The sequence below is a fragment of the Lutra lutra genome, chromosome 9 (genome assembly GCF_902655055.1).
Source record: "Lutra lutra chromosome 9, mLutLut1.2, whole genome shotgun sequence".
In the NCBI taxonomy this organism is placed as follows: Eukaryota; Metazoa; Chordata; class Mammalia; order Carnivora; family Mustelidae; genus Lutra; species Lutra lutra.
The window spans coordinates 88654102-88726190 of NC_062286.1; the positions used below are offsets into that span (position 1 = coordinate 88654102).

The window sequence follows — 72089 nt, forward strand, 5'->3', positions numbered from 1 at the left end:
TGCGCACCTCTCTCAGGGGAGTGTTTGGGGCGCACGGTGTCTCAGGTTCTGATAGAATGGCATGGGTCTAAGAGCACCGGGCTGGGCCTTTGCGCACCTCTCTCAGGGAAGGGTGAGGGGCACGCGTGTCTCAGGCTCTGTAGCATGGCTCGGTGTTCTGCCGACTGGCAAGGCTCCCAGCCCCTCACAGGAGCCGGACTCCATGCATTCTCGGGCACGCTGGTGGCTCAGGGACCAAGACCTGGTTTCTCTGCCGCACTCTCTCTGGCTCTGCGCCAGGGGAGGCTGTCCTGGGACCGGGGACTTAAGCCCCTGTCCCTAGCCACCCCGATTCCCACAATTTCACCCACTCGATCTTTTGCTCTTTTGGAGTGCTTTCAACCAGTCTCCAAGTTAATGCTGGTCCCCAGACGCAGGGCACTCTCGCTTGTATTAGGGGTATTACTTTCCAACCGGTCACCTCTGGTGGCTCCCTCCCCCTTTTGTTTATCTTCCTATATCAGTCTGCCTTTCCCACTCCGCTTTACCTGCCCACTAGCGTCTTCTGCCCCTGTAGAGATCCAGATGTGTATAATTCTGATCTCAGGCTGATTTCATGGGTGATTGGAGTTCTTTGGTAGGTAATCAGCTCACTTTAGGGTACAGGTTGAAAAGTTCTATTGTGTTTTCAATCTTTGAGCTGTTTCTGAGCTTTTAGCTGACATGAAGTTTGTTGACTTCCAACTGTAAGCTTTCCTTCAATAAAAAACTAGGTTATAAGAAAATACTTTTAAGGAGATACATAGAGAGCTCTCAAGCTTTGTGGTTTCCATAATAACAAACATTATTCATTAAGTTCCTACTGTGTACTAAACTCTGTACTAAGGGCTCTACCTTTATTATCTCATTGAATCTTCAAAACATTATCTTGCAGTAAGATAAGGAAAGTAGGGTTCAAAAAGATTATGTAATTTGCCCTGTGTCAAGAGATTAGTAAAAACTTATGAATGAGGTCCTATGCATGCGGTTCTATGTATGAACAGAATCTTTGTATGAAATATTAAATATCACTGATGATGAAAAACATTTTTAAAATTTGTCTTTTGGCTAAGACAACCCCTACAGTCCAAGCATTATTTTATCTATGTAAAATTAGATTGTCAATCCAGAAACGCTTTGTTGCTGCTCAGAAGTCAACCAAAACCTCAGCTGTAGATGTGAACACATAGCTTATTGAAGCTTCCCACTTCATGCAGAACTGTGCAGACCAAGAGAAATTGCTATCGTTTCAGAAGAACATTAACTTTTCTTCTTGAGCAGTCTGTAATAAATCGCAGTAAATCATGTCTGTTTTGGGCTGCAGGTACACTCACAAGGCAGGTCTCCTACATTGTAAATGTATCTCCTTAAGATAACAACCTCCATAATCTTGCCCTGTCTCCCTAGCCTTGTGGTCCCTCTCCAGTTTCACTAGGAGTTGGCACCTTTTTATGTCAAGGGTCAGAGAGTAAATACCTTAGACTTTGTGGGCTATGTGACCTCTGTGGCAATTTCTCACCTGTGCCATGGTAAGATGAAAGCAGCTACAGATAGCATATAAATAAGTGAGCATGACTATTTCCAATAAAACTGTATTTACAAAATTGAATGATGAGCTGGATTTGGCCTTTAGGTTGTTAATTTGTCAGCCCCAATTCTAAGCATACATTAAGGGACCTTAAATGAATTAAAAACTTCTAAAACTCAGGGCGCCTGGGTGGCTCAGTTAAGCCGCTGCCTTCGGCTCAGGTCATGATCCCAGGTCCTGGGTTCAAGCCCCACATCGGGCTTTCTGCTCAGCAGGGAGCCTGCTTCCTCCTCTCTCTGCCTGCCTCTCTGCCTACTTGTGATTTCTCTCTGTCAAATAAATAAATAAAATCTTTAAAAAAAAAAAAAAAACTTCTAAAACTCTTAGGACAGAGCCTGACACACACTGGGATCTATATGTTAATAAAATAAAATATTTATTTAGGTAATTCCCTAAATACATCATGTCCTCCATGTCCCCATGTTTTTACCCATGCTAATTCTTCCCTGAAATTTTCTGCCACCTTCTGTACCTGGCTAACTTTTGTGACCTTCAAGACCAGATTTGCTGTTGACCTCCATCTCCAGGACACTTTCTTTGCAGTACACTTTGATTGACATGCTTGCCAGTTTACTTGCACAATACCTGGTGTCTGCCCTAAACAGAGCCCCCACCACTCAGCTCCTAGCTCCCCCACCAGACTGCAAGCTCATTCACAGTAAGGACTTTGTCCTTCCACTTAAAGTCCTCAATTCCTAATTGGAAAAGCTTGCAAATCTTTTTTTAATCACTGAACAATGAAAATCTTTAAATGAATAAACTAAAAGTTTTGTCCATAAGGCCTCAGTGACTAAAATTATAATCTAAACAAAAACTTGTAAACCTTTCTCCCAAGTCCCAAACTTATAACTTTATTCCCATTCATCATGGACATCAGGAGACACACCCACTAGGAAAGAACTTTGTTCCTTTTATACCTTTGAGTAAATTCTAAAAAAGGAAATATTTTGAGAACAGAATATAAAAAGTACCCTAGAAACTAAAAAATATGAATATAATGAAGGTACAGATTTAATTTTTAAAAAAATACCCTAAATACAGAGTAATATGAATGTACAGGAAGGGGAAGAACTCATCTAACATTTACCATGTATGTTGCTCAAAACTTTGTTTAGGACATTCTGTCCTTGGGTTTTTCTCTGTCCTATGAAAAGAAGTCACTTTTTTTAATTGCTGAAAAAATGTGTCTGTGTGTGTGTCTGTGTGTGTGTGTTATGTGCTTGTGTGGTAAGTATCCAAAAATTAATAAAATGCAGAAGGTTAGACTTATCAACATATCTGTCATTAGAGGTCAAAAGTAATGGATAACAAAAGTGTAGTGATCATCTACTGGTTTCTATAATTCAGGTTTCCCTTCTTTTTCCTGTGTTAACTGAATACCTTATTTTCCACAGGAGAAGCAGCCCATTTCCACTGTTCTGGTGGGACTCCTACTCCTGAGGCACATCCACCATGGTACCCTAGCTCCTGCTACCCAAGCTATAGGTTCTTGACCCAGTGAGTTCAATCTGATACTCTCTTCTGAGGCTTCAGGATTTTAATAAACCTACATGAGGATGGACAATAATCTGCTTGAGTATTTCCAATGAGCATCTTGCAGATGCTCAACCTCTGTTCTTACTACCTAGCTTTTCAGATCAACACAACTCTTGTTTTCACTGATTAAATGAGCTACCTCAAACCTTTTCTTTTGGCCTAAATTAAAGGCAGATTCTCTTCCCCAAACCCAAAACATCCTATCTGACACCAGAAAAGTCAGATGAAGTAGTTTGAGAACTCAGAAGAGAGCTATTTTTGGTTAAAGGGATTAGGAAAGACTCCATGGATAAATTGGCATTTTAGTTACTCCCTTAACTATAGGTAAGATATGGATATGGAAAAGAAGAAGAAGAGGAAGAAGGAGGAGGTGGAGGAGGGAGAGGGGGAGAGGAGAAGAAAAAGAAGAAAGGAATAGGAAGAAGAAGAAGGGGGAGGGTAATGAAGAGGGGGGAGAGGAGGGAGTAGGGGAGGAGAAGGAGGGGGGGGAGAAGAAGAAGAAGGAGGAGGAGGAGGAAAAGAAGGAGGAGGAGAGAAGGAAGGAGAGGGAGGGGAGGAAGAGGACGAATGGGGTGTTTTGCATAGGACAGTTATGTGAACAAATTTATATGGGCAAGAAATTGTGGACAACTACATAAGTTCAGATACCAGAGTAGTGATACAGCAGTACTATAGCATTTTCTTTCATTTACAAAAAAAAAGAAAATTTCTCTTTCCTAAACAATATTCATTATCTCAAAACATGTTGATGAATCCTGCAGTCTCATGAATATAGTTTTAGGTAAAGGGTAAAGATTAAGAGATTGTACTAGAGTTGACTACTGACAGTCTCTAACTTTGAGCCAGTTTTTTTCTATAGATTCTATTCTTATCTGTAGGAAAACTGCTTCCATACATTGTCACAGAGGTCTATTGGGAAGACAGTAAGTTGATGTTGAAAAAAGGATTTTTGGTTTCCTCAATTGCTTGATTTCAATGCCATCATGCAACTGATAATTCTTATTCAACAAATGAAAATATTTTATCACCAGTCATGGTAAGTCTGACTTATAGTTAATGCACATAGCCCAGAGTAGTCATTAGAAGATGTCAACATTTAGAATCTAATGAAGGGGATCAGATTGGCTTAATCTGGTGTCTTTCCAATAAAATGAAGACTTCTCCATTGATGTCTACCAGGTTCTTTCTTCTAAAAAATCACAAGCAAGTTTCAGAATGGGTCACAAATTGTATGGGAATCAAAGGAGAGATTGTAGTAGAAACTGTAATTTTCAGCAACTGCATTATGTTGTATGAAAGGCAAAGACAGACAGAAACTTATGGTTTCTCTTTTTGTTAACATAAACCAGTGTTTCCTAAAGAGTGGTTAGGGAGCACCTCTTCAGACTTTTTGAGACCAGAATTCCTAAACTTACATGACCACAGGACTGTTTTATTTTTCTCATAGAAAAACTGGCATACACTTTAACATCCCTTCTCATTCTCAAGCTTCAACAAATGGACATCTTTTGAACTAATTCTTTTTATTGTACTTACATTTATTATTTATTAAATATTGACCTATAGTGTCCCCAATAGGAGTATATTCTATAAGATATGCTTATCTCAGGAGTATTTTTTTAAAATTTTATTTATTTATTTGAAAGACAAGATCACGGGCACCTGGGTGGCTCAGTTGGTTAAGCGACTGCCTTCAGCTCAGGTCATGATCCTGGAGTCCCAGGATCGAGTCCCGCATCAGGCTCCCAGCTCCATGGGGAGTCTTCGTCTCCCTCTGACCTTCTCTAGCTCATGTTGTCTCTCACTGTCTCTGTCTCAAAAAAATAAATAAAATCTTTAAAAAAAAAAAAAGAAAGACAAGATCACAAGTAGGCAGAGAGGCAGGCAGAGGGAGAGGAAGGGAAGCAGGCTCCCCGCTGAGCAGAGAGCCCGATGTGGAGCTCGATCCCAGGCGGGGCTCAATCCCAGGACCCTGGGATCATGACCTGAGCCGAAGGCAGAGGCTTTAACCCCTGAGCCACCCCGGCACCCCATCTCAGGAGAATTTTTATGTGACATTTCCTGTGAAGCTATCTAGCAGTTTCCATCCCTGTGGTGGGGGGCAAAGGCCTGAATATGATATCCACTGCGTGATCAGATAGTTAGAGTGGTAGCTTGGGTGCCATGTATCTTAGAACTTATCCTATTGAGTGAGGAAGAACCCAAGGAAGAAAGAGGAAATGCTCCATTCTGTATATTCAGAGACACTATAGCGACAGAGGAACAGAGCATGGTCTTTGGAGTCAGGGAGAATCACAACTGAATCTTGGTTCCAACACTCTCTTACCAGCTGTGTGACTTCAGGCAAATGATTTACTTTCAAGAGAGACTTGGTGGACTCATTTACAAAATCAGAATAATGATACTACCTCATATTGCTAGGAAGATTCAAAGTATTAATATAAAGCTGATAAGTAGTCAATTCTTTCTTCTCATTCCTTTTTCTTCTCATTCACTTTTTTCCTGGGCATACAGAACATAGAACAATAGTCAGCAGGCTCAATATTGTGCTGGCTTCTATCACCTGGATAATTAGGTCATGGTCCAATCTAGTAGTAATGATGATAAAAAGGAAACCATGGATATTCAAGAAGATGCTGAACCTTAAAGGAGTTTTGTAATAATCCCCAAGGGAAGACAGAAGACAGAATAAGTATGCCAAATGTCTTTGGTAGTGGTTAATCGCTCAGCCTTTAATATGACATTTTATTCAGGTGGTACTTTTAGATCATCACCCAGAAATCTAATAATAACTTAATAAATGTTGCTATGAAATGCAGATAATTCATACATGAGACTGAGTATAAAAGAAAATTACTTGCAAGATCATTCGCTTGAAGAGAAGTACAAAGAAATCATTTCCCTGTGTGGTTAGAGGCAGTGTGGGGAAAAGATTTTACACAATAAATTAGGAAATCTTTACAAGATTTTTAATATTTGCCACTTTCAGACATCAGAAATGACATTTTAGTCATATTATTTTAAAAATTATTAACGTGATCTGTGCTCTAGAGACAAAAAGACTGTCGGCAGTAAAAAGTAATCAAATCACAGCATTCTTGTCCTTCCAGAGGCATTAAGGACATCAGATTAAATGTGTGCTTTTCTCATATGGTCCTCAATTATGACAACTGTTTTGCTTTAACCATTTTCAAAGAGGAAAAGTTTTAAGAGAAAACAAAAAAGGAAACAGGGATACAGCTGTGCTGTCGGAAGGCATATTTCCAATGTCCTAAGAATTTATCAAATGTCCACCCTTGTTACCTTACAGCTAGTTTACAAATCAAGCCATAAGATTTTTCTTTAGCTTCATTTTGTTTCTCTATGTTGGAGAGTCTCTAGCCTCACCCTTAATACTGCATCAACCATCCTATAGTCATCTCGAGGATTATCAAACTCTCAACAGGGCAATCACTTATGACTTTAAATTGTAAGGGTATCAGCTAAATCCACTGCCTTTGTGACTTATAAATTGACTTCCCCTGGTGGGCCTTTCCTGGTGGATGGATTAGGAAACAGACACCATCGTTTCGTGAACCGCCAGTGTGTACAATAGAATTGCTGAAAGTTAGTGATGGTGATACCTGCCTGGAGTTATAGATGTTTATACTGTTTTTTTTTTTTACTTTCTTTCCCAGATAATATATAAATCCATTCATAGATTTGACTGGTGTTCAAGCACTGACAGATGAATTGTTTTATTTTTCTTTGAGGGATATTTTCCTTTCGTCTAGGCGCACTCTATAATTCTTTACAGGAATTACTTTTTCCTCAATAGAAATAATCGAATCCTCCTCAATAAATCAGTTATCAAAATTTTTTCACTGTACACTATCAATAAGTTTTGGGAAGTCTGCTTGCAGACTTAAATGGAGAGTATCTTTGAAATACGTGAGTTTCGATTTTAGCTGCTATCTAAAGACTAGTATATATCTGTACTAACTAATGACACGAGGAATGCAACTCTGGCTCAAGGGATTACCATGCAACACACAATAAAAGGAAGTACATTTTAAAGAATGTTAAATGAAAGAGGAAACAATTATTATGGACTTCCACTGCAGTTGTCTGAACTATGCACTCCTTTATAAAAACGTCTCCCTCATTAATGTAAATTCAGTTCCTAACAAAGTGCCTGGTATCTCATTAATTCAATGGCCACTGTACAGAATTTGGCTAGTGAAAACCCCAACACACCTATATACACAAGTGCATATTTATTCAAAATAACGTTCAAGTATACTAGACGTCACAAACTTAAGTGTGTATGGGCTCCAGGCAGATAATCCAATAAGGGAGAGAGAAATGGTGAAACAATTGACCCTCTCTATCTTTTATTTTCCCATTTTTGACAGAGATATTAATTCAACTATTACTTTATTTTTCTCCTAGCCCTCACTCTGAGAAAGGCATAGTAAGTATTCAGAAGTGAAGGCAAGGTGACTTGAGCCTTTGGTCTCAGGAAAGCCAGAGCAGTCACAAAGGTCTATGGCTCCACACGTAAAGGGAGCAGTGATCACTCAGCCAGGCCCAGCATTTTCCTGAGGAAACTGACAATCAGCCAGGCGGGCTTTTCAACTTTCATGGACAATCCGAATTTTTATATGAAATCTGATTTGAAGATGTTAGGATAGACCAAAAACAGATCTGCAGATTGAATCCAGCTCATGGAACACTACCTCACTGCCAGAAGAGACACTAGCTCTACAAATGGCTTTCCCTCGGTGTGAATCAGGACATTACAGTTCAGATGACAGTCCCTGATGAAGTCCCTTTGCCACATCCTCCGTGGTCATACACAAAGGATGCCTCCCCCTGTGCTTGCTCGGGTGCCCATCTAGCTGTCAGGCTTACTGTGATTGGCCCTGCAGTCAGGGAAGGAGCAGATGAAGCTGTTATTGAGCGCCTAGGACAGCAGGGTGGAGGGTTATAGGCAGGCCAGGTGAAAGCTGTGGCAGCTATGTTCAGGGATGTCACCAACAATGCAGGCTCTGCTCCAGGACCCCGGGGCCCACCCTCTCCTCCACCCTCCCTCTCAGCCACGTGCGAAGCTAATTGCCACAAGCCATTGTGCACTGCCAGCTCTGCCATGCTTCTGCTCCCCGAGCACCCTCCACGCAACTAAAAAATAAGAGTGCAGTTACAAATACTAGGCCAATCAGCAAGATTACGCTGCCAATGTGAGATTTTGTAGTCTGTGCTGCTTTAGTTCAGCAAAGAAAAAGACAAATGGTAAAATGAGTTTTGTTTTGCTTATTCACAATATCAGCACAATTTGAAGAAATGCTTATTACCAGAGAGTCACAATTGCATCATTACAGGCATCTTTAAAGTTTTACTTTTAGTATTCAACTTTTATGGCAAATACAAAAAATAATTAAAAAGCTCTTATGCACATAAGCCTGGCACATGGCATGTGGTTAATATATATTTGCTGAAAGAATAAATGGATTATTTTACCATGTTCAGCAAGAGCGCATACATGTGTCTCAATCATCTATAACTAAAATTAACAGAAACATATAATTGGATCTGCTTATGTGACCATCTGAAAACAATTAATTACAGACTTATAGCAGCTAATAAAATTTAATCTAAATAGAAACATGAAAGTATCCAAAATGGAAATTGTAGGTCAAATTGCTTTATTATTGTTTGGGTTAAAGTCTTTGCATACAAAATAAATTTCCTTTTAATAACTCAGGATGTCTCTAAAACATTGGAAATATAGGTAGAATATCAATACTTAATAAAATTTGAAAATCTTCTATTTGTTATCTTAAAGAAGTCAGTAACATAAGTGATTTCAGCAGTAATTCCTATTAATTTTTATGCCAAATATCTTCTGAACTTCCACACTTACTGAGTTTTTGAATCATTGGTTGACTAGTGGCAAAGATAATGTTCATTTTCATTTTCTTCCTCCCTGAGCAGCAGTGCTTAATGTCAAAAACACTTACTAACAGAAGGTATTTACATTCAACATGAACAGAGGAAACAGATTCCAATCATCAAGTACGATATGAAGAACACAATACACAATACAGATGATTAATGTCTCTTACTGTTAGGAACTAGAGAAGACTCGCCAAATGGCCCATTAGATTCACATTCACAGACTTTCTATAAAATTGAATTAAGTAAGGTGTTAATGCTTATAGAGTTTTTAATCTTTAAAATACCTAAATTAAATCAATACCAATCATCAGGAAAAAAAAATAAGCAAAGAGATCTGAGGTATACCTATAGTTTTCAGGTTTTAAAATATTTGTCCTCTAAAAATCTAGGATTCTGTAATTCAAAACACAAGTATCTCCAATAGATAGTATATATATCCTAGATGAAATCAAGGTTCTGGGAACAAAAGAAACTCTTTCATGGTTAAGGTGTAGGTCTTTATGTCTGGTGGATCAAAGCTGGGTTTCTTCATCATAATATTACATTTCTCTCAACAGTAAACTAGGAACATTACTTCTTTGTGGCCCCAGAGTGATGGATGAAGAATTGGCTTTTCTCTTTTCCTCTAATTACTTCTCCACTTTTAAGTAGCAAATACTAATAATAATTCCCACGAATTAGAGGCGAAAACTAAGGTTTACTCTCAATTAGTCATCTAAACTGGATTTTAACTTCCTTAAATTCATAAAATATTTCTTGTGAGTCCTTAGTACAGAGTATTTTATTTTACTATAGAAAAATATACAGCATTCAAGAATGGCCTTAGCTAACATGATTTTGTTTTATTATTAAAAGGTGATGTTGAGGGACGCCTGGGTGGCTCACTTGGTTAAACATCTGCTTCGGCTCAGGTCATGATCCCAGGATCCTGTGATGGAGTCCACGGGAACATGCTTCTTTCTCTGCCTCTGCCTGCCACTCTGCCTGCTGTGCTCTCTCTCTCTCTCTGACAAATAAATAAATAAAATCTTAAAATATAATGTTGAAATTCTGAAACTCCTACACAAGTACACTGGAATTAAGTAAGTAAGTACATGGAAGATGACAGAAACCTGGTTTATCACTGTTCAAGCGAGAAGTTACAGAAAAGAAGTAACAATGGCTAGAATGATCCAACTGGGTCTGGATTCAAGTTGGAGACAACAGTATGAACTCATGTTTTAATATAGATACAGATGGATATATGTAGATGACTGATAGATACATACATACATGCATACTTACATATAGATGGATGTAAGTAAACAGATGATAGATGGATAGATAGAGATGAATATATGTAGAATATTTATAAATATGTGTGTAAACATGGTTAGTATTCATACATATTTCCAAACTCTTATCTAAGAGGAGTAGAAATAATGATGTTTCAGAAACAAGGAACACACCCAGAGACCATAACTTGCTTTATAACTTGTTTTGACCATTCTCCATTAATGCAGGAATACTGAAAAGAAATAAAATGAAAGGAAAAAAAAAAGGAACTAGAATTCCCTGGTAAACTGGCTTATTCTACAACTGGGGCAGGGAATATATAAAATGAGCTTGGACCATCTTGCCATGGTGAAGGTAAAGAAATGTTAAAACACACATACACACACACACACAATAATGGCAGTATGTCAAAAGGACACAGTAGCCAATTGTAAAAGATCCAGTCCCAAAGCTGGAACAATTTAAGCAACAAAATAAATGATTTGGTTTTGGTTCATAATCCCAGAGCATAAAATATATATCCATGAGATAACACCAATCTAAATTAATGATTAAACAAATAAATGAATAAATTGGGAAGAATAGACTAGTCTATATAATTTCATGCAGAAGACTTCCCAGAAATTTATGTAAATAATTATGTATATAGTTTATGTAAATTATTAAAATTATGTGAATAATTAAAATTATATAAATAAGTTTATGTGAATAATTATGTATATGATTATGTAAATAAATTCCCCCTCAAAGAATTGGAATGTAAGTCTCCACTCCTTAAATGGTAACTTAGTAACTTCCTTCCCGAAAGTATAGTATGGAAAGAGGGAGGGAAAGGGAGAGTAACTTTTCAGTGGAGATATATGAAAAACACTATCTCAGCCAAGTGAGAATCCATGCTCATAGCATGTACACGTGGTATGATATAAGAATGATATTATGCCTCTGTGCCCTTCCTCTCCCAAATCCATAATCACAGTCTAATTATGAAGAAAGTTTAGAGCAAACCCAGTTGAGGTACACTCTATAAAATACCTGACTAGTATTCTATAAAACTGTTGGGACTGTTAAATAAGGAAAATCTGAGACAATGTCAAAGTCTAGTAGAACCTGAGGGGATATGATGACTTATGTAATATAGCATCTTGGATAGGGTTCTGGGACGGAAAAAGACATTAGGTAAACACTAAAGACATCTAAATAAATTATGGGTTTTTGTTAATAATAAGGTTTCAATATTAGTTAATGATGACAGATGTACCATGCTATCATAAGATATTAACAATAAGGGAAATTGTGTGGTATATATTCTTTACTACTCACTATTTTTCTAGTATTTAAAAGTATTCTAAAATAAAAGTTCACTGAAAAAAACATGATGTTGGTTTCTCTCCTATTGGAATAATGATAATAGTAGAATTTGTATTTGATTGGTTTTCTTTTACATTAAAGATTGTTTTCTCTCCATATTCTTGGCGCTTACAATCCCTTCTTGACTTCAGTGCTATAAATTGGCTTGCACTGTCTACTTTTCCCCAAATCCTTACTGATGATACCTGAAAGTGAATCCCATAATATGTTTGAAATTATATTTGCAATAATAAGAAACATTTTGGTGGTTAAGGCCAAAAATCTGGTGGTGTTACTGCCGTCACAAACCGGTCAAGGTCAAATGTACTCAGACAGCTCACTGACTCATTTTGAAGTTGCTTTAGCAACAGTTTATTAAATTCATTTGACAGCCCATCCGTCATATATCATGTTCCTATGTTCTTTGAAAATGGAAGGTTTTGCAATCAATAAAAAGTACACATCAAACTATTCTTTCAAAACAGCATAATTTAAATTTAATGGAAAAAATTCTCAAAAGAATACAAGAAAAATGTTACTCTAGTTTTGAAAAATAAAAGCCTTCTACCTTTTAAGTAACTCTATGTACAATAAAATATACATACAGTTTCATGTGTAGACAGAGAGAAAGAAATCAATATTATTATTAAGTATAACAGAAACCTTTATTTTGTTTCATAGTTTCACTGCAAATTTTTTATGTCAAAGAACCAAGCAAACATAAAGGGGTGGAATGAAATATAATTATATCCTTCTAAGGGTAGGTAGCACTGAAACTCATTAAAATTACTTTTTTGGCAAGAAGACTAGAAAAGGTTTATAAAAGGAAAAGTGTCAAGTATTTTATGTAATGTAAGCATACAGTTTTGGTTAACTCACATGTTTTTCTTTGAATTACAGCCAACTACCTTAATAAGTTTTTGGGGGGCGCCTGGGTGGCTCAGTGGGTTAAAGTCTCTGCCTTCGGCTCAGGTCATGATCTCAGGGTCCTAGGATCGAGCCCCGCGTCAGGTTCTCTGCTCTGCGGGGAGCCTGCTTCCCTCTCTCTCTGCCTGCCTCTCTGCCTACTTGTGATCTCTCTCTGTCAAATAAATAAATAAATAAAATCTTTAAAAAAAATAAGTTTTTGGGTAGTAGGCTACAATTTTTTTAAAAGATTTTATTTATTCATTTGAGAGAAAGAGAATATGGGGGGAGGAGCAGAGGGTGAGAGAGAGAATCTCAAGCAGACCCTATGCTGAGTGTGGAGTCTAACCTGGGGTTCAGTATCATGACCCTGAGATCATGACCTGAGCTGAAACCAAGAGTCCAACGCTTAATGGACTGAGCCAACCAGGTGCCACTAGTCTACAACTTTTAAAGGAAAAAAATTAAATAATTGTCCCAAGAATGTTTATTCCAGGTATCACATTCCAGATAACACTTCAATTCTGTAAACCAAGCAGGCCCTAAAGCAGAAAACTAGAACCAGTTAGAGGATTCTGAAATTTTACCCTGTAGACCACCAAGCTATTTTCTGCTCCAATAGTCATCTTATTTCCATGGTTTATTTAGAATCTGGAATGGAAACAAAGACAAGTAGTGGCAATCCTAACTCTTCTCAAAGCTTTAAGTAACAGCAGTGAACAAACCTCTGGTGATAACAAGAATTCTGTAGAAATTACAAGTGTTTCTTTCTCAATAAAAATGGGAAGATTCTTATACTGACCAAATATATTAAGGAATATGTTGGCCTTAAATATAATTGACTTATGACTTTTACCAAATAATATTAGCGAGAACAGTATCTATTGGGTCACTTTCCATTATATTATGAGAATGTTCAAATATACAAATAAGTTGGAAGAACTGTATAGTAAACATGCACCATCTCATCACCTAGATTCTGTAATTAACATCTTGCGATATTTGCAAATTCACACATCTACTCAAACATTCCTCTATCAATCATTCTACTTTATTTTTTTTTCTGGATCTCATAGTAAGTTATAGACATATTTCACATATAAGCATTTCATTATGAATATCAATATTTGATTATGTTCTTTGAGACAGAATTTACACAAAATGAAATATTTAAGTCTCGGGTCTCAGGTATACACTTAAAGAATTTTGCAACTCTAGATACACAAACTACTAGCAAACTGCTGTCAAAATATCAAATATTACCATTGCACAGGATGTTTCCTTCATGTTCCTTTCCAGCCAGTGCTCACCCCACCCCAACAAAGGGAACTAGTGCTCTACTAACCACAAATCAGTTCAGCCAGTTCTAGAACTTCATGTAACTGCTCTCATACAGTCTGTACTCTTTTCTGAAGGCATGTTACACTCAAACTGATGTTGAAATTCATCATGTTGTTTCATAGATCAGAAATTTTATAACAGCTTCATTGAAGTATAATTTACATATGATGAAATTCTTTTTTATTCAAGTATAATTAACATGCAGTGTTATATTAGTATAAGACATAAAATATAGTGACTCAACAATTCTATGCACTTCTCAGTGTTCATCAAGATAAGTGTTATCTATTTCATCCATCCCCCCACCTCGCTTCAGGCAACCATCATTTTGTTCTCTGTATTTAAGAAAAATACTTATTTTGGGGTGCCTGGGTAGCTCAGACGTTAAGCGTCTGCCTTCAGCATAGGTCATGATCCCAGGCTCCTGGGATCCAGCCCTGCATCGGGCTCCCTGTTCAGCTAGAAGCCTGCTTCTCCCTCTCCCACTCCCCCAGTTTGTACTCCCTCTCTCGCTTTCTCTCTCTCTCTGTCAAATAAATAAATAAATCTTTTTTAAAAAAGAAAAATACCTATTTTAAGTGTAAAATTCAAGGAATTTTTGGTAAATATATAGAGTTGGGCAACAATACTACATTTGTTTATTTTTTTTTAATAATACTACATTTGAATTTTAGAATATTTCCTTTAGCCCAAAAGTTCCCTCATGCCAGTATGCAATTTATTCCCACTCACAGTCACCAGCCATAGGCAAATAATGATTTCTTTTCTGCCACTATTGACTGATTATTGAGTGGAATCACAAACATGTAGTCTTTTCAGTCTGGCTTCCTTTCACTTACTATAATGTCCTTGAGGTTCATACATGTAGTAGGATGTATCAGTAGTTCATTCCTTTTATTATTAAGTAGTATTCCTTTGTATGGTCTTACCCCATCCTGTTTATTCCATCACCATTTATGGATATTTCAAGTATCTACTTTCAGACTATTATGAATAATGCTACTATGAACATTTACATGTAAATCTTTGTGTGGATTCTTGAGTTCAGTTGTCTGAAGTTGCTGGGTTATATGTTATGATTATTATTTAAAGCTTTCAGAAACTGCCAAACTACTTTCCAAGGTGGCTACATCATTTTATGCTCCCCCCAATAATATCTGAGACACCAGTTACTACGCATCCTTCTCAACACTCGCTATTATCTTTATTACTGCCATTGTAGTGTGTATCTCATTGAGGTTTTAATTTGTATTTAATATGTATTTCTCTAGTGACTAATTATGTAGAGCATCTTTTCATATGCTTGTTAGTCATTCTTTGGTGGAATGCCTCTTTGGATATTTTGCCCATTTAAAAAATTGAGTTATTTGTCTTTTTATTATTGAGTTAAGTGTGATGGTTAATTGCATGTGTCAGTTTGACTGACCACAGAATGCCCTTATAATGGGGGTGTGTCTGTGAGGGTGTTTCCAAAGAAATTAGCTTTTGAATTGGTGAACTGAGTATAGCAGATAGTCCTCTCCGAATGGGTGGGCATCATCCAATCCATGGAGGTCCTGGATAGAGCAAAAAGTCAGAGGAGGATTGACTTTGCCTTCTGCCTGACTTCATAAGCTGGGATAGCAATCTATTATTTTATGTATTTCATATATATATAGAGAGAGAGATAGAAAATGTATATAAAATATGTAATCTTCCTTTTGGCTCATTATACATAATTTTATATATTATATATAATTATATATGTGTGTACCTAAATACATATATACTACATATAATTATATATGTGTATATAATGTTAATTATATATTAACACATATGTTAATCATAATTAATATATTTTCATATAATTATATATAATATATAAATTATAAATATAATTATAATTATAAATAATAATATGAATTATAAATAAAATATATATGAATTATAAATATTAGTACAAATTATATATGAATTATATATAGATATATATCAATTATAATTAGCATATATATTAATTATATATGTGCATATATAATATATAACTGTATGTGTATATATATAGTATATAGATATATACTTTTGGTTCTGTTTCTCTCTGGGGAACTCTGACTAATATGTAATGGTTCTTTATATTCTGGACACAAGTCTTTAATCAGATATATGATTTACACATTTTTTTAGTACCTGTACTATCTTTACTTTCCCACAAAAAAGGTAAATTTATTTAAACTTTTGTCTTTGATTTATTATTTTTAATTAACATTTAATGTATTATTTGTTTCAGGGGTACAGGTCTGTGATTTCTCTGTCTTACACAATTCACAGCACTCACCATAGCACGTACCCTCCCCAATGTCCATCATCCAGCCACCCTGTCCCTCTCACCACCCTCCCCTCCAGCAACCTTCAGTTTGTTTCCTGAGATTAAGAGTCTCTTACGGTTTTTCTCCCTTTCTGGTCTTGTCTTGTTTCATTTCTTCCTCCCTTCCCCTATGATCCTTTGTCTTTTTTCTCAAATTCCTCATATTAGTGAAAGCATATGATAATTGTCTTTCTCTGATTGACTTATTGCCTTCTAGTTCCATTCACATCATTGCAAATGGCAAGATTTCATTTTTTATGGCTGCATAATATTCATATATATACATTTATGAGATATATATATATATATATGTATATATATATATCACATTTTCTTTATCCATTCATCTGTTGATGGACATCTAGGCTCGTTCCAGAGTTTGGCTATTATGGACATTGTTGCTATAAACTTTGGGGTGCACGTGCCCCTTCAGATCACTACATTTGTATCTTTGGGGTAAATAACTAGTAGTGCAATTGCTGAATTGTAGGGTAACTTTATTTTCAACTTTTTGAGGAACCATCATACAGTTTTCCAGAGTGGCTGCACCAGCTTGCATTCCCACTAATAGTGTAGGAGGGTTCCCCTTTCCCTGCATCCTCACCAACACCTGTCATTTCCTGACTTGTTAATTTTAGCCATTCTGACTGGTGTGAGGTGGTATCTCATTGATGTTTTGATTTGTATTTCCTGATGCTGAGTGATGTTTAGCACTTTTTCATGTGTCTGTTGGCCATTTGGATATCTTCTTTGCAGAAATGTCTGTTCATGTCTTCGTAGCACACCTATTTTGAACTATGTTTGATTACATAAAGAAAATATGTCATGCTGACTGGAAAGATATGAAATTCAGCAAAGATAACAATTGAAAGAAAACAAACAGAATTTCCAGAACTACAAAATACAATGTGTGAATTTTAAAGAACATTGCATAGGGTAAAAGCACAATGGAGATGATTGATCTGCCCAAATTTCAAAAGTCAGTGAGCTTAAATATCTCAATAAGAATGATCCAATAAGAAAAACAAAGATTAAAAAAACTGAAAATACAACTGGAATCTTAAGAACCCATGAGACAAATTTTAAAAGTTTTATACACATATACATGGAAACACAGATGTGGAGAAAAGAGAGAATGGGGCAGAAATGGAATTTTTTAATGACACAAAATTTCCTGATACCACACACAAAAATTAATTTGAGATAGACTACAAAAGCAATGTAAAAGCTAAAGTTATAAAGTTTTTTTAAAGAAAATATTGGAGAATATTCTTTGACTTGAGCTAAAAAGTCTTAGAGAAATGAAAGAAACTTAGCTTAAGAAACTAGGAACTAAAGAAACTACTCAATTACTTTAATAAACTAAAGAAAATAATTAGATTTGATCAGAATTAAAAACTTCTGACCCTCAATAAGTAGATATATAAAAAATGCCTACAAGTAATAATAATTTTTAAAAAAACAAGTAACTCATCACAAATGGGGAAAAAATTGAATACACACTTCACAAAACAAGGCATGCTATTTTTTAAGATTTTATTTCTTAAAGTAATCTCTGCACCAAACATGGGTTCAAACTCACAATCCCAAGATCAAGAGTTACATGCTCTATCACTGAGCCAGTGAGGTGCCCCAAAAGAAGACATAGCATTAATCATTAAGCACATCAGGAAAATGCAAATTAAACCCACAATGACATATCTCTACATAAATACCAGACTGGTCAATTCAAAGGAAAAAACATATATATATATTTTTTAGGATTTCACAAAAATTTATAATTTCTTTATTTCTTTTATTTTGTTCAATTAACCAACATATTACATCATAAGTTTTTGATGTAGTGTTCAATGATTCATTAGCTGTGTAGAACACCCAGTGCTCATCACATCATATGCCCTCCTTAATAAATTATTTTCAGACAGGACTGATAACACCAAATGCTGGCAAAGATATACAGCAAAATTTTATATGTCATTGGTGGGAGTATAAAATGGTGTGACTACTTTGGGAAAAGATCTGGCATTTTAAAAAATACAGACATACATTTTCTGTGACCCAGAAATATCACTTTAGGCATCTACACAAGAGGAATAAAAACTTGTGTTCACAAAAATAGTTGTTCATAGCATACATAATAGTCAAAAATTGGACACAGCCATTTGCCTATAAATAAAAGCATAGACCACCAACTGTGGTATATTCACACAATGGAAAATGACAGCAAAAAAGGAGCACATTACCTAGCCAGCCAGCAACATGGATGAATCTCAAAAGACTATTCTGGGTACAAGTACGTACTGATTCCATTTACATGAAGTTCTAAAATAGGCAAGATTAATCTATATCAGAACATCATTTGCCTTTTAGGGACAATGTCAAGGATTAACTCAGAAGGGTTGAAAGAGACCTTCTGAGGGCACAAGTAATGTTTTTTTATCTTGATCAGGGTTTGGGTTACACTGGTTCTTGCATTTATCAAAACCCAGCTACTATACTCTCAAGATTCATGCATTTCATTGCATGTGAATTTTACTTTTATAAGGAAGAAAAAAAACTGTAAATGATTATTGAACTCTAGTTAATGATATGCTTACTTGGGGGGTATTCTACTTATGTCATTTATTTCAAAATGCATTAAATAAATAAGATGAATGGATGAATAGATAGAAGATAGATACAAAAGTAGAAAAGTTTTGGTAGAATTTAAATGGTGGCTATACAAGTGTTAACTCTGATACATGTTTCAACTTTAATGTTTATTTGAATATGTTCATAATAAAATGTTAGGGGAAAAAAGAAGGAAAGATATCTTCTGCAACTACAAGAATGATAGCAATGGTTGTACAGAATGACTTTGACACCACCAATGGAGGGTGACCCTAAAATAAATTATTTATTACTGTTAAACTTTCTAAAAAACTGTGATGAAGATATACAATTTAAAAATTCCCATATGACTTCTTGTTTTAAAAGTATGAAGATTTAGTCATCATATGCCATTTATCATAAAAACAAAAGAAAAAAACTTGGCATTTGCTGGGCAATTGCATTTGAGTCTAATTGATTTGTTTCCAAGTGATTAACTTTAGTGTTATTGTAGTACATGGAGGTCTATTCTAATGTGCTCAGGTCTTCATTTTGAATCTCAATTTTTCTTTCTGTAAAATAATAAGGCAGTTAGCTCAACTAAGTTTTTGACTAGTGATATTCTAGGCACAGTGCTGAGTGCTGACTATATAAAGTGTATGGAATGTGATCTTTCCCTTCCCAGAGTACAGAGGGTAAAAGAGAAATCAGCTTATGATCTGTAGGTAATTAATAGGTAGTAGAAGTAAGGGCCACAGGACAACAGACTAGAAGAGAGACACATCACCTTGGCTGGGTGTAGACAGGGATCATGGAATTTTCTCTTGGATGAAGGTCTGAGCTGGGATCTAAATGAAAAGGTGTTAGCCTTATACAAGGTGAGGATGGTGTCATTGAAAAGCTTCTGAGCACTGTTGGTGAGGACTGAGTGTCAGGTAGAGGAAGAAGCTGGATGTCTCTTCCACGTGTGTCTCTATGAAAGTGAGTTACGCCAGTCTTCCCAGCCCTAACTACAAAAGCATAAATTGAATTTAGTTAAAAATTGATCAAGAAGTAGACTCTAGACCTTAGTCTGTGATGTGGCTCATGGAATATATGAACTTCTGAAGCAGCCCTGAAGTTATTAGCAAAACATTTCTTTGCCATTGGGTAAGAAAATGGACAGAATCATTTATCCACCACATTAGCTGTGTAATCAACAGCCACCAGAGGCTGGAACATCAGCAGGCTTCAACAGTGAATCAAGCAACATAACAGAAGTTACTGCTGAGGTAGCAATTACCTACTGTATACTGAGCACCAGCGGGAAAACATGTGTTGCACATGATGTTTTAAAAAATACTGTCTCAATTAATCCTCACATTCCTATGAGATCAACACTAACCTTGCACGGTTTTTATTTCCACTTTAGAGAAAAGAGAATTAAACTCGAAGAAGGCAAAATAGTTTGCTGAAGTTCTCATAACTAGTAAATATCAACTAAAGTTGTGTGTTTCAACTTCAAAACTTTTTCCACCCTGAAATACAACAGGATCCCCAAACTTAGCTGATTATCACGTTCACCAAGGAAGGTTTCAAAAAAAAAAAAGGAAAGAAAGAAAGGAAGGAAGGAAAAGAAAAGGAAAAGATTCTGCTTTCATATTTATCTATATACACAAGAACAAGTTGAATATGAAATTAGAAGCACAGTAGCATGTTAGCACCCCCCAAAATAATATAGATATGAATATAACAAAATACAGAATCTATGTGAGAAAAACTACATAACTGATGAAAGAAGAACTAAATAAATGGAGAAATAGTCCATGTTCATGGATAAGATAGGGATACTCAATATTTTAAAGGTGTACTATATGGTGGCTAACTGAACATAATAAAAAAAATATTATAAAGATGTCAGTTATTCCCAAATTGATTGAAATAAAATTTCAATAAAAATCCCAGAAAGTTATTTTGGGTATTTGAGAAACTGATTCTCAGGTTTACATGGAGAGGCAAAGAACCCAGAATAGTTTACACAGTATTGAAAGTTGGAGGACTCACGTTATTCAACTTTAAGACATATAAAGCTAGAACAATGAGACAAAGCGGTATTGATGAAAGAACAAATAACTATGTTAAGGAGAAAGAATAGAGAACCCAGAAATAGACCCACATAAATGTAGTCAACTGATCTTTGACAAAGGAGTAAGGGCCTTATAATTGAGCAAAGAAAGTCTTTTCAGGGCGCCTGGGTGGCTCAGTGGGTTAAGCCTCTGCCTTCAGCTCAGGTCATGATCCCAGGGTCCTGGGATCGAGCCCTGCAATGGGCTTTCTGCTCAGCAGGGAATCTGCTTCCCCTTTTCTCTCTGCCCACCTCTCTGCCTACTTGTGATCTCTTTCTCTCTGTCAAATAAATAAATAAAATCTTAAAAAAAAAATATATATATATATATACATACATATATATATATAAAAGAAAGCCTTTTCAACAAATGGTCCTAGAAGACCCGGACATCCTCATGCAAAAACAAAAATGAATGTAGATACAGACCTTACACTCCACACAAAAATTAACAAAAATTGGATCTCGGGCCTAAATGTAAAACACAGAATTCCTAGAAGATAACAGGGGAAAATATAGGTAGTCTTGGCTATGAAGATGAATTTTTTTTAATAGAACATCAAAGACACAATCCATGAAAGAGGTAATCGATAAGCTGGACTTCATTAAATTAAAAATTGCTGCTCTGCAAATGACACTGTCAAGAGAATAAAAAGAAAAGCCAGAGACTGGAAGAAAATGTTTGCAAAACACATATGTGAGAAAGAACTTTTATCCAAATGATACAGAGGACTCTTGAAATTCAACATCAAGAAAATAACCTGATTTAAAAAATGGGCTAAAAGCCTTAAAGGCACTTCATAAAGGAAGATACATGGATGGAAAATATGCATATGTGCTGTACATCATATGACATCAGGGAAATACAAATTAAAATAAAAATATAATACTATTACACATGTATAAGAACGGCTAAACTTCAGAACACTGAGAACTCCAAATGTTGCTGAGGGTGTGGAAGAATAGGAGCTCCCGTTCATTGCTGGTGGAAGTAAAAATCGGTCCAGACACTTGGAAGATAGTTTAACAGTTTCTTATAAAATTAAACATTCTCTTAACATGCGATCCTGAAATCATGTTCCTTGGTATTTACCCAAAGGAGTTAAAAACTTATGTATCTCTCTCTCTCTCTCTCTTACACACACACACACACACACACACACACACACACACACACTTCACACAGGTATTTATAGCAGCTTTACTCATATTTTTTCCTAAACTTGGAAGTAAAGAAGATGTTCTTTAGTAGGTGAATGGATAAATAAGCTGATACATCCAGACGATGGAATATTACTTACCATTAAAGAGTAGTGAGCGGGGACGCCTGGGTGGCTCAGTTGGTTGGGCAGCTACCTTCGGCTCAGGTCATGATCCCAGCGTCCTGGGATCGAGTCCCGCATCGGGCTCCTTGCTCGTCAGGGGACCTGCTTCTCCCTCTGCCTCTGCCTGCCATTCTGTCTGCCTGTGCTCGCTCTCTCTCCCTCGCTCTCTCTGACAAATAAATAAATAAAATCTTAAAAAAAAAAAAAGAGTAGTGAGCGATCAAGCCAAGAAAAGACATAGAGGAAACATAAATGCACATTACTAAGCAAATAAAACCAATCTGATAAGGCTACATTCCATTTGATTCCAACTATATGACATTCTGAAAAAGGCAAAGCTATGAAGACAGTAAAGAGATTAGTGGTTGCCACAGGTTAGTGAGAAAGAAGGAATGAATCAGTGGAGTACAGACAATTTTTAGGGCAGTAAATCTAGTCTGTATGATATTATAATGGTGGATAAATGTTATTATACATTTCTCCAAACCCATAGAAAGCACAGCAAGAGTGAAATCTAGCATAAACTACAGACTCTGGGTGATCATGATGTGTCAGTGTAGGTCCATCCATTATAACAAATGTACCACTGGGAAGGGTGAGGATGTGGGTGGCATTGATAACGGTAGGGACTATGCATGTGTTGGGGAGGTAGTATTTAAGAAATACCTTCTACTCAAATTTTCTGAGGACTTCACTTGCTCTTTTAAAAAAAATAGTCTATTTAAAAAGGGATTTCTGAACTCTTGTCCAAGATTTACTGAATCAGAACTTTTGCCATGGGGTCCTAGTATCTACAATTTTTAAAGTATTCTATGACTCTGACGATCACCCTGGTTTTCAAATAGTAGGCCAAATTGCAATTGAAGCTGAAGGTAATCAATTAGAAATTTTGAAACGTTCAAATAAAAATTGTATGAGGACACTAGGACGTTATGAAGGAAAATGACTTAAGGAGAATGGATTCTCCCAAAATCTCATTATGCATTGTTATTCATATCTGAGTCATGTTCAGTGTTTGTATGAAAAGTGATGTCCTTCTCAAATGACCAAAGTTATTTTAAGAAAGAGAGAGAAAGAAAGATGATGTTTGACACTTGTTACATGGACCATACTTTGAGTAGTAAGGTCATAGACTGTAAGCTCAATGAGGACAGGGCTCTCTTTGTTTCTGTCTATGTACCTGGCATCTCTCATAATTCCTGGCACACAGTAGATCTTCACATTGTGTCTGTTGAATGAATGACTCTCCCCCTCCTCTAAGAATACCTTGGTCTGGTTAAAGCCTTTTTGTGTGCTTTCCATAAAATCTGTGTGCGCGGATATGAAATATCTTTGCCAGCATTTATAATAGTATATTCAAGTAGAGCTTTTGTTTTTTTGTTCCTGCTTTCCTTTCACTAATGATAAATTGCCTGAGGGCAAGGACAATATAATTTTCCACACGTTTCTCAGTACTTAGGACAGTGCTTAGAACACCGGATGCACTTAAGAGATGTTTGTTAAATGAATAAATGACTTAGAAAAGCAAAATCTGCCTTTTCTCTTCCAAAGCTTCCACGGCTATGTACTTTTTATATTCTTAGGAGAGTGGATGAAGGAGTATGTATTGAGGACAAAACAGAAATGGGTGTCTGGGAAAGTACATCCTAGAGCAGAAGTTCACAAGTGACGTCATCCTTAGATCAGATGCAGAAGCTCAAAGGGCTCAGCAAATGAGGAAATGTCTCCACAGAAGTAGACTCACTACATCAGCAGTTGTTATTTTCAACTGGTGCCTTCTGTCATGAAGGATAGCTGCTCCACCAGGTCAGAATTGTTTTGGCCACCTTCAAGGTCATTGTACCTTGCCAGATCTGGCACTGAATCTAGAGGCTGGCAAATCTGTCCTCTTAAAGTGGATTAGGTGGACCCCACAGAGAGCTTTGTGTCCTGGCTGCATTCCCAATTCCTTCAGCCTAAAGCCCTGGCAATATTTCTCTGAGGACAGCCACGTCTTTGGATTTGAGTCTAGCCCCCTAGACCTTAGCATCGTGCACTACTTCATACACTCTCATTGACTACATCTGCTCTGCTACCAACACAAGTTTTTTGTCATCATCACCTTAAGTGTATTCTGATAGGGAAGACATTAAATTAACCTGTGGCCAAAGTCCAGAATCAGAAATTAACTTATATATAACTGTCAAAAACAAAATCAAGAATGAATGAATGAATGAGTTTCTGTTGAAAAGTACTTGAGTAATGATATGAAATTCCATCTCTGTTTTCTCTGTATCAGTTCCTTAAAATTGCTTAAATGCATTACCCTTCCATGTAAAAATGGGGGTTACATTGAAGGACTTTAAAAACCTTTTCCAGAAAATCAGTGAGCTAATCATTTGAACCAGATGAAAGAATTCTCTGTGCAGATCCTTCTCCTTTGTCCTAATTTCTGTTTGAATTCCATCGGCCTCTTATCTCAAACAAGGTGATTGGATGCAGTTACTGTTTATACAGAGAACAAAGCAAAGAAGTATTTATAAATTTGAGAGACATAAATTTGAAAGTTCATTTCCAAACCCAGCATAAGAAAATGGGGGATGGGGGATGCCTGGGTGGCTCAGTCGGTCACGATCCAGGCGTCCTGGGATTGAGTCCCTAATCGGGCTCCTTGCTCAGCAGGGAGCCTGCTTCTCTCTCTGCCTTTGCCTGCCATTCTGCTTGCTTGTGCATTTTCTCTCTCTCTCTCTCTCTCTCTCTGACAAATAAATAAATAAATAAATAAATCATTAAAAAAAAATAAAAAGAAAATGGGAGATGGTCTAAAAATTTCACCTAGAGAGAGGTAACCAGTAATTAAAGAGTACTCTTACTTATTCTATCAGCTACTAGATTTACATATTTCATTGTTCAATAGACTGCCATGGAGGAATATGGAAAAAAAGGAAGAAAGTGACCAGAGAGACTTGTGGCTTTGTGATTTGTGACTCTTCTCTCTTTTTCCATACACTCATGGATATATATAAATACACACAAATATCTTTGTCTATCAATCTATCTATATACCTAGATATATAAAGAGAGTTATGGATGTGTAACTATGTTCATGGATATATAAATAATCTAGACATTAAATATAGATTTCTAGGAATAGATATGATAGATGATAGGTCATTTTAAATTTATACAGTAGATTTTTTGTGATGCTTAATTGGATATTTTGGTAGGTAAGCAAGGCTTGGGTGATAACTTCATTGTTCTTTTGGACAACTCTTAATAGTCTTTCCTTTAAACCCCATTTTTAAGCAGAAGGGACATGAATTTAAAATGACTTTGGAAACCTTCCTGAATTATCTTCAGAGAACCCCTCACCAGGGCAGCCGGAACCAGCCTCCACCTAGGGCGCATGGGAGGCAGTGGGAGAGAGCCTCCTCTACTCCGTGAGAGATTTAAGAAACCATTTCGGGCAAAGTCTTGAAATACAACTCTCGCCCCTTCCTCTCTGTGGGACTTCCAGCTGCTCCATCTGAAAACCCGATGCTCTCAGACCCTCCCAGCCTCTCCATTCTCGGCTTTCAATTAGAGTCATGGGAAAGCAGAATGGGAAATGACCCTCGGGAACACGCCCTCCTTCCCGGAGGAGGGGAGTGGGAGTGGCAGGGACTCGGCCCGCAAGGCCTGGGCGCGGGATACCTCGGCGGGGCTAGCCGGGAGACCAGGCTCTGCCCAGTCCCTCGGCCACCGTCCCTCCGCACCCCCACAGCCACCTAGCGCGCGAGGGCACTGTCCCCCAGCACCCGCCCCAGCACTACTTTGCTCTGACGTCCGCCTTCCCAGCTCTGACGATCGCCTCCGCCGGTCGCCCTTATAAAGGGGACTTTTGCCAATACTGGGATCGATCACCACCTCGCCCGCGTCGAGCGCCCTCCGCTCCAGCTCACACACCTGTCAACTCTGCGCGCGCCCAGGTTCTGGGAGACCAGAGGCTGGAACCCCGCTGCTTGGCCCTACTCCTCGCCCCTCCGCACCCCTGACCCTCCCCCGCTCTCCACACCCTTGGAGCCCCCAACCCGGCGGTGCCTGGGCGGCGGCCCCGAGACGAGCCCCAGACGGCGGAGCGCTTCCCGGCGCGGCAGCCACTCCAGGTAGGAACAGAGCGGGCATCTGGGTGCCTCGGAGTCGGCACCCCGGGAACACCGTGGCCGCCCCGCCGGCGTTTTTAAGTCCCAAGGACGCGGCTTTTTCGCCTCTCGGTGGGGATGTGCGGGCGGGTCCACTGTCTGGCACCCATAACCCTCGAGGCGCCTCGGCGGGCGGGAAAGTCCGGGCTCTGTAGAGGGACCGCGGAGGCGCGGGAGGGATAACGTGGAGCAAGAGATCCCCCGGGCTGGGCGGGGGAACGAAAGAACTTCCCCGTTCCGATGCTCACAAAAGCGGAGCGCATCCAGGCCGCTTCTTTCGCTTCCCTGAATCCGAAGGAGGCTAGCTAGTTCTTTCGCCCAAGGGTCATATCACCCACCTGCAGAAACAAATACTTGTATTTCTCCCAGAAACGGGCTTGTGTGAACGCGAATGCATGAAGTAGCCATTATCGCAAGGGCTGAAAAATAACAGAGAACAAGAATTCCAGAAAGTGCAGGCGTTAGAACTTGACATCTGTCTCTTAAGAGTCTTGTTTTTAATACCTTTGACGTCCTTTTATATTTTTAGGCAATTCTGTATTTTTTATCGTTTTCTTGTATATACCATTAAGAGGGTGGGGGAGAGATGACAGAGCAAAGAACAATGGATGAGGAAGAAAGAGCTGGCCAAGAGGGTGCACTCTTCAAACAATGTAACATCTTTAGTTGGTACAGTAACTTGGACCACAGGCACTTGTTGAAAATCGGAATTGATGTGTTTTTGAAACTGATGTTCCTAAAGCTTTTTTTTCCCCCCGGGTATTTGGACGCCACATTACTTTTGGAACCATTCCCTGAAATTGTTTGAAAGGAGAGGAAGAGGAATGAATGAATGAGTGAATGAATGGATGTAAGATTATGTTAGATTCTCAGAGTAGTTTTACAATACCCTTTACGTTACTGAATCATTCTAGATGGAATAGTAAGTTAGTTCCAAAAGCCAAATACATAATCTTTGGAAATGGTTTCTTGACCAAGTTACAAGACAAGGTTAATTTTAAGTTGAAAGAATTTATTAAACACAAAAAGTGATGGTGGTTGTATTTGTTCAGCAGCATTTTCTATTTTTTTTTCTTTTTCTTGAAAGCTCAAAACAATATTAAACTGTTAAATAGTAATTATAATAAAATAGTGGGCTGTGTTGGCAACTGCTAGTGTCATATGTAATTTCAGTGTGCTGTTCCTGTAAGTGGTACAGGATCTCTCATGAGCCAGCTGGTTTATTCCCAGCTGCCTATGCATGCTTGGCTGGTTTATAATGCATTACTGTATTTTCTTCAGAAATCTTAATGAAGTAGCTAGCTGTGGAAGAATCTGGACCCCTAACTAAAAATGGCTTTCCATGTGGAAGGACTGATAGCTATCATCGTGTTCTACCTTCTAATATTGCTGGTTGGAATATGGGCAGCCTGGAGAACCAAAAACAGTGGCAGCTCAGAAGAGCGCAGCGAGGCCATCATAGTTGGTGGCCGAGACATTGGTCTGCTGGTGGGTGGATTTACCATGACAGGTAGGTTCTGATGCCTCCGCTCCGTGCTGTCCACCCCTCCTTGGCTTCTCAGAGTGACAAAGCAGACCTTAGCCTTTGTCCTTTGGGGATTCCTTTTGTTCACTGCTTATATATTCTAAAAATAATTTCACATTTATTTAAAACAACGGTAAAATGGTTGCAACTCATTAGTACTTGAACAAAATGATTTTATAATAAATCGCTGGCCAGAATATCAATGAAAGGAATCTGGGCTATCTGGACAGTTTGGTGGGTGGGAACAGAGTAAAAACAAAGAGGTGGAGAAAAGTGTCTTGGTCTTACAAGTTATGTGATAAAGTCAGCGTCTCATCACGTTCACTAACACAGGCGCAAAGTTGTAACTTTGGGTTGTCTTAAATGATGGATGTCAGTGAACATTAACTCGTGATGGCTTTCAACTGAATAAATCAGTTAGGGGCAACACAATTCCAAATTGATAGATGCCCTGTTTTGAAACCTAATTCTCCCATTTAGTAAACTAATTCCCTCAGAGAAGACAATCACATATTAGGAATCCACAGCACTGGGAAAAAAAAAAATTCCAAGAACCTTGATATAAAAGGGGAAAAGCTAGGGTGTGTCCTAACAGAAATGCCCCAGCCAGCATCTGCAGCCCCACTCCAACCACCTCTGGGTTCTGAGGATCTGATGCCCCAAGGTGGTTCTGTTTAAGAGGTAACTTGCTTCTCTTTTATACTCTTCTTGGTTGCAGAAAATATTTCTGAAAAACAACAATTTAAAATTATATCTTTAACATTATTTGATACATATTCACTAACAACACACATTTCACTTCTGATTCTTATTAGGTTTGTAAACATTAGCAAATTAATCCACACTAACTGGAACTCTGAGGGCTCATTGGAAAATATCCCATCAGAAATTATATCCAAATGATGCCCAGTTTTAAGCCTGATGTGCTCTTAAGGTGATTCATCTATAAATGGAGTAGTTCACCAAAGCAATCCGTGAAGACTACGTCACTGCTGGCCATCTGAAACTTATCATATTCTAGAGTAGTTTATGGACTATAGGTTTTATTTTTCAGATACAAACATTTTATGTTGTTTAACTCTGTCAACTATATATGGTTTCGTACGATCTTCATGAAATTCTTTATATTTGAGTACTGTGAAAGGACTCTGGGGTTAAGTAAGGACGCAGAGTTACATGGTTAACAAGGACTAGAATCAGCACCAAACACAGGTCTTCTGACAGCCACGCCCTGAGTCTCCTGCACATAGCACTGCAGGCAGACCTCCAGCTGACTGCATCCCCTTTCTTTATAAAGGCACATTGTATGTAAAGAGGTCCTTTTTAACCCTCTGTTTCTCAGTTTCTCTACATAAACACATACATAGACCAAATTGTATCATGCAAAATATTTTCTGTGAAATTTAATATGCACATTTAGATAAGTACAAAAACAGAGTGAGAATCATCCATAAGACTACCGCCGGCATATACGTTTCCTGAAATGTTGGTGTACATTTCCAGATGTTGTTTCTCTTATTATCCACCTACTGATGAACACTGGACACAACTTTACATCTTCATTTTCATTGTTTATTAAACTGCAAACATTTCTTCATTGCCCTAAAGATCCAGATGTGATACTGGCATTGGAAGGGAATTAAAACATTGTGATTGTACTCCCTTCAGGTTTTTTTCTGTACAAAGAAAATGAGAAGAAAAACAAAATAAAACAAAGAAAGTTGATCTCCCTCAAAAAACTGTTGAAAAGAATAAATGAGCTGTTCTATATCAAAGTATTTGATGACTAATTTTTTTCATTCTTATAATGTTCTATTACTCTGATTTAATGCTGTATCTACTGTGTTCATAAAGATAATATTTCAGAATTTGTTCTCTTGTCATCTAGAATGATGTAACAGTCTATTAAGGTATATAGAAAAATTTGAATCATGATGTTTCATATGATGGGTCATGGTCTAGCTCATTTTTTAACCCACTGAGCCACCCAGGCGCCCCACGGTCTAGCTCATTTTTTAGAGATTTTTTTCAGTCTTTCAGGTCTGAAAAGAATCGTGTTCAGTCTCATAATTCATTTAAAATATGAACTGTATTACCTAAACCTTGTCAGATTCATTGATTGTATATATTTGATAAAGAATAAAGTTTAAAAAATAAAAAATGCATATAGGTTGAAAGAATTCTTGTTCTCACTGGTGAATCTGACATGAAATATACAGACATGCAGAGCAAATTCTGGTATAGAAGGGACAAGGCTGGTAAAAATATGAGGACTTTAACATGATAAGTAACCAAGTTGATAATCATTCAGTCACCAAGTTTGTTCTGGACAAGGGAGAGGAGACCTACACAATGAAAAGTGATCACTGATAAGCTTTGTGCTCATAAGACCATTTACTTTATGCAATGAAACATTGTTGGCATGTTGTTAGTAGTTCCAGTTGCCTGGCAGGAGAATCAGGTCTGATTCTGCACCTGTGAGAATCATTTATTCAAGTCCCAGTTAGACACCCAGTGGAGGGGGCATCCCTATTTATTTTTATTTTTTTAAATTTTTTAATAATTTAAATTAATTATTTAATTAATTTTTAATAGCTTTTTTTATTTGTTAACTCCCATGTAAAAGCTCCCAAGCAGATGAGAGTGGCTGCTAAGTGCATACTTGTCCACTTTAGGATTTTGATTGTAAACTTTCCACTTAAATGTGCTTCAAATTCCTTTGTAGGGAGCTCTTTTCATGTTAACTTTTAAACAATAGTACTAACCCTACAACATTTTCTTTTTTGCTTTGTATTTGGATCAAAAGTCAGATAAATTTTGGCATGAACACAAAAGAGACACCTGTGTTTGACATATTATTTATTCTACTTACATTCTATGAGATTTCAGATAACTTTTCAGAGTCAAGTTTTAGTCCCAATTAGATGATACAGCCTAGAATTAAGACTCATATATGGTAAGCCAGCCTATGTTCCTTATAATCTTACACAAATTCTACAATGGATTCTTTAAAATATTTTGGCAATATTCTTCAAAGGTATAAACTATAAAGATTTAAGTGTTCCATTAACTTTAGCTTTATCACAATCAAATTCAGATAGAATAATCAGATGTGGTATTGCTTTCTCACTGAAAATGGTAGAGTTTATAGATCCTTCTTGGTCCAACCTTGTTTAACCAACATGTGTTTTCTTTGATTTCTTGACTTCCTCCTTCAACTATTATGCTACAGATATTCTATTAAATAATACCTGAAGAAGATAGTATTTCTTATTATGCTTCATGAAATATCAAATATCTTTCTAAAAGACCCAGATTAAAACAAAGAATGCAAGTAGGTATGCAGTCTACATCAAATACTAAATGCTATTTCTTATGCCTAAGTGTATGTTGGACACTTGGGAAGGGGGAGGGGAAAACTCATTTTAGGACACCTTGGAGTAGAAGTGTCCTCTCTCCTTTAACAATTTAAGAAAGTAAGTAATATGCTATGATGGAGAACGGATCTGCCAAAATCCTATGTACTCAGAGTGTTTAAGAAGTGGTCTTATCAATAAAAATAAAATTTTAAAAAACAAGCACATACATCCGTAACCGCACACACGTCCCCTCCCCTATTCCCACCCTGCTCCACCCTGCCCTAACCCTCTCCTCCCCCTGCCCAAGAAGGTAATTGTGATCAATGTGAGAAGATGAATACGATTAAAACAGAAGGATCTTAAAATAAAGAAACGACCTCATGTTATGGAAGCTGGGAAAAAAGTTGTATTACTATTGAGAATAGAAATTGTCATATATTTTGAATATAATGTCAGACTTTGGGATATAACAATATTGTTTGAAAGTATTGATGACTAAATGGACTCAGAAAACACCCAGGGCAACACTGTCCAAGAGAAATACGATGTGAGCCATAAAAAGAATGTTACATTTTCTGCAAACCACTTTAAAGAACATGAAAAAAATAGGGGAATAAATGTAAATAATAGAATGTATTTAACTCAATACATTGAAAATGTTTTCATTTCACTAGGTAATTAACACAAAAAAATTATTGAGACAGCTTACATTTACTTTTGCATGGTCAGTCTTTGAAATCCAATGTGTATTTTACACTCAGAACATTTTAAACCAGACTAACCATATTTCAGGAGCTCAATAGTCACAGGAGGCTAATGGGGACTGTGTTAAACTGAGCAGGTCTAGGGTATGATAGATATGGTGGCATCTTTCCCTCACTGTTCATTCTATTTCAGCCACCTGGGTTGGAGGAGGTTACATCAACGGGACAGCTGAAGCAGTGTATGTACCAGATTATGGTCTAGCTTGGGCTCAGGCACCAATTGGATATTCTCTTAGTCTGATTTTAGGTAAGTGAAAGTTAAACCTTAATGACCCACCAGTAAAGCATAAAGAACAGGAGTACAAATAACAAGTGAAATAACAAGTCAAACTGTGAATAACTATTGTGAAAAAGAAAATGTTACCAGAGATCTCTCAAGTAGATGTTACCAGAAATCAGTAACACTATGCTTAAGATTATTTGATCCCTTGATTGTGGAATATGTTTTTTTTTAAATCCTTTGATCTATGGCAAGAGTGAATTTCTTAGCATATGATTTTTTTCCTTTCAAAAATAGTATAGAGGTATCATTAACAATGAATCAACTTGAATTATATCTGAATTTCTTTTTGTAGCCACACTAAGGAAAGGTCAAAAATATTATATAACAGAGTTCCTTTTTTTTTTTTTTTTGCACTTAAAATACATTCATTGGATCGTGTGCTTAATCAGTGTCTGAATGCTATGCTTGGTGATACAAAGACATTTTAGTGAGTGCCACACCGGTCCATGTTTTTCAACCCCCATGCCTTGGATACCATTCAGTGGTCCTTTGGATGCATATAATGACAAATGTATTAAGAAATACATGTTTGGTTGCTAAATATGTCTTGGTTCTGTACTCACAGTATACTTCAGACTGGTTCTTCCACACATATCAGTGTTCTAAAAAAATTATTTCCCTTGAGAAATTATAGCATAGTAAAAGTTGGCAAAGACTATTATATTATGAATTTTTTATTTGCTCATAAACACTTGTTTAATTTATTTTAGGTGGTTTGTTCTTTGCAAAGCCTATGCGTTCCAAGGGATATGTGACCATGTTAGACCCGTTTCAGCAGATCTATGGAAAACGCATGGGTGGGCTCCTATTTATTCCTGCACTAATGGGAGAAATGTTTTGGGCTGCTGCCATTTTCTCTGCCTTAGGTAAGGACCTCTGCCTTGCTCTGGTTAACGGAACATCACATACCCAACTTTACTCCCTTAAGCCACAGGCCAGTCCACCTGCAGCCTCCATCATCTTGATGAATGCAACCATCTCCGTGCTTATTGTGCAGGGCTCCTCCTCTAGTCTACACATAGTACAGACTCATCCTTCTAAAATGGAAATCTGCTCATGTCTCTTTACTGCTCCTTTCCAAACTTTTAAGTGAGTGCATAAAGCTTTTTTTTTTTTAAGATTTTTTTTATTTATTTATTTGACAGACAGAGATCACAAGCAGGCAGAGAGGCAGGCAGAGAGAGAGGAGGAAGCAGGCTCCTTGCTGAGCAGAGAGCCCGATGCGGGGCTCGATCCCAGGACCCTGAGATCATGACCTGAGCCGAAGGCAGCAGCTTAACCCACTGAGCCACCCAGGCGCCCCGAGTGCATAAAGCTTTTTATGACTTAGGCTCTGATTCCTCTCATTATCCCTCCCTTCCTTCTTCTATAACTCTAGACTTCACCTCCTCTCTTGCCTCTAACACTGTGAAAGTGCAGGTGCCCTCTACTTTGGCCTTGTGCCCCCTCTGCCTTTTTTATTTCCGCCCACCTAACCAGAAAATGTCCTTCAGTCTTCTCTTAGATCTCATTTACTTGAATCATAATTCTGACCTTGCTGGATGACTTTCCTGTGGGCTTCCCTAGGCACGTGGAATTCTCTTTTCACTGGACTTGTCACTTTGTGTGATTATGTGCCTGTTTATCTGTATCACACCCAAAACCAACCTCACAAAAGGGATTATAAATTTCTTGAAGGCAGGATTTGTGTCTTGTTAATGGTTGTAATTTTATCACAAATAAATGAATGAGTGAGCAAATTATCTCTTTCTTCAAAAGAGAAGAAAAACAACTGTACTTCTTTTCTCAATGTAATCCTAAAGTACTGAGTTGTAAACACGTTTAGGGAGCTAGAAAATGAACTTAGACTCCAATTAATGCTAAGGGACAGCCCATCCTGGGCTCACTGATTCTCAGCCCACGTGTAAGGTTTAGAAAATGAGAGATTTTAGTGGGATGTTGGGAGATCTTCAGTCAGGCTTAATAACCTGCCTTTTGATCAAGGTGAAATATAAACCATTTCACTGAGCATTGATTTCCTTGTTGAAGATCAACAGGGTTGGAAGTTCCAACACCTTCCTCAGTTGCATCTGTGTGTGTTTCTCTCCATCATTTCTTCCAAAGGAAGATAAAGGGCTTCAGTCTACAGTTAGACCCCACGTGGTCAAACCAAAAGTAAGATAAGATGAATGTCCTTCTACAGTATATATGCCAGACCACAAACTTGTCTTCTGACTTCAGTATTATCATCAGATCTGACCTCTGTAATATCAGATATTTGTTTATGTTACCTTTCACTCCTTGCTTTTTCAGATTCCCATATAATCTTACCTTCTAGGTCTTCAACTATAAAATGAAGGGAAGATTTGATGTAGAAAAGAAGAGAACTTGATAACTATAAAATACTGTATAACTCAGTGGAAAATGTTGCACATTCTTGGTGCAATATAATAATACTCCACAGTTACCACTGCACTTATACCCTAATGAAATTATGTGTAAAAATATACCTCCCTTCCCACCTTGCTCTCATTAGCCAAGAAGCAATGGGTAGTTTATTTGTCATTAGTTTCAACACTAAAAAATGCTGATTTTAAGACAAGCTGCCTGCTGAGGCTGAATAGCTAACAGAATACAAAATGTTCACTCTCATGGAATAAAGACCAATTTATATAATAGAGCCCGAAGGGGAGAATTGAATTAATATACTAATATTTCTCTTTTTTAAAAAGGTTTTTTTTTTTTTTTTTAAGAGAAAGAGAGCATGAGCAGGGGGAGGGGCAGAGGGTGAGAGAGAGAGAAGCAGACTCCCTGCTGAGCATGGAGTCTGCCATAAGTCTCAATCTCACCACCCTAAGATCATGATCTGAGCCTACATCAAGAGTCACTCAACTGACTGAGCCACACAGGTGCCCCAACTAATATTTCTAAAGTATTTTATTTTGGAAATATAAACTAGACCTAAACTCTAAACTTTGTTGCAATTAGTTATTTTTGTATATGTGTGTGTGTCTATGTCTGTGTGTGTGCAATATATATGTAAATATATATATATATATATATATTCCTATATATATCCCTCTCTACGTAGATGCATACACATCTCAAACAACATGTGTAAAAACACTGCTGCTATTCCTCGAAATATATGCTCTGGTAAAGAGAATGTGCCTTTTTAGATTAAATTTTCTTCAAAAATGATAGTTGGACATAACACAAAATTAGCATTTATTAGAAATAACTTGGAATGCTTAAGAATAGACAAATATAAGATCTATTACCACCTTCCTGTGACCGTGCTTAGTTCACCACTGAAACTTAGGAGAATTTTAAACTGTCTTTTTGGCGTAAATGCACATCCTTTATATGCAATTTTTTAAAGATTTTATTTATTTATTTGACAGAGAGAGAGATCACAGGCAGGGGGATGGGGAAGCAGGATCCCCACTGAGCAGAGAGCCTGATGCGGGGCTCGATCCGAGGACCCTGAGATCACGACCTGAGCCGAAGGCAGAGGCTTTAACCCACTGAGCCACCCAGGTGGCCCTATATGCATTTTTTTTTTTTTAAGAAATACATATTTAGGCGTGCCTGGATGGCTCAGTCAGTTAAGCATCGATGCTTGATTTCAGTCCAGGTCATGATCTCGGGGACATGGGATTGAGCCCTGCATCATGCTGCACACTGAGGACAGGGTCTGCTTAGGATTTCTCTTTCCCTCTCCTTCCACCCTTCTCTCAACTCATGCACTCTAAGTAAATAAATAAATAAAACTTTAAAAAAATGTATGTTTATACTTCTCACAACTCAAATTCAGTGAATGTTTATAACTTTATTTATAGTATGTTTATTTTTGTGGTTGCATGAATAAAGTAATATTTCATAACAGATCTGGAAGTATAAACTTATTTTATTCACTACAAATGATGGAATCTTTAGAAAATATTTTTGAGAAAAAAATTTATCCCAATCTTTATAGTGATAGGAAAGCTGGTGACTTCTTTTAAAACCACTGAGTTGCAACCAAATGGTAGTATTTACCAATATCCAAATCTTTAGGATCCTAGTCTAGTGCTCTTTCTTCTATAGCATGTAGCCTCCCACCCCACCTTTCGGAGGTGTAGCATTAGTAAAAGTAAGACTTACTAATGGGTAGAAAATTAAACAGCAGCCCAAAGAGGCAGGGTAATAATTGTTCTTTTCAAAATTTATGAGATATAGCTTAGAAATGTTGTTATTAAAGGAGGAAACCAGACCAAAAGAATGGCAAAGAATTGCAACTAAAGTTTCAACATGAAGTAAATAATTGCAAGGGGAAAAAAAGCTTGTTATGTTTCTATACAAAAATAACTCAATTATCCAAAGTCACTTATAAATAATTGAAATAATTAACTGCATTCCCTTGTCTTCATCCTCCAATTCCTTACCAGGCTTTTCCTTTTATTAATTATCTTTACTCAAGAAAATAATTTTGTTAACCAAACCCAAAGTACTAAGAAAAAAATCTTGAAAAATATTTATATTGTTATCTTTGATATTATATATATTATTTGCTCCTTCATAAAATGGATTTTCATCTCTGGTAGGTTGCATACACTGTTAGCATGCAATTGAGGGATGGTAGCAGTAGCAGAACATTAGATTGCAATTAATGATACCCAAAAAAATCACATATTTGTTCTGTGTATGTTAACATTCCTATAATTGCTGTGTTAGTAATATAACATATAGACAATATAACTTTGAGAACAATGGGAAAGGGTTTGTAAACCAGCAAGTGAATTCCAAACTGGAAGTCCAGGAACCATAGTGATCCAATTGTGCATTCCCTAATATTCTCACTGGAAATATAGACACTAACACAATAAACAAAGTCATAACATAGGGAAAACATAAATTTTATTTCTAAGGCAGATTTAAAACTCTGCTAATAAAAAAAAAGCTCTGCTAATGAAAATTACTTAGAAAGATGATGTTAAAATCTAGCAGTGGGACTGGAATAAAATTTAACAATTTTATGATTTTCTTTTACAAAATTGTCTTAAACCTTGGTACTTTTTACCATCTGTTATCTAAAAAAAGCTAACAAGGAGGCACCTGGGTGGATCAGTTGGTTAAGTGTCTGAATCTTGGTGTCACCTCAGGTCCTGATCTCATGGGTCATGAGATCAAGCCTCAAGTTGGGCTTTGCGCTCGGTGGGGGCCTGCTTGGATATTCTCTTCTTCTGCCCCTTCCCCTGTTTGCTCTCTCTCTATTTCTCTCTCAAAAATAAATAAATACATCTTTAAAAGAATAAAAATAAATAAAAATAAATTTTAAAAGCTAGCGGGGTCAGAGTTAATGCAAAAAAGAAAATGGGCAGCTGTGCTTATTTCAAGGATATGAATAAATATATTGCATATAGCTAGTATATATCATGGAATTCCAAAGTCATGTCATGGATTTTGGGTGTCCCACATGAACAAGTTACCAAATCATCAATTTCAGAAAGAAAGAATATTTTTAAATATATATGTATTATATACATAAGTATATATATACATACACATATGCAAGTTATAGAGATTTTAAGATTTTTCTATGAAAACTTACATTAACTGTTATCATCCAATACATTTCACATGACATGGGGAAGTACCTGCTGTCACTGAACATTCAGTATATCCTTGAACAGAAAGTGGAATCCACTTGAGTGCCTTGACCACAGAATTCTCTTGTCTGCTTTCTTCAGGAGCCACCATCAGCGTGATCATTAACGTCAACGTGCAAGCTTCTGTCATTGTCTCTGCACTGATCGCCACTCTGTACACGCTGGTGGGTGGTCTCTACTCCGTGGCCTACACCGATGTTGTTCAGCTTTTCTGCATCTTCATAGGCCTGGTAAGTGGAGCCAGTTACAGACTTTCTTCTTTTACTTTATTCTCCTTCTTCTTTCTAAACGGTAATGTGGCATTTTATATGAACTCAGCAAAAATTAATAGAAATGTTATTTTCCATCATAAGTAATACATAGTAAGTCATGTACCATTTGAAATTTCAAATTTCTCAGCGAATTAATTGGACAAAAAACTGTAGTCATTTTCTTGTTTTTTGACAGAAAATAGGCTCTCAGTTTAATTCTTAGAAAGTTCTAGAGCTTCCTTTCCTTCATGCCTACATTTGAGGGGAAACCTATGTGTGCCCTTCCTTGAGTTTGAAGGCAACACATTTTACTCAGAGTTAAAATGTCACTGAGCGGGGAGCCCAGTGTGGGGCTCAATCCAAGGACCCAAGGATCATGACCTGAGCTGAAGGCAGATACTTAACTGACTGAGCCACCCAGGTACCCCCTACATTGGTCTCTTAACCTTTCCCTGTAATCATTTTAATTGATCCATAAGACTGCTCATAAGACAGAAATTATCCCATTCAAAAAACTGTGGGTTTCAATATTAATCTTTACTATTTGGGGGGTCTAAAAACAAAGAAAATGTTTAATTATATAAGGCACTAACAAGATTTATCATGTATTGCTTTTAAGTCCTAAAGTAGATTATGTAATCTATGTGTGTTTTATTCAGTAAAAAGTATTGTATAATTATGAGACATATTATTGATACTACATTAAAAGTGCTTTTGTATATTATGAACACATTTTAGTCAATGATGAGACTTTGCAAACTCAATATCTTAAATGTGAAGACTGTATTATTACACATATAATAATATCCAACATCTAGGACATATCCGAGAAAATGGAATGAGCACTCCATGCTGGGCACTGTAGTGAGTTCATACACATGATTGTTATCCCGGATGTGTAGCCTATAGGGCCAGTGCCCTTGGAGAAAGGCCACGGAGAGAAGAAATTGAGACCGCACATCATGACTCCCTTCTCATGGATGATTAAAGTACCCTTTGAGCCTTCTCTTTTTTCCTTCTTTTTCTCAGAAAGAAAAGCTCTTTATTTTCGTGCTTACACTAGACAGAAATGAAAAATGAAGTCAAATCTCATATTCATTTTTTTTATTTTCTAGCATCTTCAATAATGGGAAGAAATTTTTAAACAACTGGACTACAACTAAAATTACAGCTTAGCCATAAACTGACATATGCTAGCAATGATCACAACATTTCCTCTTTTTCCCTTAGCATCTGTGTGCATGTCATGGAATCTTTCAGTAGTAGCTTTGTTGAATTGAAGTCAATTTAATTTGCTCAATGACTCCTATTTTCTTATTTTTAAATTGTCAGAAGCAAGTGGACAGTGCTGAAATTCAGAATTCTCCTTAGCATCATCATAAACTTCCAGAAATAGATCTCTGTTCGGAACATTGGAAGCAAGTTTGGTTTGGCAATGACAGATCTCTAAGCTGATGCACTTGGTATTTTAAGAAAGGCAATGCTGTGGCACCTGGGTGGCTCAGTCAGTTAAGAGTCTGCCTTCAGCTCAGGTCATGATCTCAGGGTCCTGGGATTGAGCCCTGCATTGGGCACTCTGCTCAGCAGGGAGCCTGCTTCCCCCTCTCTCTCTGCCTGCCTCTCTGCCTACTTGTGATCTCTCTCTGTCAAATAAATAAATAAATAAAATCTTTTTTTTTTAGAAGAGAAAGAAAGTAGCTGGGGCACCTGGGTGGGTCAGTGGGTTAAGCCTCTGCCTTAGGCTCAGGTCATGATCTCAGGGTCCTGGGATCAGGCCCCGCATTGCATTGCATGGGGCTCTCTGCTCAGTGGGGAGCCTGCTTTCCCCTCTCTCTCTGCCTGCTGCTCTGCCTGCTTGTGATCTCTCTGTCAAATAAATAAATTTTAAAAAGAAAGAAAGAAAGAAAGAAAGAAAGAAAGAAAGAAAGAAAGAAAGAAAGAAAGAAAGAAAGAAAGAAAGACAATGCCAGGGGGTGAAGCTATTTATTGATGATATATGTAATTTCTCATTGCCTTTCATGAGACCAGAACTTAAAGTACACAGGGATATAAATCAGGCATGCCAACATAACGGCGATGGGACAAATATCTGTGGGGACAGATGTTAGAGTGGTTTTCTTCTACAAAATGTGACTAAACTGATGAGGAATCTAGTTGTCTTGGCTACTAGTTAAGAGACTATTGACTTGACTGAGTAAAAGGCCAAGCTTGGTTTGTTTTCCAAGCTGCAAATGGTTATACATGCATACATAATTAATGAATCAATTCACACCTTAAACTATCTCCTTTTCTCAAATTCTCCAATTCTGTTGATTTTATCACCATCCTTGGAGCTCCACCGCTATAAACTTGAAGTTCCTCTGTTCATTTTCTCTCTCTGATCTCTTCCTGCTATAATCTAAGGGTTCCTCAATCTCCCTTCAGAACCCTTTCCAGTACCAGTGTCTTTCCATTTCCAATATGACGGCTCTATTTAAGGCTGTCATCTGGGTCATATCAGTGCACCTACTATTTCTCCGGACTCCTCCTTCTCCTAAGCTCACTGTTCACATCTACGATACTAAAATGCAGATGAAATCTACTAAAAACTTTTTACAACTCGGGAGAAATGCCTCTAGCTTCCAGTTGCTACAGAACAAAATATAGATCCCTTTGCTTTCAATTCAGATTTCTTGCCATGGGTTTATGTTTATCTATCCCATTTCCCTAAGCCACTCCCATGCCAGCACACCTTGTCACACAAAAGATCTGAGGACTGACTCACCCCATCTGTTCTCCTTTTTACCTTGTTCCACATAGAAGGCCTCCCCATTAAGATATACTTAATGTTCTTAAATTTAATGTTTTCTTCCCAAATGTTGGCTGACTGCTTCTATAACTGATAGGACATGGTGTAAATAAATGCAGGTATGATAATATGTTACTCTAACTTTTTAAATCAGAATTTCATGGCGTCCCACAAAGAAGGTGATTCCAGGTTCTTCTCTGTCTGAACAGAAGGAAAAACTGAGCTGTGTGGTCTATGAAAAAATAAAACGTGTGGCCAAAGTCGTAGCTTAACTCTGTCACGCCCCTCTTTGGTTGCAGTGGATCAGCGTCCCTTTTGCCCTGTCACATTCTGCAGTTACTGACATTGGGTACACTGCTCTGCATACCAGGTATCAAAAGCCTTGGCTGGGGACCATTGAATCATTTGAAGTCTACACTTGGCTTGATAGTTTTCTGCTGTTGGTAAGTAATGCCCTTACTGAGGACTGCAATCTCATTTTTTCCTGAAATCAAATACATTTTTAAGATTTAAGGCTTGTATGTAAATTTCACCTACTGGCTCACATCTCTTTCTGCACTGACTGCTTCTTGTTGGAAGATGGGGCCACTTACTGGCAGCTGACTAGTGTCAATGCGGAGAGAAAGTGAAGCCTTAAAGGGAGAATGTCTATGGTGTGATGTATGGTGTATCCATATTTCTGTTGTGCTGTAAGTCAGGAACAGCATGCCCTACCCCCAGGGACTTCCCCAACCTGGGGCCACGCCATCTGAAAGTTTTAATTTGTATTTCGGAGTAAGTAACCCGTTTAGTCCCTAATTACTGATAAGCAAATTATTGTCAAAAGGCCTTTAGTGCACAGAGAAGTTGGGAAAAGAGGTGTCATTCAAGAAAGATGCCAAGAAAGAAGCGCTGGGAAGTCAGAGACAGCTTAGGAACATGCAGAACTTTGGGGTGAAGGTGTTGGTAGTGTGACGTGGGGCACAGAAACAATAAAGGCAGATCACAGATTGACAGAAGAGGGGAAAGCCAAAAGAACCTGCCAGATTTTGTGATTTTGCTAACTGGAGGGGTTACTTACAAAAATAAAACATTGTATTTAATTTCAAAATAAATAGATTAATGTTTATATCAAAGTGAAGGGGAAATTATTTTTGTTTCCTTTTTAAAGGGCTCATGATATTTTGTGATTTCACTTTGTATTTGTTGCACTTTGCTAAATTTCAGCACTTAAAGTTGATGTGTCTGTCCCAATAGAAGAATTCCTGGTAAGGGGCACCTGGGTGGCTCAGTGGGTTAAGCCTCTGCCTTTGGCTCAGGTCATGATCCCAGAGTCCTGGGATCGAGCCCCACATCGGGCTCTCTGCTCAACAGGGAGCCTGCTTCCCCCCTCCCTTTCTGCCTGCCTCTCTGCCTACTTGCGATCTCCATCTGTTAAATAAATAAATAAAATCTTTAAAAAAAAAAAAAAAACAAAAAAAAGAAAGAAAGAAAGAAAAAGAAAAATTCCTGGTAAGAAGACAGGAAAACATGTAAACAGTTTGTTTCCAGCGGTGGGGTGAGGGCAGGGCTTCTTTCCCAAGGATTGTTAAGAAATGTATTGGCTGACACTTTTCTAGAATGGCTTATAATTATGAATTGAATGGAGACAGGAGTTAAATATAACACGTATGTGAAATTATATCTGCATGGCAGGGTATATTTATGATGATATGGAGGAGATTATGGCACTCAGAGAAGATAGGTAGTCTGTTGATAATCACACTCTTGTCTGAGAGATGGATTAAAATAAAGCATCAAGACCCTGAAGTCATTTCTCCTACACTATACTTCAGTCCTCAGATTTATTAATCTTCAAAATAATGCATTATATCCAATGACTGCTAAAGTTTCTTCCATCCCCCCAAATTATATGGCCAAGTCCTGTTCATTCTTCAAAATGTAGCGTAAGTGGTAGTGAAACAGTAGATGTTGAATGAATGAGTGAGTGAACTGTAGAAGTATGCCAAGAAATGTTTCACCAAGGGTCTCTGATCTTCCAACTGTCTCTCTGAACTTCCACTTGTCATAAGTGACTTGTGGAGTCCTGCTCTGGATACCTCTGAGGGATCTCCCAGCCCCACCTTGAACCTGCTCGCTGATAGCAATCCTCCCCTGGCCTGGTGTGGTGGCCCTTCACAGTCTCCATGCAGCAGCCCACCTGCATCTCACTTGTCCTAATCCATCTTCCACCTTTGATGTCAGGGCTTCTGTTTGTCTGTGGAGGTCAGGTTTTACCTTACTTACAAAGGTCTGATGACTTAAATGTCCAGAGAGATTGGCGTGTAAAATTAGAGTGTATCAATTCATACAGGCATTGAAATTATTGGTGAATATTCATTGGGATAGAAAATGTTAGTGATATTCATACAGTCCTGACTTGTAATGGTTTGACTTAACAGGTTTTCAACTTTGCAGTGGTGAGAAGGCGATAGCATTCAGTAGAAAGCATACTTTGAATTTTGGTCTTTTCCTAGTCTAGCAGTATGTGATATGATCCTCTCTCATTGTGCTGGGCACCTGCAGCCAGCCACAGCTCCCAGTCAGCCATGAGGGTGAACAACAGATACACTCACGAACATTCTGAACCCATACACCAAGATGCTATTAACTTTAGGTATAGTACTCAACGAATTATATAAAATAATCAAGACTTCATTATAAAGTATCTAACATTTATGTTAAATGACTTGCCAAACTAGGCTAATGTCCGTGTTCTAAGCACGTTAAGGTAGGCTAGGTTGAGCTATGATGTTCAATAGTTTAGGTGTATTAAATGCATTTTGGATTTTGACTTCAGATTTTTTCAGCTTACGATGGGTTTATTGAGATGTAACACCAACATAAGTCAAGGAAGATCTATATTGATTAACAAGTTACAAACCAAAGGAAAAGTTTTGGAAGAATATAGACTTGAGGCATGGATTATGAATTTTAGAATTTTTTCTTTTACTTTTTTTTTAACTTTTGAACATGTATAGCTTTTATATGAGGAGATTATCCTGGAATCAATACATGACAAGCACTCTTAGCACAGAGGTGAAAGTGATAAACAATACATCCCAGAATTTAGAGCCCAGTGAGAGAAGACAGACAATTAAAGAAACAGCTTCAGTACATTGGAATATGGAAATTCATTCACCAGTTCACTCATTCATATGATAAGTATTTATTGAACACCGACTCTAAGCAAGTCAAAGAACCAGGGCTGTAATCATGGGAAAGGTATTCCCCAGCCTCCTCTTTAGCCACTCCCACACACCCTAACCTTTAATTAAACTAAAGAAACAGTGGTCTCAGAGCTGCTTCATTGCTTTTTTTCTTTCTTCCTTTTTCACACTGAATTCTCTGCTAGGTGCTCTTTTCTCTCTCCATCTCTACCTTGTGATAACCTCTCAATGCTTAAGAACTGACTCCATGTCAATTCTTTAGGTTTCCCTGATTACTATGCAGTTGTCCTTCCTCCCACTTTTCCCCCTGCCTCTGTTACCCCTAATTAATTAATTGTTCTCAATTTTCTTCCCATTCATACCTCCTTATAGAAGGCAACAAATTACATTACAGTTCACTGTCTCCAAAACTTTTATGATTGTATATCCTCAAAAAGAATTTTAAGCATACTCCCGATGTAGATATGTGTAGTTATGAATTACTTACACATAGTGTACTAATATGTTATATCATTTAATTGAAAAAGTAACATGTAAGTATGAGGTAAAATTGAGTATAAATAGAAATTCTAATATTTCCTTTGATGCTCTTTATATTGTCTTGAGCACCCTGCACACCCTGCTTTGGAAAATGCTACATTTCATTGACTCTTCCAGTGAACAGGGAGCTCCAGAGCAAGAACCATTCCCCTCAAAACCATCATACTACCTGGTCCAGAAATATTTTTTGGGTTTTAGTAATTCAAATTAAAGTTACTCCTTTCAGAATCTTAATTTTTTTGAAAAAAATTTATGATGGTTAAAACCTCCAGGTGAAAACAAACTGAAGGGTTCTGGATAGTTGTAGTGCAGTTTGAAGTAGGTAAATTAAAGAATAGAAAAGATTGGGCTATGTAATGACGAAGGAAAAAACTTCAGGAAATTCTGCACAGTTGAAAACAGGACAACGACGTGATTGCAATTGAGGTGTTTGGCAGGTAGGACCATTTATGGTACATAAGAATCATACATAGGACTATTGTGAATGTGACTATAAAAAAATCTTATTTAAAAATACCTAATACAGGGGCACCTGGGTGGTTCAGTGGGTTAAAGCCTCTGCCTTCGGCTCAGGTCGTGATCCCGGGGTCCTGGGATCGAGCCCCGCATCGGGCTGTCTGCTCAGCAGAGAGCCTGCTTCCTCCTCTCTCTCTCTCTGCCTGCCTGTCTCCCTACTTGTGATCTCTGTCAAATAAGTAAATAAAATCTTTTAAAAAATAAATAAAAATAAAAATAAAAATACCTAATTCATATTGCTTGGCTCCAATTCATTCTGAATCCCTTTTGTTCCCATGCAGATGCTGGGTGGAATCCCATGGCAAGCCTACTTCCAGAGGGTCCTCTCTTCATCCTCAGCCACTTATGCTCAGGTGCTGTCTTTCCTGGCAGCTTTCGGATGCCTGGTGATGGCTCTACCAGCCATACTCATTGGGGCCATTGGAGCATCAACAGGTATATCTCTTGCAACTTCACTAACTGACCCACTGAGATTTCACTGAAATGACCAATTACCACCCAGCTGCCTTCCCTCTCTCACTTGCCCTCTTACCTCCACTTATTTGAATGTTTCTCATCATATTCCTATAGAGACCTTTATTATAGCATTCAAGTAATTGTATCATAGCTCAGTGTCTCCATTTTTTAATGCTCTCCCCACCAATAAAACATATGTGAGCATACCCCTTCATGTTGATATACTTATCAATTGTGTATATGTAATTCTGTCAACAGTAGTTCTCAACGAAAGTACACATTGACATCATCTGGGGAGGAGAAGAGATGCTTTAAAAAATAGCTCTTTGTATCCTACCCCACAGGGATTTTATTTTAATAATATAAGGTGGAGCCAGAGACCAGGGTTTTTTTTAAAGACCCTTGGTTGGTCAAACTTAACCTGATTTGAAATCTACTGGCTTAGAAATTTAATGACACCTAAAGACCAGTTTGAACTTGAGATTCTCGCTTTACATTTGTAATTGTTTGTTAATTAAGAGTTTTCTTTCTTGGAGAAATAAATCAATAAGTGCTCAGGTAAAGGTAAAATTAAGGGACTGAGACTTAGGGAATAATTTATTCAAATTTGGTAAAAAGATCATTGTAAGATGCTTATCTCCTAGTTCGCCTCTATCTAAAACATTTTTAAAATCTCACCATTAATTTAATTGAAATTGTTAATTACTCCTGACACTTACATATCTATGTTATATAACTTCCATGAGCATTCATGAAAATACATCACAGTAACCCAAATTCAAAGAATTCCTGTAGGTAGATATCATTAAAACAAACTAAAGAAGTTTGCCCTTCACTCCACTGTGTTTTGTAGAGATGATACAGGGTGATAAACTCACGGCTATTTTGATTTTCAATTAATAGAGCTACTTATTGGATTATGTAACCTTTACAAGAGCAGTCATGGTTCATAGTGTATATTTTCCATTCCAATTGTTCCTTCATGACATAAACAAACACTTAAAAGGATGACTGACAAAGGTGATTGGGTGCCTTAGAATAAAAGATAGCACTTATGTCACAATCAGAAAACAGATCTGACTTCTGTCTGTCTGTGGGTGTGCCTGTGTGTGTGTGTGTGTGTTGTAGGACAACAGACAGAAAAAACCAATATGAACTCTATTTTTTTCTTGGATTGAGTACACATTCTTGGTTGTTATTTCTGGCATCATAATAGTCTCAATGAGTGCTATAAAATTGGCTTCAACAAAGCATAGCTTTGAACAACCATAGTAGAAAATGGAGGAAGAAAAAAGTGGTAAGATCCAAGGGAAACTACTCTTATTTGGTCCTGGAATTATACCATCAAAGTTAAGCAAATAAAAAAGGAGCTATATTAATGTACATTTAAATATTCCTTTGTATTCTTCAGTACACGATAGTATGAGTAAACAGAACTGGGTGTTATACCCAAACAATGAAGCATGGAACACTACATCAAAAACTAATGATGTACTATATGACGAATATAACACAATAAAAAAAGAACTATTTATTCAAAGATAAACTTATTTTTTTGTTTGTTTTCACCATGATTTTCTCTATCTTGCATGGTGCACAAGATATTTTTGTACCCTTTACAATAAAGTCTTAGTGGCCATTTTCTACTTAATAAGAAAAAAAACAGATTAATTAGCACAATGCAGAATTTCACTAGCTAAAAAGTCAGTTTGAAGATGTAATTTTCTTCTACGAATTCTAGAGTTCAGCAGACCAACTCATCATAAAATGTAAAAAATCTTATACCTTATTTTACTAATGGTGCATCTCAGATCTGTTGAAAAAAAATATTAATATTGGTGAGTCTTCAACTGGTAATGGATAGGTTTGTATAAGTCAAAACACTTAGGTTTTTGGCCGCATTTAAAAGAATAATGGAAAATTTTGGAAAATAATGCTGACAGTGTTTAATTGATCATGCAACTCCTTCAATTATGATAAAAAGACATAAACTTTCTTAAACAAAAAATACAGTGTCTTATTTTCCTTGTAGTATCAATATCAGATATAATTTCTAAGTTTCAAGTGTAAAAACTTGAAAGCACATTTTCTTATTTTATTTTTTTCAAAAAACCTTTTATATATTTGAAGAAACTGAATGTTTACTTTGGCTTTGTGGTTTTAAAAAAATTTTTCAGGCATATATATATTATTTATTGTATAAAAATGTAGTTGTTGTACAATTTATGTATGCAATTTCTAAATCAGCTTCACATTGTTATTTTGTGAGATAAAATAAACTGGTAACACTCTGTAATAAAATTTTACTACTATTTACTACTATTTACTACTATTTACTACTATTTACTACTATTTTATTACTCTGTAATAAAATAAAAGGTTAATATATTGCACTAAGTATAATTTGGTGACTTCCCAGACTTGGCAAATAGTATCATCATTCAGACCTATGCTATCAGAATCTTTCAGGATATTCTGCATTGTAAAGGCATGCCTGAGAGATCCCAATGTTCATTAAGGTTTGTGAACCACTGAATGAATCCAATGATGATTCTTCTTTTTACTTCTTGTTTTAATAAAATCTAGCACTTGCCATTTTCTGCCCATTTCTCTCTTATCCTCACAATGTCAAACTTGCTTCTAACATTGTTTTTTAACAGCCTGGCTCACAGACTTAGAGATGTGCTGCAAACTGTGTCTGGGCATCTCTGGTGCCCATGCCCTCCTGTTTCCTTGAGACTTTTTCTATCTTTTATGTTTTGAGTCCTGTATCCAGATTCCAAAATCCTTCTGAAGTTCAGTCTCATACCTGCACTTTCTACTCAATAAACAAGGACTTTCCTTTATCTACCATGCCCCCTGTTTCCAATAAGTGGAATCCAATGCAAGAAGGAATTTAGTTGGGGGGAAAATAATACTGAGGGTGCTCCAAAACCAAGTTTATATACAGGAAGAGGATGGGTGAGAATATCTCCACTATTGCCTAAACATTAATGCATGTGTGACTGAGGACTGGATCACTAAGTGTCCTCTCACATCTCCAACTGATTGAAGAAATACTCCATGCTTTTGTCTTATAACATTTGTGTTCTGTGATCCTGTACAATTTTATGTCATAATTACAGAAGAGAAATAGGTAATAACTAGGTAGATAAGTAGATAGATAACTGATGATTGAAAGATAGATAGGCAGATAGATGATAGATGATGATTCATAGATGATTAGATAGATGATAGATAGATAGATAGATAGATAGATGATAGATAGATAGATAGATAGATAGATAGATAGATAATAGGACTTATGAATAAGGCTAAGTGTATCCAAACCCATTAGAAGCCAGAATTATATATAAGACAATGGACTTCCCACCCACTTAGACCAACATACCTAGTTAGATTTCTAGACCGAATTATAGACTTCTCCTCTAATTAGACTTATTAATACATTCTGAATTTTAAAAGCTCTTATTAGATAGGATGACTCCCAGATGGATAAAGAACATACGGTTCTTTGTATGCTTTTATATTTGTTTTTTTTCTATTCAACAGACTGGAACCAGACTTCATATGGGCCTCTAGATCCCAAAGACAACAATGAAGCAGACATGATTTTACCAATTGTTCTGAAGTACCTCTGCCCTGTGTACATTTCTTTCTTTGGTCTTGGTGCAGTTTCTGCTGCTGTTATGTCCTCAGCAGATTCTTCCATCTTGTCAGCAAGTTCCATGTTTGCCCGGAACATCTACCAGCTTTCGTTCAGACAAAATGTAAGAATGTTTTTTTTCCAGACATAACATTATTGTTGTTGTTTTATTGTTGTTGTTGTTGCTGTCACCTTTATATTTATTGTGTCTGTAGTATTATATATGTAGTAATATCCTATATTAAAATCAGACCCCAGTTTGATTAAGCACACAAGGTTAAATAATGCTGAATTTTATTTAAGCTGTACATAAACATTTTTAATGCATGTTATCATTCATATTCATATGGAAGGGAACATATCAACACTAGTATTTTTTGAGAGGTACATTCATATTGTTATAATTTACATTTCTTGTCTTTCTAATGAAAGAGTCATGAAACCTAAAATATCAAAAAAAACTTTGAGTTTAATCCAGTTTGAAGCAGAACATAGTGAGCATGTTATTTTGTGGGCATTTGTGCAGTTGAACTCCCAAGTCTACATCGGTAAGAAAATTGCCTCTCAGTGTGATTGACCTGACTAAATCAAGTCAGTGCAGAACAGCACTGTTGTGTCACTGAGGAACCAATAGCCCTATTCACCTTCCTCCTTCACTAAGGCTTTGTCTTTCTCTAGTTTTTCTAGGTCATAGTGAACAAAATGGTCCCACTTGTTTTTAAGGTGGCTAGACTTAAAGATGGTGGGACTCCCAGGAGACAGCAAGCAAGAGTGGGCCATGCCTCCTCACAGCCACCTAGGAATTATTCCTTAATATGTAAAGTCCTTTATGTGAAGTCCTTTCTTGCATTATTATTCCCCTATGACAGCACAGTAGCTCACGCCCCTCTCCCATGCACATTCAGGGAAACATGTAGCTGCCCTTGCTTCCACACATGGCACACAGAAACCCACCAGGGAGGCCACCTAGATGGCTTACTTCCTCTGCTGTGGTTTAGGCTGATTTTGCCCATGCTGAACTGTATGAACGAGGGGAATTGTTTAGACCAGTTTTAAAGTGCAGAGAGGCATCTCACTCTTCACCTAATGAACCAACGCACTGTGTGAAAGCTGTCACTGTGGCAATTTCTTGCAGGCATCAGACAAAGAAATCATCTGGGTCATGAGAATCATGGTGTTTGTGTTTGGAGCGTCCGCCACAGCCATGGCCTTACTCACGAAGACCGTGTACGGGCTCTGGTACCTCAGCTCAGACCTCGTTTACATCATCATCTTCCCCCAGCTGCTCTGTGTGCTCTTCGTCAAGGGAACCAACACGTACGGGGCTGTGGCGGGTTACATGTCTGGCCTTTTCCTGAGAATCACCGGCGGGGAGCCATATCTGTACCTTCAGCCCTTGATCTTTTACCCTGGCTACTACTCTGATAAGAACGGCATATATAACCAGAGATTCCCATTTAAAACCCTCGCCATGATTACCTCGTTCTTATCCAACATTTGCATCTCCTATCTAGCCAAATACCTATTTGAAAGTGGAAGCTTGCCTCCCAAGTTAGATGTGTTCGATGCTGTTGTCGCAAGGCACAGTGAAGAAAACATGGATAAGACGATTCTGGTCAAAAATGAAAATATTAAATTGGATGAACTTGCCCCTGTGAAGCCCCGACAAAGCCTAACTCTCAGCTCCACGTTTACCAATAAGGAGGCCTTCGTCGACATCGACTCCAGCCCAGAAGGGTCTGGGACTGAAGATAACGCGTAATGACCCCATTCAAATAAAATACTGCTTTCACAAACTGAGTACCACGGCAGGCTAGTCTGGGAGGGATGGATTGCAGCATATAAAAAATGTACTTTAAAAGCGAACAGCATTCAGGAGGACAAAAATCCATATAGAAGGGCAATTGCACAATTGCAACCCAAGCGAGAAGGAAGCATCTGTGAAAGCAACAGCTTGCTTTCTCGTCAATATTTCTTATCCTCACTCGATTCTGACTCTAGTTAGTTTTCTTAAGTATTCAAAATTGAATTAAGCCCCCCTCAAAGAACAGAGGGTCAAACAGAGTATTTATCGTTATTCTGAAGGAAAAAAAAAAAGTAGATAAGAGCCAAGGAATTTAGGTGGACTTGATCAAGACCTTGTCTACTAGTGCACTAGTGGGTCTAGTTTATTGTCACAGCGAAGTCAGGAGAGGAAGTTGCCATCACTCCAATGAATGGTGCAACAGATTAACCACTGATTGTCCTGATGTGATAATTAATTCCTTCTTTCACGTTCTTAACTAGAACATTTGCTGAACATGCAATTCATTTCTCTTTTTGTAGTGGCACGTATTATTCTGAGCACAGACAAAGCAAACACATAAAAAATATTGTGTTGTGTCATTTCTTTAGGTACATGGTAATAGAAAAGTAGAATCCATCTTTGTAGAGGAGTATTATTTCCTTGGAGTGTGTCTAACAGCTACCATATGCATTGAGACACGTACCTGGAGGATGGAAGTCATGATAATTCGGCAACCTTAAAGCAGTAAATCAAGAAGGCCATTAAGCAGAAAGTGACAGGAAGAAGAGTGGGTTTTTACCTTCCTCTGAAGCTTTTGTAGTTTTGCTTCATGATAAAAGAAGTAATGTCTTGGCTTCCTATCTAACCTGGTACTGGAAGTAAAATTGAGCCATATAGAAGGTGAGGTAGCAGCATAGCACCAGTTAAGGTTAATGAGAGATCAACAGCACCTCCTGATAAAACTAAAAAAACAAAACTCACTTAATTTTGGACATTCATCCGTGGGGACGATTTAGTGTCAAGAGAGTGACTCTGCGACAATTCTTGCAAAAGCCAGTCTTAGGTACTAGACAAATCACCACGACGGAGAGTAGATAGTGAATTTTAAAATGCAGAAGAAAGCAGAAAGTAAAAATAAGTCCTAAGGGGGAAAAGCCATCAATTTTAACATTTGGTGTCCACATAACTTTCATGAGGTTGGTCATTAAATATTACTTTTCTCCTTTTCTGGAGTTAAAAAATACATATGTGTATAAATATATATATGCAATGGTTTGTATCCATTTTAGAATTTAAAATTCTTTCTCAGAGGCCACATTATAGAAATAACCAGAGCTGTGTCTATAAAAACAGAGTGAATTGATGAGCTAAAATATGATCTGAGCATTTGATCCAATAAGGAAAGGCAACATGACTTATTTAAACTAAAGCACATTGTCCAAAAACATTTGTTTTGCAATTTATAGACAAAATAAAGTTAATTCCGTGTTCAACATTAGGTATAAAAGTTGTATCCAGGAAGCTAGAATTCCTATTAAGAAAATTATAATTGTCTAAAAGCATCAAATAATGCATCTCTTTGTTATTAAACATGAGTTAAATTCACAGGGTAATTTTTTAAAATATGAATTAAATAATTTTACATGTTATAATGTTGCATACTTTAATGCTTTATAAAAGCTTGATGAAGAATATGATGTTGCATTCAGAATCTTTATAGAACATCATCTATGTTTAAGTGAAAAGAAAATTCCTTTCACTTTTCTGTTTGCTCAGAATTTTCTTTACGCCTAGTGCCCAATGGAGTACTTGGAAGGAGCACATTTTTGGAAATGGTAAGGGTGGGAATCCTGAGATTCTACGACGTGGATGGAGAGAAGAACCCAGGGCAGGAAGCTCACAAAGGACAAAATACAATGATGGAAACATTTGGCACGGAAGTGATGACTTGCTGGGGACTGCTGTTCCTGGTACCTCGGATCCTTCAGATGTGCCATGCTCTCCAACACACCACCTGAATAATTGTTTTGATGCACTCCATCACCCTGAGTTTTTGTTTCAACCTATTAAGGTGGCAACTTCCATGGAAAACATCACCCATGTTATAATAAAATATAACAGGGATTTAGTCTCTTTGAAGATGTTATAGTTTACAATTTTACTGGGCAACCGTTGTCCAAATATGTTCAGATATGTGCAATAACCATATTTAAATCCAGTGAAATAGAATAAATATTAACAGTGAAAATTTCTTCCATTCCATTCATTTTGTAATAATAGAAAGATAAAGTGGGGGAAAGGGTTTACCTTGTCCAAAATATTAAAAACTAAATCACTTAAATAATATACTAAGTCACTTAAATAATATAAGCCAATAAATAATGCCCTATTTTTATTTCATGTGTTATTTCATACCTATTCTCAAACTAAATTTACAAAAAAGCTAGTTTAGTATAAAAGCCACTAATAAATATGCTAAATATTAGTAAGATGATTTTTTAAAAGGACAAAAATGTTGATGATCAGACAGAATGAAACAATGATCACAGGGTTGTTAGGCACATTCACACACACATTTTCCCATTTCCAAGGAAGGAACAAAGTTGTGACTCTCAGAAGACAATGCCTTATGCTCATCTCTGCTCTGTTTTGACATCACGGGTAATGCTGGTGGCTTTGTATTTTTCCAGCTTCACTCAGTGGATCTAATTTTCAAAAACCCATTCTCGATGAAAATAAAACAACAGAAACATTTTAGACACTGGCTATATTAACCTCTGGAGGCAATACCTGTGGATAAAGCATTAGGATAAAACACATATTTTATTTTCATACTTCTACAATAATTGTAACATGGTTTTTTTGGGTAATTTTAATGTGTTCTTCCCCACACACATATTTTCCAAAACATCAAGCTTGTAGCTGGACTGATAAGTCAACAAGCTTTCAAACACTCAATGTCAAAATGCAACTTTGTTGCTATTGTTAAAAGTAATGAATTTTATGTGAATGTCAAATGAATGTAAGCTTGAAATAAGTGAATCTATTCTAATGGCTATTAGCTGTTTTATTTGGAAATAATGAATTGGCATTGTATTTTAACATAAAGTGTGACCTTTTTTTAGTCTCTGAGAAAATTTATTCCTGCATAATGTATAATTTATTGTAAGTTTGCTACTGAACAGACAGATACATATAATGGTTCTAAACATATATTTTTGTCTGTCAAAATATTATATAAACTGTGCTTAAAATAAGTAGATTTGCAGCTATACATGTAAATGTTTTCAATGTAATGGTATTGTATTAAATTGTGCTGGTGCAATTCAGGAGATCATTGTCCAGGCTCGGCTTTTTGCGGCCTTCTCTTAAAACAAATATAAGTGGTGCTTGGAGACAACTATGCAACGGAATTAAAATAAACCATCTCACTGCTGGAACATATAAAAATATGAAATGGAAAAGTTTCACCTTGCATAAATCTTAAGGAAATATATGATATTATATCTCAAAAAATATGAATTGCTATTCCTGGAAAACAAGTTCTGTCACTGCACACAGGCCTTTCTTTGAGTCAAGCATATCAGTAGACAGAATATCTATTCCATAAATATCAAAATATCTGCATCTTAAAAACCAAAGAGCTGTCTGATAATTACTGATCTAGGATACACAAGCAATCACTAAGAACTGTCTTCATAATGTTCTATATATATTCTTTATGTATCTTACTAACTCTCTCTAAGTGTCTTGAAAAGTATAATTATATGTATCCTCAGAAGAACTTAGCCCCTTACACCTTAATCATAAGCAATTCTGCCTTTGGATATATATAGAGAGGAGCGACCTAGAATGAGCTTAAGGATGAATGAAGGAAAGAATAAGTAGTCACAGGAAGAAATATACCACTTTGTCTGTCATTATGGACACATTTCAGAGATCCTATATTTTGCTTTATCACAAAGCTATACTACAGAGGAAAGTATTCAGAGCTAGAAAAGACAATGTGTATTGGAGCCTGTGTATGCTTTCTTCATTTTAAACCTGGAGTTAAGAGAGTTTAATTTGATTGTTAGCATTCTCCTCTAAGGCAGATATTCTGAGAGAGGTCCAAAGAATTACAAGATCATGATAAATGATTACTTCTTCATGTTTTATACAATCACCCAAAGAAGAACCCCAAATCAGTAAAAACAGCCAACTTCTAGTATTTAAATTCTTTATAATCAAGAAGTATATGATAATTTTGTTTTGGTTTTTGGTTGGAAAGCTATGGTTATCTATTTAAAATAAGTAGCACCTTATGTATTTTGAAGCTGTTGATTTATGAATTTTTGAACTAGAAGTAGTTAAAAACATAAACCAGATAGGACCGAAAGGCTAACCATGATAGAATAGTGGATATTAATGAAAGGAATAACTGAAAACAGCCTCCCAGCGGTGTTGCAAAATGCAACTGGAGTGAGTGAATGGCTTGGACTTACTGGCCTCTGGCCTGATTGCAGCTTCACTTGGAAGACAGTAGGTAAGAGTAGAAATGCAGAAGCATGTATGGCTTCAAACAACAGCTCTGCCTCTGACTGAGGATCACAACAGTCATAGTCTTAGTCAAGGCACTTAACCTCTAAAGCCTTAGTTTTCCAAATGAGAATTGCATTTATCTGTTACTAGGCTGAAATTATAGGATACCTTAAAGGCTATACGGTAGATAGAACACACTTAATAAGTGTAAAGATATGGAACTATAAACCTAGATCTCCACCTGGGATAATTGGACAAAACACATCTAGTTATTTGGGAAGTTATTTTGCCTGTCAATCTTGTCATATTCAACTAGTTTTAAGTCTGGATTCTAAATTAGGGATGAAGAAAGAAGAGTCGTCTTTTAAAGTACATTGACACATAGGTTATATTTGCTTTATTTGTCTTTCCAAGAACCCAATGTAGCAGAATTTTAGTGCGGCTCAGCATGCACCACAGTTGTGGTCCATGTATGAATATGAACTTAAGAAGGAGTGACGAAGTCTGTGGGAAATTTTATCCATTATTCGTGTGGGAATTTTCAGGCAATACCACTACCAAGAGTACTTTGTGATCAGAGTAATAAATGGAAAGTCTGTGAGCAGCTTGGAAAAGTCAATCAAAAGTTTCTTCAATTTGGCTGTTCTGTGTATTTCTGGTCATCCCATTTAAAAGCATCACGACTCAATAAAATTTTTTAAAGGAAGAAAAAAATGATAGGAGATTGAAAAAGGAAATTTTCTTTTTTGAAACCCACTTGAAGCTGGCCTTCAAAGCTCATAAATGTTTGCTGGGGGTGGGAGTGGAAATGTGCTGATAGACACCAATAGAAATTAACATGAAATTTAAAAATATTGGGATCAAGAAAGCATTGCAAACCATATTAATCTATGTAGGTTAAGATGTCCTGACCACAGATGGCCATGGGCATAAAATATAAGCTATGACTTAAGTGTAGGAAGCACTTTGGGTTGAATGCATGCAAAGCAATTGCAGCCCCAGCTTCGTTTGTCTGTGTTCACAGAGTGTGATTAGATACAATGGATACCACATGAACTATTTTCTGTTACTCAACGTTGAGTTGACATTTAGCCTTCAGAAAAAATCTAACCCACATAGGCTTCCGTTTCATAACAACTTGTTTTTCACTTCATTTTAGTTTTTTGAATAAAATTCCTATGAAGTAACACTATGTTTAGTATTTTCCACATTTCACTTTTCAGAGAAAGCTATAAGGCTCCAGCAAACCAGTTCCTACTAGAGATTTTGAAACATAATATAAAATAAAACCACCTATCTGACTATGTAGCCTTCTGCATATTTGATTCAGTCTTATATTGTTTTTATACCTATTACCTACAAAATAATTCAAAGATCACTATTTTTAGAAAGGTGGCTAGAAAAAAATCTTAAAATTAATTTTAGCGCATTCTACCTTCTAATTTAAGAAAAAAATAGAGAATTTTAAACAATAAAGGCTGAAGTGAAACAAGTTTTCAAAATTCATTTTGCTGACCTATTAGGAATTCTACTTTCTTAACTTCATCCCTAATTGAACAAGAAGTTAGGAGATATTACCCTTCGTTCATGGTTTAATCTTAGATAAGCTAATTGACCTTTCTTGGTGCTGAGTAATTTTCTGTAAATGATGATTTTAGAGCATCTCTCTGACCTGGAATTTAACAACTACATGAGTATACATCACTCCTCCAAATCAGTTCAAACATACTTCATTACTCATCCTGGAACTATTCAAATTACCGAATTTCCTGGATCTCAACTTCCCCATTTCCTGTGAACCAAAGGATGAAGGGAATGGCAAGAGAAAATTGTGGTGATGGACCTGTCCTCTCACTTGATTATGGCACTGGTTAGGAAAATGTATACGTCTGACACAGCTGCATACAACAGTGGAAACAAGACTTGCCTTCTCTCAGTGTTCCTGTGAGAACCCAAGCTTCTGAAACTCTAAATACCATGAACATTAGCTCTGAGGCCATTTTTCTAGTTAATGGACCCGACCCAAAGTGTAAGAAAACTTCTCTTATACCAAATGATCAAAACATCTCCTATACCGAATGAATACTCACAGGAGGGCTCTGGATTACCTCCAAGGATGTCAGGAGCCCTGGAGAGTTCTCTTACTACATATTTACATTTCAAGAGAAATGAGGTTCAGAATGTGGAAGAATCTCTAAGTCATAAAAGCCAAATTTTGAGTTTTTCTGAGTTTTGGAGAGATTTTCTTTAAATGTCAAAAGTGTTGTGGGGCGCCTAGGTGGCTCAGTGGGGTAAGCTTCTGCCTTCAGCTCAGGTCATGATCTTAGGGTCCTGGGATCGAACTACACATTGGGCTCTCTGCTCAGCAGGGAGTCTGCTTCCCACCCACCCCCCACCCCCCGCCTGCCTCTCAGCCTACTTGTGATCTCTCTCAAACTCTGTCAAATAAACAAATAAAATATTTAAAATAAATAAATAAATATCAAAAGAGTTGGAATTAGGAGCGTCTGGGTAACTCAGTGGGTTAAGCCTCTGACTTTAGCTCAGTGAACTCACCATCTCAGGGTCCTGGGATTGAGCCCTGCATCGGGCTCTCCGCTCAGCAGAGAGCCTCCTTCCTTCCGCCCCCTGCCTGCCTCTCTGCCTACTTGTGATCTCTGTCTGTCAAATAAATAAATGAAATCTTAAAAAAAAAAAAAAAAGTTTTGGAATGCCTCTTAATTCCTTCCAAGGAGACAGCTGTGTTCTTCACCTCTGTAAGAAAGAAGTCATTTTCCTCATCTCTCACCTGTGGAGTATTCACATTGTATGCCATACACCGTTACCATACTTTTTATGAATGAGGCACCCTTAATGGCCCCTGAATCTTGTTGCCTATTACAATAATTGTGTCTCTTGCTTCCTGATAATTGAGTACCTCCATTTGGAATCTACTACTTTTTTGTTTGTCTGTTTTCCTTTGTTTTTAATATTTTTATTTATATATTTGAGAGAAAGTGAGAATAAGAGAGATCACAGAAGGGCAGAGAAAAGAAGCAGCCTCACTGCTCAGCAAGGAGCCAGATGCGAGACTTGATCTCAGGGCCCTGAGATCATGACTTAGCTGAAAGCAGAGGCTTAACTGACTGAGTCACCCAGGTGCCCCAAGGACTCTACTGTTTTGTGGTCCTACCCCTTACTCTAACTGTTCTCAATGAGCCCCTGCTACCATCTGCATTGGCCTACAAAGGAAAACACCACTGAATTTCCAGCACTACTGTGTATTCCACCCCAGTAAGCCCACTTCTCAGAATGTTTTAATCCCTTCCTCTACTATCTAATATGGCAATTCTGGTATTTCAACTTCACTGAGCCAGACCCAAACATTTTCATGTTTCTGCAGCTATCCTAGTAATGAGTTCACACCATCTCTAGGGGTCTCTGCCAGAGATCCTGTACCTTAGGCAACTGCCCCCATCAATTAGCTTTTCATCTGGAAGAGACACCAAAAACGGAGTATACAACACATTCCTTGTCATCGGCCACTTAAGTGCTGACATAGTGACCACATGAATGAACTGGCTATGGTGGCAAGAGTAGAGGCTATAGATGAGACTGGAGACACAGGCTCCTTTTTACCAAGCTGATCTAGATACTACCGTCCACATATCTAGCCTACCAGGAACAGAGACTAACAAAGGTGTGATATGGCATCATTCCTTGAGGCAACCAACAAGCCACACTATGGCAAGTTGATTTCATTGGGTTTCTTTCACTCTTGAAGAGTAAGCAATTAATTCTGACAAGAATGAGATACATATATCTATATGTCTATAGATATATAGATATCTTAGATGGAGATGCTGTCAAGAAAGTCAACCCATGCCCAGAAAAATTATATATATAATATATATAATATGTATATTATATATATTATATATATTGACAGATGCTTGACAGCATCTCCATCTAAGAGATTATAGAGTGGTTGCTCCTCTGACACAGGATTGCTCATAATCTCACATCAAACCAAGGGACCCACTTTACAACAAAGGGGGTATGCAAGTCCATGGGATTCTTTGGTCACATTCTACAACATACAACCCAGAAGCTGCCTGCCTGTCAGAACATAACAACCTTCTGAAAGTACAAGTGAAACACTGCTTCAGAGGAAAGACTTTATGAAAATACAGTGCCATCTTATAGGATGCAGTGTATACCTTGGATTAGAGAACTTTACCTGGTGCTATGTGCCCAGTAGGAAAAATAGATGTGTCTGGAAACCAAGGAATGGGGAAGCAGAACTGATCCTACTAACCAACATTCCTATTGACCCAATGGACCTATATGACCCTATATGACCCTATATGAGCTCTGAACTCTGCATAGTTGGAAATCCTGACCCCAAAGGTGAATCACTTTTGCCAATGAAACCAGCAAGAATCTCATTGCATTAAAAGCTACCGCTGTCACCTGGGCACTTGAGCTCATTTCCCAAGGCTCTAGCAGGCAAGAAGAAAAGTTATCATCTTAATGGGGATATTGGTCCTGATGGTGAGATGGAGCTAGAACTGCTTTAATCCAGTGAGAGCAGGGAGGAGAGGAATACATTTAGCACCCAAGTGACTGCTCTGTGCTTTTTGGTATTCTCTTGCTCACTTGAGAGGATAAAAATGAGCAAGTTCAACAAATATACCTGAAAATGGACATGGAGTCCCATCCTTAGACCCCTCAAGAATGAAGTATGCATGAGTCACCACTAGCAGACTTGCTAGTGAGGGCATTTAAGATGTCTAGGAGAGAAGGGAGACAATGAGTGTTAGTCATGGCCCTGAAAGCACGTGCCCTGGTAGAGCTATAGTTGGTTTCCTTTTCTTTCCTTTCCAAGCTTTCCCAGGAAAAGAGATCCACTGCATTCTTGAAAAAGTAGGTTAAAATTTCTGGACCTCTAAATAATGTTTACCTATTCCCTCCTTCCAGGTGGTCCTTCAATCCACATTGGAACATACTGGTGAAGGATATTCACCAACTGCTGAGTCAGCCTACTCAAATATTACAAAGTTCCTACTATTTAACATGTATTCACTTTATTGAACAAAATCTGCATTTCCCTTAAACTTGAAACAAAAACTTTTTCTATACCACAAAGTGGTATAACCTCCCTACCCACAATTCTGATGGAAAAATGTAACAGAAATGTCACACTCTTACCACTCAAATAGGTACAGATGATGCCATATGGGCAGTAACAAATGATCTGATTAATATAGTAAATTCCTGTCACCTTTTGTCCTCATGGAATTTTTTTTTTTTGTCTTCCTGAGAACTGTATTTTCTCTTTATACTTGGATGAGCAGAATAAAGGTGGCAAACCTACAAAGCCCTATTTAGACCAGGAGAAAGGTAGAAGCTATCTACATAGCTTCCATTTTTAAAAATATATTTTCCCAATATTTGGGAATGTCAACTCTGCTAATATTCTAAGAGCACAACATTCTCATGGTCTCTAAAACCATATTTAGGCATGTCTACAAAATCTAGAGCTAAAATAAATTAAAACAACGGAAAAAAAAGAATGCTTTTAATTTTACAGGCAAAAACCATTGCTTATCAAAGACCACGGTCATAATGCACATGGTTATAAGATACCATATTCTGTGAATTAATTTCTACCTCTTCACTGAAGGAATAACTTCCATGAGAGCATGAACTCATCTATCATTTATGTGGAAGCTATTCATCTTATCTGGTCTCTTGCCAATAGAACAATATTGTTGATTTCAGACATATCTTACAAAGGACTTCAAATAATTCAGGGGAAGTGTCCTAATTTATGTTCCTTGTAAATACATCAAAAATTGAATTGAATAGAGAGGAAGCAAACCATGAGATTCCTTGCCTTTGCTCTTTGCAGTTCCCTACTAGAGATATTAAGGGAGTTAATTAAGGGTGCAGAAGAAACAGAACTGTACACATATTCCATTCTGGCTTTTATTATAGGAGAACAGACGTGAACAGAAGCCAACCCAATTCCCTAAAAACATTATTTTGTCCATATTAACCCAGTTGTTATGCAAAGAAAACTTACTGATGCTTAGAGAATTATGGAACTCAGATATCTTTCCTCTGAGAATATTAATAAGTCCACAGGTCAGAAGTATCATTCCAGATATTGCCTAGTACAAAAATAGTATGCTTGGTTAGCCAATAAAAAGGCACTGAGGCTCTTAAGGCTATTTCTGGGGTGGAAATAGAATCATTTATTCAATTTTAAGAGACCAGGCAACAATTTTATTGGGTACTAGTAGAAATCAAAGATCAAGCTATAATAATACTTCTTTTTAAAAAAATTTTATTATTTTTTATTTTTTATAAACATATAATGTATTATTAGTCCCAGGGGTACAGGTCTGTGAATCACCAGGTTTACACACTTCGCCATAAAAATTGATGGTTATCATCAATTATTGGTGAAAAAAAAAAATTCACCATAGCACATACCCTCCCCAATGTCCATAACCCCACCACCCTCTCCTTAACCCCCTCCCCCTGCAACCCTCAGTTTGTTTTGTGAGATTAAGAGTCTCTTATGGTTTGTCTCCCTCTTGATCCCATCTTGTTTCATTTATTCTTTTCCTGCCCCCCACCCCCCAAGTTGCATCTCTACTTCCTCATATCAGGGAGATCATATGATAGTTGTCTTTCTCTGATTGACTTATTTTGCTAAGCATAATACCCTCTTGTTCCATCCACATCATCGCAAGTGGCAAGATTTCTTTTCTTTTGATGGCTGCATGGTATTCCATTGTATGTATATACCACCTCTTCTTTATCCATTCATCTCTTGATGGACATCTGGGTTCTTTCCATAGTTTGGTTATTGTGGACATTGCTGCTATAAACATTTCGGTGCATGTGCCCCTTTGGATCACTACATTTGTATCTTTAGGGAAAATACCCAGTAGTGAGATTGCTAGGTCATAAGGTAGCTCTATTTTCAACTTTTTGAGGAAACTCCATGCTGTTTTCCAGAGTGGTTGCACCAGCTATAGCAATACTTCTAACTATAATTATTATAAAGCAGAGGGTTCATATTTTTGAGAAACACATTCCAATTTCATTTAATAAACCATATTTCAAAAAGACTCTAGGACATCACCAGGGTGGCAAAGTAGGAGACCCCAGGCTCCATCCCCCCACAAAGATCAATAATTAGGCAGCTATCTAAGAATAAAAACGTCCTGGGGAGACCTCAGGAGTCCACTTAAGAAACTTCAGGAACACAGTGGGAAAACCTGAGAATAACTGCAAAAAAGGTAAAGAAGAACAATTCCATTTTGCCTGCATCATCCCATTCTCCAGGCCAGCAATGCTGAGCACCATATGGGAGCTTCCCAGCTAAAAAGAATATTCATCACTGGAAAGAGCAGGAGGAACAACCAGCTTCCCAGCCTTTGGGGAACTACATGAAGGCCTGCTTCAAATTTACCCCACTCAGAATCTGGTAAAGCTAAGATGAACAGAGATCAAGGAATAGAAGCTAGGGTCAAGGAATAAAAGCAAGGGATACTGGTACCAGCCATGCTGAATGACTGAGGTCCCCATGACCTCTGCAGAAGACCCCAGCTTTCCTCTCTGAAGAAATGCATAGCAGCACAGCAGTCATGAGCCCGTTGCAGATTTTACCAGGTGTTCTCCCCATAAGTATTTGCATTCTCAGATGCCAGTCATTTGAGTCCCTCCTGCCCCCTATCCACTACCACCATACCAGAGCCCAGGAACTGTACCAATAGCCAGCCCAGACCTCTGCAGCTGTGTGAGGACAAAACACCAGCCTAGACCTTGTCAGGTAACCCCTGTCTTCATATATTTGCTTAGGGGAAATCCCTCCAGTTGTGCACTACACATCACCAGACTCTACCACCATGTATGTGCCCATGGCAAGGTCCTGCAGACACAGAAGTACACCCAAATAACCTAGGTCCTAACAGATGCTTGTGGGCCCAGATCTGGCCCTGTCTCCCATATCTGGCCTGTACCACTGGCTCATCTGCAGCTAACCCACACAGTTGTTTGTAGGCCTAACTCCAGCCCTGGCTCCTATCACTGGCCCATACCATTGGACTTGCCTCCAGCAAGCCCCTCCAGTTATGCACTTTCACACCACCAGCCCAAATGCCTTCACCACCCTCCACTGCCATGCATGCACTCATGAGGAGACTCTGCAACCCAGCAAGTACATACTGACAGATAGGGTCCCCACAGCTGCCAGCACACCTATAGTTGACCCAGGATCTTGTGTTTCCAATTAGCCCCAACTACTACACAGGCATCTGCAGCTGGCCCTCTTAACCAAACACGTACAGAACACCGGCATCAGCCACCAATGTTGCCTGCCATTGCTACTAGCCACTGGACTGGAGGTGTATAGGACTTACAGCCACTTCAGGCTCCTATAGTACTCACCAAGGACCATGCAGTTGTTGATGGGGGACTCCAGAGGCCTGGACCAATGAGACATCATGCCACCCCAGACTTGGAGCTACCATATGGCTCTGCTTGACTAGACCCAGTGCTACAGTACCCTGCAGGCTTCTCCCACCAGGAGGTGAAGAGCTTTCTTTACTAAAGTCAGTCGATCAAGTCTGGAAGAAGTGATGGCTTCTTCAAATGTGCAGACACTTGTGACACTTGCACAAGACTATGGGGATCTTGAAGAATCAGGAAAACATGACATCACCAAAGGGACACAGTAAATTTCTACTTATAGACACCAAAGAAATAGAGATACATGAATTACCTGACAAACAATTTAAAATACTTCTGAAGATGCTCAGAAAGCTATAAAGGAACACAGATAAAGAATTTGACAAAATCGGAAAAACAATATAACAAAATGAGAAGTTCAGTAAAAATATAGAAAATAAAGAAGAATCAAACAGAATTTTGGATCTTAAGAATACAAAGAATACAGTGATGGGACTGAAGAATGCAATAGAGCTTCAATAACCACCTGAAGCAAGCAGAAGAAAGAATCAGTGAGCTTGAAGATAGATCATTTTCAGCTATTCTGTCAGAGAAGCAAACAGAAAAAAAGGATGAAAAGGAATAAAGAAGGCCTATGGCGCTCACAGGAAGAGAAACGAGAAATAAGAGAAACAATCTACACATTACCAGAGTCCCAAATGGAGAAGAAAGGGCTTACGTTTCTTACAGAGAAAGCTTACCTAGAGAAATAACAGCCAAGAACTTCCCAACCCTAGAGAGAGATTTGGACATCCAAGTTTAATAAGTTAGTAGATCTCCCCATAATTTCAATCCAAAACGACCTTCTACAATGACTATTATAACAAAACTATCTAAAATCAAAGACAAAAATAAACTTTAAAACAACAAAAGAAAAACATTTTTCCTATAAGGGAACACCCATAAGGTTATAATCAGATTTCTCAGCAGAAAAGTGGGATGATATGACGTGTTGAAAGAATAAACTACCAACCAAGAATACTTTATCTAACAAAGGTGCCCTTCAGAAATGAAGGCAAGATGAAACTTAACCAAACAAACAAGGAGTTCAGCACCACTGGACCTGTGTTACAAGAAATGAGTTCTTCGGGGCGCCTGGGTGGCTCAGTGGGTTAAGCCGCTGCCTTCGGCTCACGTCATGATCTCAGGGTCCTGGGATCGAGTCCCGCATCGGGCTCTCTGCTCAGCAAGAAGCCTGCTTCCCTCTCTCTCTCTGCCTGCCTCTCTGTCTACTTGTGATCTCTCTCTGTCTAATAAATAAATAAAAAATCTTAAAAAAAAAAAAAGAAAAGAAATGAGTTCTTCAAGCTGAAAGGAAAAGATGTCAATTAGTAACAAGAAAACATATGAAAATATACAGCACTCTGGTAAAGCATACCATGAAGTCAGATTAATCATACTTTAATACTGTAGTATGGTGGAGAATTAACTCTGATATAAAGGTTAAAGGACAAAAGTATTAAAAATAGCTAGCTATGCAATAATTTGTTTAACAATCCACAATATAAAGAGATGTAAATTGTGACATCAAAATTATAAAATGGGTACAGGGGGATAAGAGTGGAGAGTTTTTTATGCAACCAAAGTTAAGTTGTTAGCTTAAAATAGACTGTTATATTAGTAAGATGGGTCAATCAAGTAAGCCTCAGGCTAACCACAAAACAGAAATCTATAATAAATATGTACAAGATAAAGAGAAGGTAATCAAAGTATATGAATACAGAAACTCACCAGTTCTTGAAGGACGGTGTCCAGAAAGAAAGGAACAAAAAAACTACAAAACAGAAAAAAACTAATAAGATAATAATCCTAAATATTTACCTATCAGTAATTACATCAAGTGTAAATGGATTAATTCTAATCAGAAAACACAGAGCAGTAGAATGGATTTAAAAAAAAAAATAGACTTACCCATATGTTGCCCACAAGAAACTCACTTCAGCCTCAAGAACATACATAGGCTCAAAGAAAAAGGATGGAAAATGATATTCCATGCAAATGGAAACCAAAAAAGAGCAAGCGAAGCTACACTTATAGCAGAAGAAATAGACATAAAGTAAAAAACTGTAAGAGACAAAGAAGGTCATCACTGTAAGAGACAAAGTGGTCAATTCATCAAGAAGATAAAAGAATTTATATATATATATGTATATACATATATGTATATACATATATATATATATATATATATATATATATATATATATATATATATATACATATATATCCTTCAACAATGGATCCAGATAGAAAATCAAAAAGGAAACAATGGACTTGACATATAATTTATACCAAAGGAAACTAACATACCTAACAGAACCTAACTAACAGAACCCAATAGAATTCTTCATCCCAAAGCAGCAGAATATAGGCATACCTTGTTTTATTGCACTTTGCTTTACTGTATTTCAGATGCTGTGTTTTTTGCATACACTGGAGGTTTTGGACAACACTGCATTGAACAAGTTCATCAGTGCCATTTTTCCAACAGCATTTTCTGATTTCTTCTCTCTATGTCTCATTCTGGCAGTTCTTACAATGGTTCAAACTTTCTCATTATTATTATATTTGTTATGATAATCTGTGATCAGTGATTATGACTTGTTGAAAGTTCAGATAATGGTGAGCACTCTTTAGAAATAACATTTTTTTAAAGAAAATATGTACTTTTTTTAGACATAGTGTTACTACACACTTGATGTACTACAACATAGTAGCAACTTTTACATGCACTGCAAAACAAAAAAAAATTCATATGACTTGCTTTATTTCAATATCCGCTCTATTGTAGTGGTTTGGAACTAAACCCTCAGTTTTTCATAGGAGTGCTTGTATATATTCATCTCAAATACAGAGATAATGTTTTCTAGGATACATCATATCTTAGTTGATCAACCATGTCTTAGCAAATTTAAGAAAATTGAAATCATACCAAGTATTTTTTCTGACAATGACATGAAGCTGGCAATCAGTGATAAGAAGAAAAGCTGGAAAATTCATAAATATGTGATTAAGGAACATACTAAAGCCATGAGTGGATCAAAGATGAAATCAAAAGAGAAATTTAAAAAACAATACTTTGAGACAAATGAAAATGGAAGCACAACATACTGAAAGTCTGGGGTACAACAAAAGCAGTTCTAATAGAGAAGTTCATAGTGATATATACTTCGTCAAGAAACAAGGAAAAACCTCAAATAAACAATTTAACTTTATACATCAAGGAACTACAAAAAGAAAACAAACCAAGCCCAAAGCTAGTGGAAAGAAAGAAGTAACACAGATCAGAGTAGAAATAAATGAAATAGAGACTAAAAAGATAACAGACAAGAGCAATTAAATTAAGAATTTTTTCTTTTTTTTTAGTTTTTGTTTTTTGAAAAGATAAACAAAATTGACAAACTTTTTATTAGATTCACCAAGAAAAAGAGAGGATTCAAATAAAATTAGAAATGAAAGAGGAAATTTTACAACTAATAGCATAGAAATGCAGAAGACCCCAAGAGACATCTATGAACTACTATATACCAACAAATTGGATACCTATAAGAAATGGATAAATCCTAGAAACATAAAACCTACCACAACTGAATCATGAAAAAATAGAAAATCTGAACAGACCAATTACTAATAATGAGATTAAATCAGTAATCAAAAACCTCAAACAAACAAAAGTGCAGGACCAGATGGGTTCACTAGTGAATTCTACTAATCACTAAACATATAATGTATTATTTGATGCAGGGGTACAGGTCTGTGAATCATCAGTCTTACACAATTCACAGCACTCACCATACCACATACCCTTCCCAATGTCCATCACCCAACTATCCCATCCATCCCACATGCCTCCCCTCCAGCAACCCTGTTTGTTTCCTGAGATTAAGAGTCTCTTATGGTTAGTCATTCAAAAAAGAATTCATATCAATCCTTTTCAAACTTTTGCAAAAAATAAGAGTAAACAATTCCAAGCACATTTTATGAGGCCAGCATTCCTGTGATACCAAAAGCGGACAAGGATACCTGAAAAAATAAAATCAAAATATTCATAAGCTTTCTTATGAATTAAAATATTTAATTTTTAATAAGATTTTTAAATTTTTATTTTTTCACTTCTGTTTCAATAATACCTATTGGTGATTAATGCACTATGTACAAAGCAGCTCATAGCTTCTTAGTTCTACTTCTATTAAATGGGATGTCATGAAGATTAATTAGGAAGATAGTATTAAATGGAGAACATTTGTAAACTATAAAGAATTACAGGTGACAAGACTCTTTTATTGGTTTTCTATTTCTTTTTCAAGAACAATGTTTTTAAAGTGGAAGATTATAACTTTTAATGTAGAAGAAATGTAATAATACATTTAAGAGCAAATTGGAAACTAGGAACTCTGTTCGTGCATGTATGTGTGTTTCTGTGTATTTTCTTTTCTTTTGTCTAGAATTCTAATTTCATAAAGGAATATTCCACTTATTTAATCTGAAGAGTTTCATACCATGATTCTTACCTTGGGTGCACATTAAAATTTCCCGGGAACACTTTAAGAACCCAAGGTCCTATCACCTCTCCAGAAGGCATTAAGTCAGACTCTCCTACCTGGGTCCCAGGTGTTAGGATTTATTGGTCTCAAATATTTTCATTAACATTGTCACTTAGTTCCATAAATTTCATATAATAAATTTACAATTTACATATTAACAGACTCATTTTATCTTCAAGGATTCCAAAAGACTTTTCTCTAAAGAGGAAATTCTTTAGAGAAAAAACAGTCATCAATGAAGCACCTTTAGTATATATTTCTTCACTTGAGGCAGAGTGACAGAAAGTGACCCTAGTTGAATCTTGAGTGAAAGTGTTTGCTCTTTAAATGTACAACCTTTGATGAACTATGCTGTAGGTAACTCACTCATTTCAGGTAGAGGTGGAGTGAAGAGAAGGTCGGGGCATATCCATCAATCCTGGTATTAAAGGCAAGGTTATTGACAAAAGGGAGCTGATCTATCACGCACAGAGCACTCTCCTTCAAATAAAATGCCTTCGCTTCATCACGTGGGCGTGATGCACTGATACAGCCCCTGGGTGAATGCACTTATTAATACACACAGTGGATATTTTGTATTTTGTCCTTTCCTTTTCACTTGTTCTGGTCTACTTCTTTTTTTTTAATTTTTTTTTTTTATTTTATTTTCAGCATAACAGTATTCATTGTTTTTGTACCACATCCAGTGCTCCATGCAATCCGTGCCCTCTCTGATACCCACCACCTGGTTCCCCCAACCTCCCACCCCCCGCCCCTTCAAACCCCTCAGATTGTTTTACAGAGTCCATAGTCTCTCATGGTTCACCTCCCTTTCCAATTTCCCCCAACTCCCTTCTCCTCTCTAACTCCCCTTGTCCTCCATGCTATTTGTTATGCTCCACAAATAAGTGAAACCATATAATTGACTCTCTCTGCTTGACTTATTTCACTCAGCATAATCTCTTCCAGTCCCATCCATGTTGCTACAAAAGTTGGGTATTCATCCTTTCTGATGGAGGCATAATACTCCATAGTGTATATGGACCATATCTTCCTTATCCATTCGTCCGTTGAAGGGCATCTTGGTTCTTTCCACAGTTTGGCAACCGTGGCCATTGCTGCTATAAACATTGGGGTACAGATGGCCCTTCTTTTCACTAAATCTGTATCTTTGGGGTAAATACCCAGTAGTGCAATTGCAGGGTTCTGGTCTATTTCTGATTATAATTTTTTAAGGGGCACAAAATGAACAGGATTTTTAGAAACTTTTAGTGCCAAACTTTATAAAATGACCAGCTTCAAAAATTAGCTCGCTTTATGTTTTTTTAATTTTAAAATGGTGTGTTTTTTTTTTTCTTTTCCATAGAGCATAGCAGTGAAGATCAAGGATGCGGGAGCATCATGATTCAAACCTGTTGGCTGTTGGGAAGTTTCTTCACCATCCGGAGCCCCACTTTCTGTGTTGGTCATGAGTGAAACACTTGGCACACTGGAAGCTCCATTTTATGTTCTGTAATGTTCATCACATGCACTTTTATTTACAAGTGAGAGATGTTTCTGCAGTAAGAAAACACAACAAAGCACCAGTGGTTGTAAAGTGTTTCAAAGAGAAGCCGAAGAAGTCTGTTGTTCAGACCCACTGTGCAGTCTGGGACTGGTGTCTTAGCTTGTTTGGTTCTTTGATGAAGATGAATCCTATCTCAACTCCCACTGTTAGCCTAATCCAAACTTACAAGGACAGGTGGCTGGCATGACACTGTGAATTTGATTATTAAAATGACACTGCTGGGCGCCTGGGTGGCTCCGTGGGTTAAGCCGCTGCCTTCGGCTCAGGTCATGATCTCAGGGTCCTGGGATCGAGTCCCGCATCAGGCTCTCTGCTCAGCAGGGAGCCTGCTTCCCTCTCTCTCTCTCTCTGCCTGCCTCTCTATCTACCTGTGGTCTCTCTCTGTCAAATAAATAAAATCTTAAAAAAATAAAAATAAATAAATAAATAAAATGACACTGCTATGATTGGGCTATGTGCTCAACAGAAGCTCAAAGTTCAGAGAAGATAACTATTTTAGGTCGAGCCAGACTTTGATGGCTTCTCTTGAATTGAGAATTTTCCTTATCAGAACAGAAACCTAAAGCTTGCTCTTCTGCATTACTAAGTGTACAATTGCACTGTGTCTGAGGCATCTCTGATCCTGTCATTGTGGAGGCCAGAGGCTGCTTCTCAGGTAAGTGCAGAATTCCACTGACTAGCTACTGCATAGCTGGGCCCGGAATGACTCTTGCAGAAGACAGGTCATGGTTTGCAGAGGCTCTGGGAATTGATCATAGTCCTTTTCAGTTGTCCTCCAGGGTAGAAGTGCTTTGAAAGTGCCTCCCAAGTGGGCCGCTCTCTTTAGCATAAAGCCCTAAATTCACAACTACTGAAAATGACTTGATTAAAACCATTGGAGAAATAGCCCTAAGATGAAAGACTTAAATAAATATGCATATTATATAAAATATAATATTTATAATTACATACAAATAATGTAAGATTAAATTTAGTTAATGAATATTATGTTTATATATAAATGATTACTTAATTATAATAATGATTAAGTAACATATATATGTTACTTATATACTTATATATGTAATATGTATACTTATGTATTACTGTCCCCTCTACTTCCCCTAACCTCATGCTTCTGGTCCCATGTTCTATTTCTCAGCAGGAATTTGTAAAACTCCCCGAACAAAACTATCAGGACTTGTTACTTCCAGTTAATGCAAGAAAGGCCTGCAACTCACAATTTGGTTTAAAAGAAAAAAAAAAAAATTTTAACCTGGACTCTTCAGTTAAATCTTTAGAAAATACTATAGCTTCCTACAGGCCGACTCCTCACATTTTAAAATCTGCTCTATCAAAATAGAGCCCTGAGACAGATTTCACAACTCTGGGCTCACAAATGCCCTTAGTTCAGATGCTATTTCTTCTTAGAACATTTTTATTACATTTACAGAGAGTTTAAGATTGCATGGTCAATTCCTATTTGGCAAATAGAAGTAGCAAGTTTCCTTTTAATTCTACTGGTCACATTGGCTTTAACTAATCTTAATTTTCAGGCTTCTACTAATTTTTTACTATATTAAAAACTCACTCTTTTGTTACATATAATTTGCTATAAAATTGCACACATAATCTCAACCAGAAACCAAAGAAATATATAATATATAACTACAAATATATAAAACTTTCAATATATATGTATATATACTTGTGTTTCCTTATTTTTCAGCAACGCAAAAAGATAAAGTGATAGAGATATGACTGCAATTATTTGTAAGTCTTAGGCTGT

The 72089-nt window shown here is 37.2% G+C and overlaps 1 protein-coding gene across 1 annotated transcript; it reads left to right on the forward strand.

Annotated features, from left to right (window-relative positions):
* Nucleotides 1-25974: 25974 nt before the first annotated feature.
* Nucleotides 25975-53567, forward strand: SLC5A7 (solute carrier family 5 member 7). Its single transcript, XM_047747234.1, has 9 exons — nt 25975-26437; nt 27755-27983; nt 32255-32368; nt 33115-33270; nt 38116-38264; nt 41373-41516; nt 45599-45752; nt 49326-49543; nt 50555-53567. The coding sequence occupies exons 2-9, from the start codon at nt 27806-27808 to the stop codon at nt 51179-51181; spliced, it is 1740 nt and encodes a 579-aa protein (XP_047603190.1). The 5' UTR covers nt 25975-26437; nt 27755-27805; the 3' UTR covers nt 51182-53567.
* The last annotated feature ends 18522 nt before the right edge of the window (nt 53568-72089 follow it).

What these genes read in the sequence shown, in the direction of transcription:
- SLC5A7 (XM_047747234.1), top strand. Translation starts at nt 27,806, where the DNA reads ATGGCTTTCCATGTGGAAGGACTGATAGCTATCATCGTGTTCTACCTT. An exon ending in TCTGCATCTTCATAGGCCTG is followed by an intron (nt 38,265 to 41,372) that starts GTAAGTGGAGCC and finishes CTTTGGTTGCAG; the next exon opens with TGGATCAGCGTCCCTTTTGC. An exon ending in GGCCATTGGAGCATCAACAG is followed by an intron (nt 45,753 to 49,325) that starts GTATATCTCTTG and finishes TCTATTCAACAG; the next exon opens with ACTGGAACCAGACTTCATAT.